Source organism: Mixophyes fleayi, chromosome 4 (assembly GCF_038048845.1).
Source record: "Mixophyes fleayi isolate aMixFle1 chromosome 4, aMixFle1.hap1, whole genome shotgun sequence".
Lineage (NCBI taxonomy): Eukaryota > Metazoa > Chordata > Amphibia > Anura > Limnodynastidae > Mixophyes > Mixophyes fleayi.
In genome coordinates, this window is record NC_134405.1 from 284705065 (window position 1) to 284777153 (window position 72089).

Genomic DNA, 72089 nt, shown 5'->3' on the forward strand with positions numbered 1-72089 from the left:
CAGATTCAAGTTGGTTTCTCTTGGTTGTAGCGCCTTCTTCATTTTATACAACAGACATGGACAAGATAACCTAAAATGTTATTCTCATAGTTTGAGATGTTCGGTACCACCGCCTTTTTTTCACAAACAGTAAGATTCCTGGAACCATTCCAATTTTGTTTTGTTTTTAGTTGGCTGAGGGCTTGACTCATCATATGAAATTTAATGTATGACCTGGGTGAAGTAAACTACTGATACAAGCCGCCCACCACTTAACTCAAATGCAGCACAGTTCTTTGCAAAGCTCTAACAAAAAAACAAATATAGGGTATAACCTCAGAATACATAAGCATTCATGTTATCAATAATTGCTTATGGTTTAGACTTCAACTACGCCATTACTTTTACCATTTGTTTTTTTTAGTGTTCTACTTTGTCTACTTTATTAAATTCACCACAAAAAAAAAAAATTCTTTCATGGAATCCGTCATTGACTGTTGTCCCCGCCCCTTTTTAAACATCTATTATTGTCTCTTGGGAGTGTGTAGGAAGTAATTTCTATACCCCTGGTGGCTTCACACTAGCAAACCTGGAGGTAAAGGCAGTGATTCTACTTCAAGTAGGTGACACGTGATGACGTTTCCAAGATGGCAGTTTTTGGAATGCGATGCTATCCATTTTTCATTTCTGGTAAGTTTATGCAGTTTTTAGAAATAAAACAAGTACAAGTTTTATATCTAAAATATACTTTTCAAAATATTATAACTTTTTTTTTTTACTATTAGCTTCATTTACCACAAATTAATAATGAGCAAATTTCTGTAGTACAACTTTCCATACTGTTTTCTATATGCTCAGAGATATTGACTGTGTATTATATTGTTTTTAATCTTTGAAAGGGGTCTAGATGTCATCCTTTGGATAAAAATTTATTTGAAGTTTAATTTATAATACACGTATTTTGTATACACTCTTTACTTTTATATGAATTAACCTGAGCCTATTTTAGTCATCACTGATATGGAACTTTATAAAGTGGAATTCATTCATGACAGTATGTGTATATATGTGTATAGCCTTTCAGCTTTCATTATTCTTATGGGCACACATACCATTTGGATAGGAGCAGGTATACTAGTGTATTAACAAAACCCACATTACATTCCTTTAGCCCATTAACACATAGCACAAAATGATGATTTTAAATACACTTAATGCTACTAAGTTATGATATACAGAGTACAAATATCCCTATATATGAAACATTTCTATAATGTACTGTTATGTATGCTGTCTTTTGGGAATTGTTGTTTTTTTATTAACCCATATACTACGTACAATTTACACTGCATCTATGTTTAGACTATTATCTGGATGACTTTGACATGCGCAAGGTGATGTCATTATGTGGGCAGTGAGAAAGGAGGGCGCAGCCAGGATCAGATCTTACAGGTAATGATATTTGCCCCTATATTATTCTTACCCAACCTTTATCAAGTTTAAGACTGTACATCATATTTTATAGGACAAATGCTACTCATCTTTGAATGGGTTAATGCAGGGCACAACATGCACTACTTGAAAAAGTATTTCAATCCTTTATATTAATTGTATGGTTAGGAGACGCAATACTCTGGAATGCAGACAGTATTTTATAAGATTCGTTTTGGTGCACATTAAATGATTGTAGTTATTATAAGACAGTTTCTTCCCCTTCACATAGATACCACACAAATTGATGATTTTCCACCTAATTCATGAACATGTTCAGGGAGCAAAACATATTCATAATTATTGTACTATCTATCAATGTGTCACACATGGCTTCCTGGAGGCATTTCTCAATAGTACTGATAGTTATCTGTTTACAATAAATAGACCTGCCAGCAGAATAGAGTAAAGCCTGTTATTCTTGTTTTGCCTTTGCAATCATTATACATGCAGTATACATATGTAAAGGACATATAGAGGAATTTGACAGATAATGATTGACACTTTGGAGACCATTCTGTAGATGATAACTTGATTTACACATAACTAGCGCTATTACATATGCTGCGGTCTTATAGAGGATCCGCTGTTATGTACACAGTACACAAATACATGTATGAAAGCATAGAGCTGTAGTACATTTTTCAGCAGAAAACTTTTGCAACACTTTATTACTTTGCTTTGTTATAACACTGATTTAATATAGTTTATGTTTCTTTTTACTCCAGTATTTTAAGCATCAAAACACTTACTTTCTGTGGTGTGGTCTCTCTGGAAAATAGTTTCTAAATTCCTAGGGACAGTTCCGTGTTTTGCAGACTGACATACTACACAATATCACTTCACTTGTTATGCATGTTAGTTAGAAAATAAACTGCATGCTGTTATTTCAGTCATTGGGACCATAGAACTATTTTTGACCATATGTTAGTTTTGACTCTAGAAGTTCTCTCAGAATGACTACACTACAAACTGTAATGTCACATCCTGTTTTACACTATGTACTGGCATGATTCAGAAACAACTGAATCATGTTTACATATATAATGGCACAGAGAGAATATTTATTTTTTAATTGTGATTGTTCTGTGCCTTTTTTCTGCACAAACTCTCTTTAGGCATGCACTGGAATGTGCTAGTCTTAGAAGGTTGGGTTTTACCAGAACATCAGCATTAGAAATGGAAAAGTCTTTACTGAATATTTTCATTCTCTTGGATCACCAATTAGAATTGATTATCAAAATTGTTAGCACAAAACTTCTATTTAGATGAATGTGTCTATCTGTGACATTCTCTGTTACCATGGTCCACCACTGAATATGCTGTCTACCCCATTTATAGATCTGTAATTATCAGGCACAAGGAGAGAGCAGTTTGGGCAGGGTAAACCCCTTGCCAGCAGTAGCAGTATTTCATCTTCAGCTCTTGTGTGTGCTGAGTGCAGTCTGAGATACTGCGCAATTGGTGCTGGGCATGTACCTACTCTATCCATTCCTCATTATTACAGAGAGCAGAGCATGATTGGCAGGGGTGGACCCCATCAATATTGTGATATGAATCCCATACATGTGTTTCTCTTTTACAGAGTGAAAACCTGCTGTTCACTGAGGTGACAGGTTGATCCCTCACTCTGTCCTGCTAAAGAAGTGGAGTTATCTACTGATTTCCTTAGTAATTCCCACCATGACCATACCATTACTGGTAAGTGTTTGCCACTTTGCTGCTGTTGTCAGAAGAAGAAGAAAATACACGGTGTTAAATCCACTGCCAGATGTCCATAGTTACTAGCAGAACAGAAGACCAGGGTGGTGATGATTGTATAAAGAAGAGGGAAACCTTTCTATCAGTTTGCACTACTTCCATTGTGTTGGCTGGTGCAGATGATCCATCTCATTCCAGCAGGTCTAGATCTGCTGCATAGTTCTTCTTTGTTTCAATTTCTAGGAAACATCTGAAACCTGCAGATAGAAGAGGTGCAACTGTGCTGTAACAGTGCTGTAATCAGCTGGAGGACCAGTTGCGTCTTCATCCATTTGTGGAGGCAAAATATTATGGACCTTTGGAGGGCAGTAAGCAAATGTGGCCTCCGGGGGGCTAGGTGGCTGTGCTAATGGGAAATTAAGAGCTATGTGTCCCAAGCCATCTCCCCAGCAATGCAAAGGTCTTTGAACGGTAGTATGGTTAAGTATTGTGAGATATCATGCACCAATGTTAACCTAGAGCTGGAAATGGCAAACTTCTACTGTCTCTGTAATGCTCTTATTTCCTCTTTACATCATGTCTGGAAAACTGAATGCTGTTATGATGTGTTGTTGTTTGTTATATATAGGTTTCCAATATAGTAAACCATCTATTGTTTTAGTTTGTGTGGCGGAAGGGGTTGTGATTTTGTTTGTGTTGAAATGCAAGCACTATGAATTGTTATTTATGATACATTATTTATTTAAATATGTAATAATTTTAAGGATTTTAGGTAATGATAAAAAAAATGCTATGGTTGGTTTGTTTATAATAACAGTGGGCCTGCCACAAATATATCCACAAAGATGAACATTGTCAGTGGGCAATAGTAGCAGCAGTGGACTATCCACAGAGCTAACATGCATAGAGGAACAATTATCAATTCTAAAACCACGATATGTCTATGCGATATGGAATTTATTAACTGCATACATTTCACTGCATTTCTGACTTGCCAAAGAAGTGTGTTATATGTTCTAATGACATTGTGCTCAATAGCTTTCTTGTTTCACCAGTGGTAATACACAAAGAAGATATGCTGTGTAAGTTAGTATGATCTTGCTTCGTGGTAGAGTCAGTGTTGGTCCCATAGTTGGGATAGAATACCAAAATAACTACCCTCATAAATACCTACATTTATCATACCAATTATTAAAGGGGTTGTCCCTTAAAATAGTTATCCGTCTGCAAAAAACTTCAGTGTCAGAAAACAGTGGACAATCTTGGCTAAAAGGAGCACATAGCTTTTTGTGAGGTAGTCATGTGACAATTTTCCTGGTCCACATCCAATCCTGTTTCTGCTGTGTGTCTGACATGTCTCTTGTGCAGATCACTTTACAATACAGTGATCTATTTTTCTCCACTGGGTGATTCAATTCCTTTAATAACTAGTTTCCATGCTAGCTTACCATGAAGCAATTTGGAACTAATTTGAAGCATTTCCCAGTTATCTGATTGGTGGGTTATTCCAGGTTGTCCAGTTGTTTGGGGGACAGACTGAATTGATTGTTTTGGTAAGTTTTGGTAAGTCATACATTTATTTCTACTGCTTACCACTGACAACAGGTCAAGACATGAAGATCAGAACTGAGGTCTTTGCTCTTTGGAGAGGGTGAATTAAAGTCCCCATTTGGAGTTTCGTTTTTGATTTATATTTAATAAAGATTTTTTTTAAATGAGACTGCGTACATAGTATATGTATTTTGTACAATTAATCTAAACTTTACCTTACTTCAATATTATGACCTAGTTTTGCCACTACTTTGCTTTCTTTTGATACTCAGGTCTCCAGAGCCAAGGAGCATCTTAAGAAACAGGATTGACATTAGTAACCATATTTAAAACCACATTGTTAGACTCCTATTTACAGCCACAATTGTCCATCTAATCGGCTGGTTATTATTATCATGCAGAAGGTCACAGCAACAGAGGACTGAATCCATCCAGTCCTCTTTAATAGAATGTTGCAAGCTGAAAACCACTAGAGCACCCAGGGGCAGGTACTGAGGATGTCCAGGGTCATTGGACCCCGACCCCAGATCTCCTTGTGAAGCATCCTCTACAAGATGCACAGTGTGGGTATGTCTGTTCTTTTCTTTATTTCCCTACATTTCTGTTTCTTTGTATTTTTTTTTTCAATCTAGCAAAGCCTTTCTATTTCTTTCTCCCTTTCTACTTTCCCTTTTTATCTTCTTTTTCTATCTCCCTTTTTCTCTTCTTTCTATTTCTCTAGTTTTCCATTTCTCTCTTTTTCTTTTCTTTTTGTCTTTTTCTTTGATTTGTTCCTTTTATGTTTTTATCACTATTCTTTCTTTCATTACGAAGGGGGCACAGGGAGTAACAAAGTGGATGCATACAATGGGGTAACAGAGCTTGTATAATGAACCAGTGGTTGAGGAGGAGGAAAGGGGGCATTTTGCCAAATTCACCTTAGAAGCCATGATAGACACATCTCCTTAGTGATAGATAGCAGCTGAACATAAAAAGCATTGTCCCTCTGCACTCACCAAAGATATTATTATTATTGCTATTATAGCTCATACTTGCCAACTTTGATTTTGTGAGCCCTGGGAGATCCCAGAGGGCGCTGCAAATCGCGTCATTTGATCCCACTCCCACGACAAAATCAACATCTTGTCACGGAGAGGGGGCCAAAATGATGTGATTCACCGTAAAACCCCGTCATTGAGGGTCCCATCCTGCCCACTTCGCTAGGAAGTGGGCAGGATGCGGGAGAATTGCCTGTTCTTCCGGGAGTCCGGAAGACCTACCTGGATTTCGGGAGTCTCCCGGACATTCCGGGACAGTTGGCAAGTATGTAATAGCTACTTCAAGCTGTGAAAGCACAGAGCACTAGTCTCACACATTGCAATAATGAAACTAATAAAAATCAAAATAAAAACGATGATAAAAAGGATGATATATTTAATGAGAGCAAAGGATCAATGTCTTTTTGTTTGTACATTGTGATCACACCCATCTTGAACCACAGATTTCATTTAATTTATTTACATTCATAAAATACTTGTGCTAGAGTACAATACTTTCTTGCAGATGAAAATGGCCTGTAGGAGCAGACAGCATATATACATACATGAGTAAATATCTTAACAAAATATTAGTATTCAGTCACTGTGTATTTAAGGTTTAGTAACTCTTTAAAGTATAAAAACAGTATATTGAATTAAAAGCAATATCAGTGTTGGACTTTGTTTCATAGCAGAAAATGTATTGTTTACATGTCAGCCGTTAAATCATCTCAACAAAAATAGGTATTGTATTGACATTTCAAATCCACTAATTCAAATACTGCATTTTTCAAAACTGTTTTTCCCCTGTGCTGATTTATTTAGTTTCTCTCAGCACGTGTGTAGGAAACGCCCTGTGCAAAATCATAGTTCAAAACAATTTTACCAAATAGATATGCGTTTATACATGTTTGAGAATAAACCTAATACACAAATGCCAAATATGTGAAAAATATTGGAACAATAACAAGTATTGCTAAAGGTCAAGCAGATCACTACAGAGTAGAGTCCTGATAAATTGTTAACTTCTGCATCCTTAAAACACAGTTCAAACACATGCTTCTGTGGGCATCACGTATGACCCTCCATGACCATGGATGTCTGCAAATGTTCAAAGGGAAACTAATTTGAGTTTGATAGTAGTTTAGACTATGTGGGTAAATATAATTACAAAATAAATTCTATGACAATACAACTAATGAAACAAAAATGGAAGAAAACAGAGGGATCTATTTGTAAAATACAGCATTTTATGCCCTGTAATTTACATTTCTTATTGAAAATATCAGTTCAGTCCAGCAGGGACTAGCTTAATACAGCAGCAAAATACTTTTTCCTGGTCCTCCCCTGCCTACCTATACTGTGCATGTGCAGCTACAAATTCATGTATGCGCAAATTACAGAGTTTAAAGTAGAGGTGCTCGGGTTTTCGGGAAAACCGAGCCCACTCGAACTTTGCAGATCCGAGTACAGAGCCGAGACAGCTCTGAACTGAAAATGAGGCAAAACGTCATCTATGCCCTCGCCAACTCCACTGCGCCCTACATCTCCACCCTCCTCTCTATTCACACTCCATCCCGCCCTCTCCGTTCTGCCTCTGATCGTCGCCTCTCTTCCCCCCTTATTACCTCCTCCCACGCGCGTATCCAAGACTTCGCCCGCGCTGCCCCCCCTCCACTGGAACAAGCTCCCTCCCTCCATCAAAACTTCCCCTAATCTGTCCAGTTTTAAACGGGCTTTAAAAACCCACCTTTTTCTTAAAGCCTTTCAGTCTCCCACTTAATTCCCTACCTTTTCTGCTGCCTCTACTCCTTCTTTCCCCTTCCCCGCCCCTGTCCCCCTATTCTCCCTCTCTCCCCTGCGTCTCTCTGTCTGTCCACCCCTTCCCTTAGATTGTACGCTCCTCTGAGCAAGGCCATCTCTCCTCCTGTTTCCACCACTTCTAACTCTGCTCTCCAGCTACTTTGCCCTCCTCCTCGAGGGCCCTCCTCCCCCCGTCCCCTCTGGGGGTCTCCCTGTCTTCCGCGCCCTCCTTCTTGGGCTCCGTTGTTTGCCGATCCTCCCTCCCCCTTTCCCCGCCCTCTCTAGCTGTGCATTGAGCTTACTGAGTTACTGTGCTTACTGTTTACTGTACTGTGCTGTCTCACCTTGTATTGTAATTCGTTTTGTCCCTGTACGGCGCCACGGACACCTTGTGGCGCCCTATAAATAAAAATTAATAATAATAATAAAATGCACCCCCAGATTTTGCGAGATTTGGATTCTATAAGTACCGCCCTCCACGGACATTTCACAGAGAGACACATAAGGGGTAGCACCATTCTTGGCAGTCTCCAGTGCAGTTGGCCAGCGTCATAGCTAAAACAGAAAGAGGAGGGGTGGCAGTGTTCTTGGCAGTCTCCAGTGACATTGTACTGTGTCATAGCTCACACTGAAACAGGAGGGAAGGCAGTGTTCTTCTTATCAGTCTCCAGTAACATTGCTCTTTGCCATTGCTCATATAGAAACAGGAGGGGTAACAGTGTTCTTGTCACTCTCCAGTCATATTGTTCTTGTCACTTTCCAGTGTCAGTGTCACTGGTCACACAGAAACAGGGGTAACAGTGTTCTTGTCATTCTCCAGTCACATTGCTCTGTGCCATCGATATGAATTCACATCAGTCCACAGAAGACCAGAAGAACCAAGCCGCTTGCTGGCACCCGTCATGATGATACTAATCCCTCGTCATCTGCTAAAGTCTATGTTCAAGTGCATAAGTCAGGGCTGGTTTTAAGTCAGGGAAACCAAAATGTAAAAAAAAGAAAAGAAAAAATCACCTCTCTAATAAATGTGAAAGTTTACTGTAGAAAAACATAAAATTGCCAACATGCCATGCTTTCCAAAATATTAACAAGCATGCCAGCATCAGCTAGCTCCTTTCTTTCAGCTAGATCCCAGCACCTGCAATCTACACTGTCATCTTCCTCAACCTCATCCTCACCCTCACCCTCATCAGTGTTTACATCATCCTCACACAATACTAATTCATCCCCGCTGGAATCCACCATTACAGAAGTCTCTGCACTTTGATGTACTTGCCGGTAATGGCCCTTCTCGTGAAATTTGTAGTTCATTTTAGGGCAGAGCTGTCACGATTTTTAGGCCCTAATTTTAGACCAGAAAAAAATGTCAAAATGTTGTGCTGACTCACCTGCATCCCCACTGGGTGTCTTGGGAAAGCTAAGTTTTCTTCTTGCAACAGTTGCCAAAGAAACTGAGGGAGGAGAAGTTGTCGTGTCATGTACCACTTGAGCTGTCAGCTTGCTGACCAGGAGCTCATTGCATCTCTTGTGATCTGAGTCAGTTGGAAAGAAAGAGAAGACATAGCTCGTAAACCTAGGATAATGCACAGTTGCCAAAATGTAGTGATCTGATTTGAGGATGTTGATAACTCTTCGATCATGGCGAAGCAATTAAAGTACTTGATCTACAAGTCTAACATAGTTAGCGGAATTGATTTGTTTAATCTCCATCTGCTATTCCAAAAGTCTAATTAGGGGAATCACTTGACTCAAGCTAACAGTGTCTGAACTTACTTCAAAGGTGACTACTTAGGTCATGGGTCATTAAGGCACGCATACTAAGCGCATCGTGCCATTGTTCTCAATGACACGTAAATCATCTCTGCATACTCCTGGAGTCAGCAAGGAACAGATCTCAAGATACATGTGCTGTTGACTATGGATGTAGGTTCACTCTGCAGTACAAGACCAGACACTGCAGGATGCGTACAATACGCATGTGGAATAAGAAATCTCAAAAGAACGCACAGAAAAAAAATATTAATCAATTAATGTTACCTGTTAAAAATATAGTCATTTATGATTAGAAATGGAAACTGTATAAAAAATGTTTTATATAATTTTTTTTTGAAAAACATTAGGGTTGGGCTGTCCTTAATGTCTACTGTACATAAAATACATACTTACAGTTGCTCCTGATTGTAGACACATGTTATACCTTGCACGCAATACTAACTCAGGATTTAGACTAGCCCCTTAGCTGGTGCAAGAGATACGGCAGAAAAACAAGAAACTTTAACACACGCAGAGCTTCATTCCGACACAGCTGCATCCGCGTGAGTTTGGCATGCCCGCATAGTGCATCGACTACTGACACACACCCTTTCCCCGCCCCGCTCACTCCCTGAAATCGTACACTGTCGTAACTGTCATTTGCGTTGGCATGCGCAGCGGACTTGCTTTCGTTGATGGCCGAGGGTCCTTGTTCTGGTTATGCGCAAAAGGGAATTGCATATGATACGCACAAAAAACAGAGATACATTCCTTAATGAATCAGGCCCTTAGAGTGGTTTCAGCATCTTGCACAACACGGAAAATATTCTCCACTGCACTGGACTAAAGTACATTCCCCCTCAAATTCTATTCTTCTTGCAGCTGCTGCAATCTCCTACATGCTGTTGCAGAATGCCGAAAATAACCTGAAATATTTCGGGACACAGGCAGCATCTCCTGCATGTCACTGTCATTTGTTAAAAAGCTCGGTACCACCAAGTTGATTGTGTGAGCAAAACAGAGAATGTGATGGAATGAGGATGATGTTGTTTCTGTAAGTCCTGCACCAGTGGAAGCAGTTCTTACCAGTGATAGCAAGAAGGCCATTGTCATGCCTGAGCATAAAACCAAACAATCCACCTCTTATATTTGAAAAGGAGGGAGAATGTATTTTAGTCCAGCACAGTGAATACTTGTTGTGCAAGGTGCTGAAACTATTCGAAGTAGTCACCTCTGAAGTGAGTTTAGACACTGTTAGCTTGAGTCAAGTGATTCTCCTAATTAGAATTTTGGAAATGCAGCTTGAGAAATTGAAGGAGGAGATGAAACAAAGCAATTACACTAAGTATGTCAGACTTGTAGATCAAGTACTTTAGTTGCTTCGCCAGGATCAAAAAATTATCAACATCTTGAATTAGGTTTCTGGGCTATGTCTTCTCTTTATTTCCAACTGTCCCAGATCATAAGAGATGCAATGAGCTCCTGGGGAGCAAGTTGACAGCTCAAGCTGTACATGACACAATGGCGCCTCCTCCTTCAGTTTCTCAGGCTACTGCAGCTATGAAAAAACTAAGCTTTTACAAGAGACCCAGGGGTGATACAGATGAGTCAGCAGAACATTTTGACATTCAGTCTGGTCTAAAATTGCCTAAAAATTGTGGCACCTCTGTCATAACTCCACCTGATCCTACTACCAACATCCAAAGTATGGTGGAGGATTATCTTAATGACAGCATAGAAATAGACACATCAGACAGTCATTTTACATACTGGGAGAAAAAAAATGCAATTTGGAGATCCATGTACAAATTCGCTTTGCAATACCTATGCTGCCAACCCTTCAGTGTGTACTCGGAAAGAGTTTAGTGTTATTGGGGTTAATAATAATATAGGAACAAAAAAGGAGCAAAATTATGTGATTTTAGCATATTTTAGCAACTTGTCAAAAAAATACAGATCCAAAACCAAAACACGCGAGGGCGGGTTTGCCAAAGTCAAAACCAACACACAAAGTTAATACGGAACCAAAACCAAAGCCAAAACACACAAGGGCAGTTTTGTCAAAACCAAAACACGAGGGTCAGTGAACATCTCTAGTTTAAAGTGCACAGCACTCATGGCTGGCTTACAGATGGGGCAGGCTGGACTGGGGGGCAGGGGGGCATCTGCCCCCCTGGCCGGTCTCGTAGTGGGCTACTATGGGCTGGGTCACTGGGCCACCTGCACTACTACTATAAAAGCACTGTCTGTTGTTCTCCTATTAAAAAATATACTTTACATACAACTTACGAACTGTTAGCACTTCTACTGCAAATCATAGAAGTCTCCCTTTTAGATTTTTTTCAATTTTGGATGTACAATATCTTACTATGTTATTCCAAAATGCTCCTCAAAGTAGTGATTTTGAGATAAAGAGGGACACACAATTTCTCCCTGCGTGGAGACAAAACATTTCATATAATGTTGATTAGAGAATATAGGTTGAGAACAGTGAATGGATGTAGTGATATTGGGCCTGATTCATTAAAGAAACTTAAGCAAAAATTGAGCAAGTTTTCTTACTCAAGTTTTCAGGACAAAACCATGTTGCAATGCAAGGGGTGCAAATTAAAGTATTATTTTGCACATAAGGAAAACACTGTCTGTTTTTTCATGTAGCACGCAAATACTTGCTTGCCTATTTGTATACTGAAATTTAAAGTTGATCTAGGACATGGCCTACTCCAAATATAAATGTGCCATCACATTTTAAATTTATCTCCCACTCCAATGCAACATGCTTTTGCCTTACTTACTTTTGCTTAACTTTCCTTAATGAATCAGGCCTATTGAGAGGGAAGGGAAAATATAAGTGTCAGAGAAACATGGGTGAGGTAGTTTACATTAATATTCACAATTTGTCCTGCCTCAACTATAGTGAACAATACTGCCTTAAACTCATGTTGAACAATAAAAAAAAAAATATTTTTAGAAAAAAAGCAAACGTTTTATAGTAATGTTATTCCAAATACAAAACATAAACTACTTCTCAAGAGTATTTGAACCTGATTATTATCAAAGTATGACAGATTATTGGAAAATCAAGGTCTTTGAAGTGTTTAATGTTGAATACAGCCTCAAAAGGGACCATTGAATAATTGTCGCCGGCTGTATGCCCAAGGGAAACCTATACTGAGAAATGTAATCACTAAACAATTTAAATGGTGCTTGACATGAAGGGGGAGCACTCTTTAGACCTTATTGTTTATAAAATATATGAACACAAAAGCTGAATATGTTTGGTGGTCCTGTAGTATTTAGACTTTGCTTTAGAAGTGTATTTTGTCTGAAGAAATGCGGCCAAGCAGGAGTGTGCTAGCAATCATTAACACTGTGAAAGGAGGGTGGCTTGTGTTTACACAACATTAGATGGATCCAAAGAAGACACATGTCACGGTTATCTAGCAGCCATTGGACAACTATAAATAAATACATGCTTTTCAGCCCTCAAGGAAGTTTTATTTTACAGCATTGTTGGCTACAGATAAAATGATAAACAACTACTTTTCCTGGAGCTGTGTTTACCCTAAAATAAAGGCACACTCCACCCTCATTATGACACCATTAAGACGTTACTGATACAGCAGGAGAAGCATGCCTACTATTAACTTTATAGGAGTTTGGAGCTATAGACAATCTTACTACAAAAATGAATTAAGATAAACATTTATTACCTCCAAAAATAACTTTCCACTATAATTAACAGAAACCCCAAAGCCAAGGTAGCAAATGGACAATGATGACACCTAACCCAACTACTTTTCTGCTTGCTTTGAAATGTCATATATCTCAATGGAGCTAGTACTTGGCATACTAGATCTTGACATTTCTCTTTGACTAAATTAGGATAATCTGCTTATGTTATGCAAAATTGGGCAACTTTCTTTGCAGGGCATCAATATACTTCTTAGCCAGTTTATTTATTTGGTGTTTGGTTCTAGTTTACTAAAATGTACAGTACATGGTTTAAGCTTGCTGTGCACTGCCAGCCATCCCATGTTTGGGACCTGATCTAAATGGCTGATTGATTGCTAATTATACTGTATTATAAAAGGCACTATGATCATATCTAAAAGCCATTTTCTGTTTATTTCAGCTATCATGTGCATTATTTGGCATTATGGAGGTATTTTAAGATATATCTAAATATTTGTTGATTACATTATTTTGTTCACCTACATCTCCATTGAGCAATTTTGTAAATCATATAAAAAAATTTAGAAATTCTATTGGCAGATCATTATGTTTTTTTATACTATATACCATACTTACCAACTTTAAGAGCCAGCTGTCCGGGAGGGGGTCCGTCGAGGGGGACGTGGCCTCGCGTGGTGCGCCGTTAGGCTCCGCTCCTCTCAATCTTAACCCATTTTAGCCAATCGCAGCAGGGGGTCGGGGCCACGGTGCCGCGTTTAGCCCCCCCCCGCCCCCCGCTATCTTCAACAGCGGCGACTTCAGGATCCGGGGTTTTTGCCTGCTCTCTCGGGAGCCCGGGAGAACTCCCAAAAATCCGGGTGTCTCCCGGACATTTCGGGAGTCTCCTGGACATTTCGGGAGTCTCCTGGACATTTCGGGAGAGTAGGCAACTATGCTATATACATCCACAAAACCATATTATATAGGCACGATCAAAGAAGAAAGCGCTATTAGAGGCCAATGCACAATCAGCTAATAAGAAGTGGATAGCTAATGATAGGGACTGTCATCATCATTAGTGATTAGTGTGTGTTTGCACAAGCCCTATACGGAAGAGATACAGCAATTGACAGGCATATCTGTGTCTATGTGCAGTTCTGTCTCAGTTTGCAATTATTTGAACATGTTCTTATTGTACTAAGCCTCCATTTGCATGCTACTTCCCTCCCCTGTTCCACCTGTCCAAGTGTAAGAGGGGCACAAGTACCAAATCTGCATACAAATGTATTTGTAAGCTTTTTTTTTATGGCCATGCGCAGTACAAGTTTTCATATTTTGTGCTTTATGAATTATTTGACTATTTATCATAATGTATAAAGCTAATAAATGACTATTGTACAGTATGCATTTCACTAAGCATACAAAGATGCATACCAGATCATATTTATTGTTGAGTTAACCAAAAGTAATTAATGACAAGTGAAACCATAAACTAAACGTCCTCAAATGCAGATTATAGGGTTAACGAATGGTACGTACCCTTTCGGGGTTAACTCCTCTCCAGTTTCCAGTCAGTAGAATTTGCTGGGAGGTTACTTCCTGCAGAGTATATATCCCCAAACAAGGCATGCTGGATCCTCTTTCCCTGCTGGAAATCAACTGGAGAAAATCGGACAGGCTTAGTATCTGCACTGCATTGCTTTCTGCCCGTCTGTCTTTCCTATCTACTCTGTCTCCCTTGCTTATTTGCTGTCCTTTCATTCCTTTTCTTCCCCTCTCTTTCCCTGGTTCTGCATTGTTCCAAGCTCCCCCTTCTCTTTCTCCGCCATTATCTCTTGCACCCCCCGCCATGCTCCGTCCTCGTAGTTCTGTGCTGCCCTCTTATCAGTTCTCTGATATTCCTGTTGTCCGCCATGGTCTCAAGGTCCCCCTCCCCACTCTGCCAGGAAGTGATGTAGTCGCCGCGACCCAGCCTCACAGTGTGCGGTGCAGGGACGTGAGCTCCGGACACCACCACCTCCACGTGAGTGTCCCGTCAAGCACTGCGCAGGCGTGGCGGTCCAGGGCTCCAGAGCATGCAGTGGCGCTGTCTGTCTCCGAAGCTGCTCTTAAGGCAGCCAGCAGATGCCGGGGAAGAGAGAGAATATCTCCATTTCGTCCCCGGACAGGCACCTCTGGCCATGCTGGACCACCAAAGCCTGACGCTGGCAGTGGTCCCACCGTCCCCCACATGCTGCAGCCCCACATGGGGAGCACAATGGGGATGAATTTGTAGGCGGGCAGTCAGTTGGGCTCAATGCCTGCCCCCCCTTTACCACAAGGTAATTTAGGCATCACGGCTAGTGCAGGAGGTTTCAGTACATTGACATCTCAAGGGGTTATTCCCTCTGCCCCACCAGCATCAATATTGGGGTATCCGCCATTGCAGTATAGTTTGGGGGATCACCCTCTCTCAGCTCGCCCTCCTCCGTATGCCCTATGGCTACCAACTCGCTGCTGCCAGGTTCCAGCCCTTTTTCCCTTCCTGGTTCACAGGATTCCATCTCCTTTCCCACCATACAACGCCAGCTCTCCAATCAGTTGGGGCTTGGCAGTCCTCTCCCCCCTCCCTACTGGCAGCAGAGTCAATTTCCCCCCTCTGATGTCCATCGCCACCCGACCCCCTCTATCCTCTAATAATGTGTTGTGGCCGGACCGTTCAGACTCTTGTTCGTTCCCCCAGCTGCATTTTCATATTGGTAGCACTCAGGGTCTTATAATCAGCAAGGGTCATCTCAATCTCAGGCGCAATGGTCTGCTCCTTACCCCCCTCCAAGTGGTTTGTTTCTGACAGTTCTACTCAGTCAACTGGTTTTTGGGACCTCAATGTTTCACAGAAGCTCCCTTTGCTTGTGGGAACGCAACCACACAGCATGCCTAGTCAATTATGACAATCCTCTGTGGCTGGCGGAGCAGTTAGTTTGCCTCCCATCCATCTTTCTCTGGTTAGACAACAACCCCTAGCGCATCCCTGCAGTTCCCCATTTTTAGGAATCAAGCTAATTCTGGTGTTTTGTCAGCACAACAAGTAAGCAGTACAAGGTCGACTGGGACTTCCCCGGGATTGAGCGGTGCAGCAGGGAAAGTGGAGCAGACGATGGGACAGCTCAACCCCGTACAATTGGCAATGGGAGCCAGCACATCAGCGTCCCAGGCGGCAGTGGATGGTGCGACAGCATCAACAGGTGAGCATGAAAGAAGTTCTTACGCACTTTCACAAACACACAGCCCAACATTTGCTTCAATTAGTGAGGGATCGTTGGATGATGACCAGGGCCCGCGTAAATTAATGAAGATTCTGCACGCTCTTTTCACTGAATCCAAAACTCAGCAGAAGGAAAGTCTAATACCCAGCAGGCCACTAGGGCGCAGCGCAGATGTGGTAAAATACTCATATACAGCTCTACTTACTGGACTGGACTGCTCGTGTATTAAGGATGGGTTGGGTTCGTATTAACAATCCTAAAAATTACCACTTAGAATGCAGACATTGATGCTTTAAATTAACATTGATGTAAGTTGCGCTGACGTCAAACTGAAGTGCCGAAGTCCTGTGTCTTCGGAATGACTGTCTGTCAAAATGCTGCTTCCATCGGAGATCTGGAGATTCAGTGTTCAGGTAAGTCTGCTTACATTGTATTCACTTTTGTCAGAATTCTGTTTATTTTTTTAGGACTAAAGACTGTCTTAATTTTCAGGATCGTTAATACGATTACCACCGTTAAGGATAGGATAAAGAAGGGTTTTTATGTTCACCTGTTCGAACTCACTGAGGGAGCTAAGAATTAGTTAGCGGCAGCCAAAGAAAAAGGATGTATGGGTGAGGATGCATACAAATCTTTCTCATGTTGGGTTTCAGGTTACTGTTCTTTTGCAGCTTCATACATTGAGTCCCGCCCGGACACAGTGACGGATGTGTGGTGATATTTGCACCTCATCACTGATATTTTCCTGACATATGGGAGATCACATTGGCGAAATGAGGTTGAGAATTTTAGGAAGAGAATGTCTGCCCAGCATATTGTTCCTTTTGATTGCAAAGACGTAGAGAATTGGCTGGAGATGGTGCGCCCCAGCACAAGTTTGGCCTGCCCCACCCACAAGGTTGCAGCAGCAGGGGAGGCAAGACATGCCTCAGAACACGTGCAATAGATGTTTTGCTTTCAACAACGGGTTGTGGGCTCGTGGAGCTAACTGTAAATATAGAATCTGTTCACGATGCAGGGGGCCACATTCAGCAAAAGAATGCCCACTTCGGGATTTTGATTTGGGCTTAAACTCCTGGTGAGGGGAGAAGTGAAAGCTCAGGCGGTAAAAAACTTAAAATCAGGGATCCCGCAGGTTGTGTTTAAACACTTAACTCAACATTGCCACTTTAAATTAACATTAATAGAAGTTGCGATGACGTCAAAGGTTAGTCCCGGAGAGCTCCTATTCCAGAATAACTTGTGGTCAGCATGCTAGTGCCATCGGAAATGTGCAGCGTCGGATTTCAGGTAAGTCTATTTCTATTGAAATCACTTTTTACTAAATTCGGTTTCTATTTGTAGGTCTCCTCAGTGTCAGATTTTTCACTATCGAAAAACCATAAAAAACCTGAGAGGTCGATGGTAGGCAGCCCATTTCAGTAGAGATTTTGAGGCAACTGATAGGGACGCTTGCGCAGAGAGCCAATGACAGATATGAGGCATTTCTGTTTAGTACAGCATTCACTTTAGCCTACTTAGGTGCATTTAGGATAACTGAGCTGGTTGCGCAGTCCCAACACGCATTAGGCAATACTTTGCTCTGTAAGTGCATTAATGTTTTTCCCTCACAGATTTCATGTACAATTCTTCGGTCTAAAACTGATCAGTTAGACAAGGGCCATTGGTTAGTTCTGAAAGCATCAACCGACAGTGTTATATGCCCGGTAGAATGGTGTACTCAGTTTGCAGCATTACGTCACCCGTCAGGGGTACCCTGGTTGGTGCATGGGGATGGAATATTCTTGACAAGTATCAATTCAATGCCTTTTTAAAAGTACCTTGCAGCACTTGGGTCTAGACCTGACACTTTTTGGCACCCACTCATTTAGGATTGGGGTGGATACTGCCATCGACACAGTCAGGTGCTTTCATCGACAATATTAAATCTGACGCTTATAACAGATACATGCTCCAAGGACAGTGGCAGGTGGGGAGTTTGACTCGTGCGGTACACCTGTCAAACCATAATGCAGATGTCCTAAGGCGAGCTCAGGCAGGACAGAAACCTCCCGTGGAGTAGAAGGGCAGACTACCAGGCTTGTAAGTTTATACTGTTGATATTGACGCAAATGTGTACGTTTTTAGACTGTTTGTCATGATTCTTTTCTTCCTACATCTACCCACTCCCTCTAAACCCCCCCCCCCTCCAAATCCACTTCGTCCGGTAGTGCAAGGCTTAACCGATCCTCACGATATGTTTGGAGCATGAAGGAATTTTCCCATTTTCTCCTTGGATTAAAGCCTGATTTATGTTTTTCCCGCCTTCATTTGGGCTACCAGCGGCACCCCCCTTCCCTCCCTTCCTTCTTTCTCTTTCTTCACTGTATATTGAATGGCTCTAACAATGTTGTTTTCATTTGTACCAAAGGGTGGTCAGTTTTTATGCTTCCTGCCATTAGATTACTCAGTTTTAACCCAGGTGCCCAGCCGGAAAAGATTCGCGTTTGGGTCATGGGACATTCATACGTGCACTGGGTGTCCAGGCACGGGGCTACAAAAACTTTTCCCAAATTTACCTGATGTCCTGTTAGCATAAGATGGATAGGTAGACGAGGTTTGCAATGGTCAGTCCTTATGCCCCTGCTGTCGATGGAAATTGAAAAAGATAGCTCCCCGGACATATTAGTATTACACCTGGGAGGTAATGATTTAGGGAAAGGCAAGTCTCTCAATTTAATTATAGCCATTAGAGAGGACTTACGGGCGAAAAAAAACAGGTGGCCATCGGTTTACCTTTGTTGGTCCAAAGTAATTCCCAGGTAATCCTGGAGGTCCCTAATTGCTGCCCCCATCATTAAACATGTACTCAAAAAATTGAATAAAAACATAGGAAGAGTAATAAAGTCATTAGGAGGGGTTAGCATTAATCACCCAAGAATCACCATCTATCAGGTACATTTATATCGTCCAGATGGGGTACACCTCACGGTCGAGGATTTGGGTTATTTTATTAAACATTTATTTAGGCGTTTAGGGAATGTTGTTAGGTCACTCGGTGGCGGGCTGTAGGCATTTAAAAGTCCCCTGCTTTGGCATAAAAGCATTTTGCGAGTCAGCAACTGGTCACACTGTGCTACCGCTGATTGGCCGCAGGTCACTACCCTCTTCGAAGCACCTTGGCTCTTGGTTCCTTTAAACAGGACTCCTTGGCCTGCCTTGTATAGTCGGGGAATTTGGAGCCCAAGAGGGGGGTTAGTCACGCTGATGCAAGATTTGGCACCGGCCAATCGTAAAGGATATGTCCTGGGTCCAGTGGTTAGTGCCAGATTGCCATACACTGTTTGGTATTTTGAAGTCGGTTGTGCCGCCTCACAATTTTGCCTTCTCTACCACCTATTCAAATTCAAATTTAAATTTTAATAAATTGGGACTTAAATTTTGCCAAAGTTATCTGGTGTCGTTATTTTAGTGTTAAATTTAGTAGTTAAGGTTTTAGAAAGGTTATAGTAACAGCAGCAGGACCTCTGCAGTCTGCAGTTTATAAACTGGGCTCATTTTATCACTGACTTCAGGAATGTATTGCTAAATTGGTCAGTATAGTTCTTGAGCAAATAAAGTAGAGCTATCAAGGACTTGTACTCAGTAGTAGTTTAAGGTGCACTCCAGGTACAGTGCTCTGCAAACTGTAATGGATATTAAGGAAACATATGTTATATAATAGAGCCATAGCAGATGGATAACTATATGATGATCTGCAAACATGCATTTATAACATTTCATTCTATATTTTATTTACAGAGATAGACGTGTAAACACATAATTATCCTCAGAGGAAAATTAAGGATTAAATACTTCATTACATAGTATGCTGAGGCAGAGATAATAGTTTTATACAACAACTGGAAGCATGGGAATATCTTCTTTTTAAAGAGACTTTTAAAATGTTATCCCACTAATCATTCAGTATTTTTAGGGTACAAGACAACAAAAAGTTGTTCACTAATCCTACTACTATATTAGAAGCACTATTTCATAGCTAAAAGCTTCTTTCATCCTCGCAATTGTTGTTTCAGCAACCAGATAAGTTATATGGCAACAAATTATGGAAGCAGTAAAAACAGCAAAATAAATTAATAACTTCAACTATATGAACTTGAAAAGCAGTTTATATTTGATTGCATAAAAAGTTGTTTGACAGTTAAACAGGTTAAACTGGAAATGTTTATAAATTAACTGTTCCTGCTTTTTCCAGTTGCAGAAAAATTGTAGCTAAGCTGCAGTCTGATACAGTTTGCAATGGAATATGTGATATACTGTACCTTTATGCAATTTCATTATTTTGTGTTAAGAAGCAGAGAAATGAAACATTTTACTTACCGCTAGCTTAGTCTGAATATTGTTTTATTATAAGTTTACTATGCTTTCCTTTCTGTAGAGCAGAGACAATTGGAAAATCATAGAAATATTACATCTCATTCAAAATATCTAGTGTTCTTGTGTTCCAACAAGATGTAGAAATTCCCAGTTATGTACATTTCCACTACTATTGCACCCCACAATCCCTTCCCCATTCCCAATTGGTACTGGAACATCTACAGAGGACACGCCTTGTGCTGAACAGACTTTTATAAGCAGTAACTCAGCATTAGCATTAGTTGTGACTACCAGTCATTTTACACAATGTACATAGCTATGTACAGCTCAATGGGGAGTCTGAGCTGCACAATTATGTGTTTCCTAGTCTTGATAAAAGGCTGTGTGAAGCCCGACCTCTTTTTTATTGAATAAAGTCTTTAAAATCTGGAAAAGCCCTGTGAGTGCCTCCTAACTATATTATTTCATACTTCCATAGTTTTGTGGTTATGGAGTTGCACCCTGCACTCAGGTTCGAGAGATATCTACAAATGTGAGTGCCTTTCTTGCAATGATTTATATATATATAAAACACCCTCTTGAACCTGAGTGCAGTAACTCCAAAACCATGAATGTATGGAAAAATGAAACAATATAACTTGAAACCTGTTGATGTTGGACAGGTGACAGCTGTTGGGAAGTGCCTTCCATAACAGTTACTGTTGGATGTGCTTTACTAGAGTTTAAATATAGAGAGTATATATATATATATATATATATATATATATATATATATATATATATATATTTATTATATAGGATCTAGTTATACCATCAGAAACATTGCAAGAGGATCAGGGGAGTGCAGGTATGTAAAAAAAGAAACAATTCTGATTTTGGGTGGAGTTATTCTTTAAATATAACAAACTGTTTTACGCATTGCTTACAAATCAATTTTTGAATGTTATTATGTTTATATAATTTGTTACAAGGATGCATTCAGTGACCACTTAAATCTTTCTTTTTATCTATTGTCTGTTAATAAACCACTAATCCTAAATGCACATGTGCAAAATATACTCATACTGCAAAATAACACAAATTCTGCACATATTCTCTAGTGCCTGGTATCTATAGGCTTTAAAGGGCTACTATGAATCATCTGTTGCAGTCAAGATAACAAATATTGGTGAATTGGTCTTTCTTTGTGATGCATGTATAACTGCAGAACTCTCAGGATAGGGGTGTATGTTTTCATTGTGACAATTTGAGTGTGGTTATGGTAATCAACAATTTATCTTTTTATCCCTTGTCATTAAACTGTTGTGGCACCTGGGTCTTGGTTTTGCAGGGGTTAATTTACTGTAAAAAAATACTGGTAGGTTAATTGGCTGCTATTAAATTACCCTTAGTCTCTCTCTGTCTGTGTATGTATGTTATGGGATTTAGACTGTAAGCTCCAATTGGGCAGGGACTGATGTGAGTGAGTTCTCTGTACAGCGCTGTGGAATCAGTGGCGCTATATAAATAAATATATGATGATGATGATGATGTAATAACCATGAGTGTCTGGGATTACTACTCTTGGTTTGCCTTCTTATTTACAGTTTAGGCAGTAAAGAACCTGATCAAATATTTTCAATTGAAACATTTGCACTTCAGAGTTAAAAATGTATTTGTTTTGTCTGACTTCCTCTCTGGCCCTCACAACTGAGAATAGAGAAGATGGTATGTAGGTCAAGAACCGGTAACATTATTGTGATGTGCACAAGTCAGGGGGAAGCTTTACATTTGCTCTTAAGGACATCTACAACGATTCATTTATAGATGGATGGACTCGCAGATTTACCTCTCTATGCAGGGCCACGGGTTACCTTAACGGGAAAAATCTGATTTACCTTCAGTCCTTCAGAGTGGCCAGGATCTATTAATAGGCATCCGTGCATCTCATATGGACGGTGGTACATTGTTTGCTCAAGAGACATCAATAGGAAGAACTTTCACATGCTGCCACAGCTATCGGAATCCGTAGCTGTTGGAGCACCGTAGCTGTGGAATATATTATTCAGCTATATATATATATATATATACATATATGTGTAATCAATAAATACACATATCAATAAACAATGATTTTGTACTTATAGTTGTACCATTATTCTATGTAACTGCTTTTTTTGTCTATAAAATGGATTATTAGTTTAGATGTGTTTATGGGTCACAATAAGCATAAAATGCATCACTTACAGCTATGTCTTGTAACAACCATTTAAAACAATAGAAAATTCACAGGCCCTAAAGGAGGAGAATAGTTACTCATTTAACATAAGTAAGACAATACTAGATAAGTTTAAGCTCATAAAACATCTTCAAACCCTAAATTATATTGTTTAAGGAAAAAAGATGGCTATGTATTGCAAAATATCTTTAGACAGTCACCATAAATTAACTAATTTTTAGAAACATTTTATAAATCATTATAACCTAATATCTGGTAAATAGAAATTGTTCCAAAAAAGCATCTTTACCTCACTTTTCCTGACCTTATTTGCATATTTATATGCTTAATTGACATTTCCATTTGGGCTACTGTAGGAATAAAGATTCCCATTTGATTCTTAAAGTAGAAAATAGCAGAAGTTTTTATTCAATCTGTATTTGTATTTAATTACGTTTTATATTGAACGTGTGACTTTCACATTTTTTAGGACACTTTCTTAAAAACATATTATTTTGTGTATATCATTCATCATCATCAACAACATTTATTTATATAGCACCAGCAAATCCCATAGCGCTTTACAATTGGGAACAAACACAGTAATAAAACAATACTGGGTAATACAAACAGTCAGAGAGGTAAGAAGCCCATGCTCGCAAGTTACAATCCATATATAAGATATTGTGCTTTACTCGTTACTCCTAACACACACCTGGTGCAGATCTACTGTTTTTGACCTGGGTTCATTTTAAGATGGACTGACTCAACAAATGCAGCTAAATAGGACTTTTGATTTGAGTCTTTTCCTTAGTATCTCCTCAGTGCATATGCATTCACCTCTAAATAAGTTGCTGTTCTGACCCAGTGTCCGGCATGTTCTTTCTGTCCTGCTTCCCCCTCCTGGTGCCGGCTTCAATGTTCTTCCCCTCCACCGCTGTTTCGCTCTGTATAGCAGCAGACACGTGGCTTTGCACAGGATATAAAGCAGTGGTCATGTGACCACCAACATCAAGCCAGACTGAAATCAGCCTTAGCCTATATAAACCTGTTCTGTGCACAGTACTATGCTAGAGTATTAAGCTCCAGGATAAGCTCCAGCATTCCTGTGCATTCTAGTGGTTGCTCCTCGTGATTCTAACCCAGACCATTCCTTACGTCTCTCCTGCCTGTCATTTTGGTACTGTTACTGATTGTAGGTGACCAGGCCTGACCTGAAGTTATTTCCTGATCTCTGTCCCGGCTACACAGACCTATCCTTTCCTTTACGTGGCACCAGATTGTCACACTAGGGGGCAGGGCAGGGAGACAAAACCTGTGAACCTACCAGCAGCAAAGCCTAAACCTACTTTCGGGGGTCCCTTGTGAAAGTCGGGGTTTCATTAGACTGCTTGACTCTGTTCCTGCCACCACTATTCCAGATTGGCAATAGAGAATCTACTAAACGCCACAGAAACTATAACAGTTTATTCCTTACATGACATACATATTGAAAATAACCTCAGATCTTCCTAAATAAAAAAAAATCCATGGATTAAATATTAGGCTTTGTAACCACCTGGGAGGCACTGATGCAGCGAGTTGTCCTTGTTTAAGAGACAAGCGCATGACTGGATGAGAACTTTATTTGATTGCTTCCCATCAAATCCTGTGAATCCCTCTTCATTTGAAAACACCCACTAGTTCAGTCTCGGCTAATGGTGCTAAATAATTTAGATGCCTGTGTATAGTTCATTTCTTTCAAGTGTTTTTTGTGTGTTTTAGGTATTTTAATTGAAGTAATATAAATAAATTAAGAAATGAATTATGAACAATAGTAATATTTTCTATTATTCTATTGTCACTTACAGCATGGATACCTTTTATAACATAAGTGTAGTCCTGAGGGACCCTGAATACCAAAAAGCTTTTTGGCGTTACATTAATTGTTGATAACCAGCACTATTTTGACCTTTGTTTTCAATAACGGTGATATGCAAAGTTTACAATCTTAAATACATTGAGCTTCCAAAGAGTATTGGAAAGGGGTAGCACTAAGCACTGATTATATCATTTCTTTGCTGCTGAGCTATACCGCAGAATGTAATTGCAGACACAACATTGGATGTTTGTGGTATTATATTAGTGTACCTGGGGATTTCACTGCATGACTGATTTATGGCAAAACACAATACCTAATCACAGATACCATTTATAAATTACAATGTAAACAGTGTATAATTAACCATATATTATGAAGGATTTGCATCTTATTTTATTAAACAACAGCTGGGAATTAATACATTGAATGCCTACAGTTCCCAAAAATGTATTTATCAAATTAAATACTTCCTTTTACTGTCCAAGGTAATGTTTTGCTAGCTTTTATGTGTGCATAGCTGAACTGATAAACCTATAACTGTAAATCATGAAACACAATGGGCAATAGTAAACACGTTTAAATACACATATTCCTTTAAACTCCAGTGCTACATATCATTAATCTAAATAAAAGGGATACTTATTAGCTCAAAAAAGCTCACAACACAGCTGACTTGGTGGATTTCCATGTTGAAAGCATCCGTTATACATAAGAGCAATACTATACCATACTATCACTAACATATCTTAGCCCAATGTTTAAAGCAGCAATCCCACATAGAAGTTTTTTTCTGTAAACATTTGAAACATTTTAAGCATGTATCCTTTTTCTTAGAGGTCCGTCTGCAAACTATTATCTCCTCTCTGGAGGTTATAAAATATGTCTGCCCACTATGCAGACACAGGCTCACAGCTCTCAGCATGTTATGTGAAGGTAGAGGGAGAAGGAGTACAGCCCAGAGGGGTGTTCCAAAGCCTCTCTGCTCACTACATGCTATATGACTGAGGTTGCCGTGGTAATTCATAACACTGTGCAGAATTATAAATCATTAATAGCAGCCTGAATAAACAAACCAAGGTAAAATACTAAGTATCAACATTCTCCTTATAGAATGCCACTGTGATTTATGTTAAAAAAATACCTCATTTTTTCATAGAATTACTATTTTAGTCAATTTTAAATGCAAACAATTACAAACATGGAACAAAAGTACTCAGGACATTGCTTAGAAGAATTTGCGAACTTTGAAAAAAAGAGGATTGGAAGTTGCAGGTGCACACGAAGCAAGATCAACATGCAATGAATTGCTGTTCAATATTATATCAAATTTCTATTAATACAAGTTGCATCAACATTTTGGTGCAGTGAGATCCACCTTCATCAGTATATTAAAATACTACATAAAATTACATATACAAGTTAAGGGAGTTACTTTTCTGGGGGGCATGGCCATGGTTTCAAATCCTCTAGACTGTAAGTTCTCATGAGTAGGGCATAGTTTTGTGGAGCCTTTGATGATGATGATGATGATGGTGGGACTTTTCGCAAAATGATCTACACAGCGAATGATAACTGATGTAACGAAAATGTTGATGTAACTTGTATTAGAATCCAATGTTGAGCGCTATTCACATACACAGGCCCGGCTTTCTTTTGATTTGTATTGGTTGTCTCACTGTCTGCAACAGTGTCCAAAACACCAGTCCTAAGGGTATATTTACTAAACTGCGGGTTTGAAAAAGTGGAGATGTTGCCTATGGCAACCAATCAGATTCTAGCTGTCATTTTGTAGAATGTACTAAATAAATGATAGCTAGAATCTGATTGGTTGCTATAGGCAACATCTCTACATTTTCAAACCTGCAGTTTAGTAAATATACCCCCAGATTTGGTCACTGGAGCAAAAGACAGGCAACTTGATCCAAGAGTGTCCCTCTAGGTTGCCTAAATAGTTGCTCTACACTGTTGCTCAAGAAAAACTCTAAACACATGTGTTTACACAGCTAAGATAACTATGTTGCCAGTGCTTACATTTCCACTTGTAGGTGTCATTAGAGATTTACATAATATGCATATACAATACAGCAGTACAAATAAACTACCAGTTGCTTACAAAGGCATTTATTACTTTCATGTTTAAGTAGATGTAGTCTATAGTGATTAAAATGAATTTATGAAATACGCGGGCATATAGTAACGACTGGGTGGGGTTTAACTCTGTGAACAGGAGCATTGGTTTCAAATATGGCTTTGGGAAACAATTAAATTTTGATTATATAAATCAACAGCACAAGTCCTAGCATGGAAACATAATTTACACCCCATTTACAAGCATACAAATACTCTCCATCAGGAAGTGGTAGCCAAATGGAATTTCACTCTACACACTACCTAAGGTGAGGTGAGATGTGAAGAGAGTTTGTGGCCTATCAGCATTCTCATTAGTCACTAAAGGTAAGACATCTACCATCTTAGCATTATTGGCATGGAACTGTCTGATTGTTATTCAGATATAAACTTTAAGAACAAACACCATTAATTATCAATTTTATTTTTTTCATAGAGATAGCACATAAACAATTAAAGATCTTTTGCCACGTTTATGTGATCATCTGAAAATGAAAGTATGTTGAACACAAATGTAAATCTACAGTACTGTAAGAAGCATTTTTGTGTTAATTTAATGTACTTCTTTATTTATCTTTTAGGAAGCAGAATGGAAAGTCTGCAAACAGAAAGATGGGGGACACTAAATGTTTGATGACAATTTGAAGTACTTTTTTTCTCCAAGAATATAAACAGGATTAATAGGTAATGGTTCATGGCCCAGATGTACCTGTATTTTCTATTTCAGGGGGTATATGTACTAAACTGTGGAGGTGTTTCCTATAGCAACCAATCAGATTCTAGTTATCATTTATTTAGTAAATTCTACAAAATGACAGCTAAAATCTGATTAGTTGCTATAGGCAACATCTCCACTTTTTCAAACTCGAAGTTTAGTAAATGTACCCCAGATGTAGATAGTTTTAGTATGTTCTGCAGTGCAGAGACAATGTCATTGGAACTCAAAGCAAGGACAAGACATGCCCACCACCCACCATTAAGCAGCCATGGCAATCACATTATTTAATCCTTTTGAGTACCCGAGCTCAATGGAATTTATAAAGTTGTATCCTATGCAAGACGCTTCTGTTACCTAATCCTAGCCCTATTTACATGTTTTTTTTTTGGGTTCTAAGAATAAGAAATGAGAGCCAATATGACAAAATGGTTACATTGTTAAGATTGCAGCTTAAAGATGTATATACAATTTATGGCTATTCCTTAAGGAGGACCAAAAATATGCAATTAGAGTGTAAAATGACTACTCAGTAGGTAATATAACATAATTTTTAGTGTTTTAAAGTTTTAATGCTCTACAATAAAGGAAAATATTTATTGCATATTTATATTCAATAATTGCTTTATAAGAATAAGCATGGTCCTGAATCTACTGTAGCTGTAGCATAGACTTGCTTTATACTCATCACAAGGACATAACCTATATGTCTATATATTAAAAGGTGTGTGTGCATGCGCATTATATTAGGCACATTATACATATGTACACATTGGCAGAACAGCGCATCACCGAGCCCCATAGAGAAATTTGGGTAAGGGCCCAGAGATACCATTATCGTCTCCTGGTCTCCCCCCTTCGCTCTCTATAGAGCTGAACAGGGGCTCGCATTTTATCCCATATCATATATTTATATATATATATATATATATATATATATATATATATTACTTACCTCATACATACAAATAGAACATGCTTCTTATAGAGCACTGTTTCCCAAGCCCGGACCTCAAGTACCTCCAACAGGTCGTGCTTTGAGTATTTCTTTATTCATACATAGGTGAGTACATCCCTTTGGTTGAGAAAATAATTTTCCCACCTGCTCTCTCAGTAAAAACACAATATCTGGGGATATTTGAGGGCTAGAGTTGGGAAACACTGTTTTAGACAAACATCACTATGGAAAATGTATGGCTGTGGTTACTGTGACACCATCAAACTTGCCCACTGCATTTTGGGGGTCATCGCCTGATGCCATTAATCTGACAGCAATAGGCTCCATCTGGGTTGGTAACCTAACTTCAATAAATTCTGCCGGTTTACAAGTTTGCGGCATGGAAGTTTTAAGTACCCGTACACACATCACAAATACATACATCACACACCACATACATATCACATTGCAAGTATGCATGTATATACAACTCTATATTCTATTGTGTTATTTCTAATACATTCTGCATACTGATAGAGGGTGCGTATACAGGTACACATATACAACACACTAGTCAGTTAGTTTTTAGTGTATTTATTGTGTAATTAAAGTAAATTCAGCTTTTCTATGGTTAAATTTGGGGCTTTCATCAATGTTGAAGTTACCTGTCAGTGCATTTGTCTACAGGTGTTATCACAGTGGATTAATCAAATAAATAGGTGGGAAACAAATGTGTTTGTTGTGTCCTGTACATAAGTGTCACTTGACTTTGATTTTATACTATCAGGCTGTCTAGAGACGAAGCACAAGTAAAAGGATATTTCTTTGAGAGTTAAGATCGGGCAGGAGCCAGGCATGCTTCTTATGTTTGTAGTAAACACGGAGACGCAGGCTGGGCTAGTCTAAACCAGATCTCTATGATGACAGAAACAGCTTGGAGGCTTTCCATGAAGCTGAGCACGCACCTTTACAACACCTCCTTCTATTGAACCTCAAAACACCAGCCAGGACACAGACACACACGCCTTTGTTAGATGCTACTTTAGATTTCAGCTACACTAAATAAAGAAGAAAAGTCACATGACAAAAGCATGATTTGAAAACTTTACTGCATTTTTTAATGTACAGTCTAAAGCCTGGTCTACTCTAACTGACATTTGGGGGTAAATTTATCAAGCTGCGGGTTTGAAAAAGTGGAGATGTTGCCTATAGCAACCAATCAGATTCTAGCTGTCATTTTGTAGAATGTACTAAATAAATGATAAATAGAATCTGATTGGTTGCTATAGGCAACATCTGCACTTTGTTAAACATGCAGCTTCATAAATATACCCCTTGGTCAGTGGTTTAACTTTCATTGGTACGTAAGGTGTCGTGCATCGGGGCACATGGAGATAATTGTGCCTGCTGCTCTTTCCTCCCTGTATCCCTACACTGGGGCTCACAGCTCACTAGTTCCGTCTCTGCCCTTGGTGTATGTCAGATGTGTGTATGTATATATGTATGTATGTATATATGTATGTATCATACATAAATATGTACATGAGGCGCTCACTTAATGACACAGAGAAATAAATGGCCTTCTATATTGAAATATTCTGGAATCTTGTAAGCATATACCCCGTTGGGTTGAAGTGTTGAAAAAATGCCTGAAGCTTTAAAGTAATCTATATCTCCACGGTGGAATTGACTAGATCCACATAGCTTTGAACGTTTCATCCCTGATTGGTATCTATCTAATACACTATGTATCGATATATGTGTTGTGAGTCTGTTTTTTAGATGAGGATATGTTAATCACTCCACAGAATAGACAAATTTTCCATCATGCCAATATCTTGCAATAGGGAAGGCCATTCATTTCTCTGTGTCATTAAGTGAGCGCCTCATATATTATTATTATCTTTGACTTTTAAGGCGCCACAAAGGGTCCGCAGCGCCGTACATTACATATACAGAAAACAGAACCAAGACACAACATGATACACAAATATATACAAACACAGGTGACAGGGTAAAGCAAATCAGATTATATCTGACAGATAGAGAAAGGGATAGTAGAAATCAGCAAGAAGAAGGCCGAAGATTAATAAAACAGGGAAAACAGGGCTAGCGAAGCAGGCCAAGAGGTACAGAGGGTGAAGGAACTGTAGAAGAAGCACACAAGGAAAGAGGGCCCTGCTCATGAGAGCTAACAACCTAGAGGGAGGCTGAGACACATAAATGGGGGTACTAACTAGGGAAGAGAGCCAGGACAAGAAAGTTAGGAGGACTGATAGACTTGAATAAAGAAATGAGTCTTAAGGGCACGCTTGAAGCCTTTGAGAGTAGATGCTAACCTGATGGAACGTGGAAGATCGTTCCACAGCAGGGGAGCAGCCCGGGCAAAGTCCTGAAGACGAGAGTGAGAGGAGGTGATCAGTGAAGTAGTGAGGCGGCGGTCAGAGGCAGAGCGGAGGGAGCGGGTAGGAGTGTAGGTAGAGATGAGATTGGAGATGTAGAGAGGGAAATATTGACTAAGAGCTTTAAAGGTGAGGGTGAGGAGTTTAAATTTAATTCTGTAGGGTATGGGGAGCCAATGTAGTGACTGTTGGAGGGAGACCGCAGAGATAGAGCGGTGGGAGAGAAAAATGAGGCGGGCAGCAGCATTGAGGATAGACTTAAGAGGGTCAAGGCGAGAAACAGGTAGGCCAGAGAGAAGAAGGTTACAGTAGTCAAGGCGAGAGATAATAAGCGAGTGAACACGGGTTTTCGTGGCTTCCGTGGTGAGAAAGGGACGTATCTTAGATATATTCCGAAGGTGGAAGTAACAGGATTTAGAGAGGGACAGAATGTGAGGCTTAAATGAGAGGAAGGAATCAAGGAGGACTCCAAGGCATCGGATTTGGGGGACAGAAACGAGGGAAGTGTTATTAACAGAAATAGAGAGGGGGGGAGGTGGGAGAGTCCTGGCAGGGGGAAGACTATAAGCTCGGTCTTAGAAATATTGAGTTTAAGGAAGCGTTGGGACATCCAAGATGAGATGGCCGAGAGACAGGAGGAGACACGAGACAGAAGGGAAGGGGAGAGGTCAGGGGATGAAAGATAGATTTGGGTATCATCAGCATAGAGGTGGTACTGGAGGCCAAAGGAGCGGATGAGGACAGCAAGGGAGGAGGTATAGAGGGAGAAAAGCAGGGGGCCAAGAACGGAGCCTTGAGGAACGCCAACGGGTAGGGGAAGAGGGGGTGATATAGAATCATGAGTAGAGACTGAGAAGGAGCGGTTGGTGAGGTAAGAGGAAAACCAGGAGAGGACAGTGTTACATAGGCCTAAAGATTTGAGAGTTTGCAAAAGGAGTGCGGAGTCAATGGTATCTAAGGCAGCAGAGAGGTCAAGAAGGATAAGAAGGGAGTAGTGTCTATTGGATTTAGCGAGGAGAAGGTCATTAGTGACCTTAGTGAGGGCAGTTTCAGTGGAGTGGAGGGGGCGAAAACCAGATTGGAGCGGGTCAAGTAGTGAGTGAGAGGAAAGAAAGGAGGTGAGATGGTTGTAGACAACCCGTTCAAGGAGTTTGGAGGCAAAAGGAAGAAGCGAAATAGGGCGGTAATTAGAGAGAGAGGCGGGATCAAGGGACGGTTTCTTGAGTATGGGGGAGACAAGAGCATGTTTAAAAGAGGAGGTGAAGATTCCAGAGGAGAGGGAGAGGTTGAGGAGGTGTGCAAGGTGGGAGCAAGCTTCGGGAGAGAGGGAGCGGAGAAGGTGGGAGGGGATTGGGTCCTGTGTGCAAGTGGAGGGGGGAGAGGAAGAGAGAAGGGTATGGACTTCATCTGCAGATACCGGAGTGAAGGAAGAGAAGGAGGGAGAGCTAGCTGGAGGGGAGGGGAGAAAGGAGATAGCAGCAGCAGAGGAGGGTGAGAAGGGGGACAGAATGGGCATGGAGGGGGGAGAGGGTGGTGTAAGAAGGGATTGCTGGGAGATGTCATGATGTATAGACTCAATCTTGGAGGTGAAGTTGGTAGCAAAGTCGACGGCAGAGAGCGTGGTGGGGAGTGGGAGAGGAGGAGGGGAGAGGAGGGAGTTGAAGGTGGCAAAAAGCCGACGGGGGTTAGAGGATTGTGAAGAAATGAGAGCTTTGAAGAAAGATTGTTTAGAGAGGGAAAGGGCGGAACTATAAGATGCAAGCATGAACTTGAAGTGGAGGAAGTCAGCATGAGTGCGTGACTTTCTCCAAAGCTGTTCTGCACTGCGGGAGCATTTTTGAAGATAGCGGGTAAGTTTAGTGGGGACCGACGAAGCTTGACGGTGACAGTCAGGGCGACAGAGTCAAGTGCAGTGGTAAGAGTACGATTGTAGAAGGAGACAGCCTTATCAGGGCAAGAAAAAGTGGTGATGGGGGAGAGGAGCGAGCCCAGGGAGGAGGAGAAAGTGGTAGGAACAACTGTGTCAAGATTATGCCTGGTGAGAGTAACCTTGGGGGACGATGAGAGGGGTGGAGAGATGCTAAAAGAGAGGAGATGGTGGTCCGAGAGAGGAAAAGGTAAATTAATGAGGTCAGAGACAGTACCGAGGTGGGAAAAAAACAGATCTGGGGAATGGCCACTGCGGTGGGAGGGAGAGTTGGTCCATTGAGAGAGACCAAGGGAGGAGGAGAGGGAGAGAAGTTTGGAGGCAGCAGGGTCTGAGGGATTGTCAATAGGGATATTAAAATCCCCCAAGATCAGGTAGGGAAAGTCAGAGGAGAGAAAGTGAGGGAGCCAGGTGGCAAAGTGATCAAGAAATTGGGAGACAGGACCAGGAGGACAGTAGATAACAGCAACACGAAGGTGGACTGGGTGGAATAGGCGGATAGAGTGTACCTCAAAGGAGGAAAAAGAGAGGGGGGGTTCAGGGGGAAGAACCCGAAATGAACAGCAGGATGAGAGGAGTATGCCGACGCCACCACCTTGCCGTTCCCCAGGTCTGGGTGTGTGGGAGAAGGACAAGCCCCCGAAAGAGAGAGCAGCAGGAGAGGTAGTGTCCTCGGGGGATAGCCAGGTTTCAGTGATGGCAAGCAGGTTGAAGGATCTAGAGATAAAGAGATCATGGATAGAGGTCAATTTGTTGCAGATTGATCTGGCATTCCAGATACCACAGGATAGTGGAAGAGAGGGAAGAGGAGAGATGTGGATGAGATTGTTGGGGTTGCTTGTCTGCAAGGGTGAGTAAGATATGGAGCGAGGGGAATGACAGGAAGAGAGGGTTGGAATTGGACGAGATGCAGAAATAAGAGGGGATTTGTCAGCAGACAGGAGATGAGGGGCAGGGGAGCAAGAGGTAGGGGAGGAGTGGAGATGGGGCAGATAAGGGGGTTTATGAATGGGAGAGGCAGAAGGTAGGAGTGACATGAGGGATAAGATTAGCTGGGGGGAAAGAGAGGGAGGAGGTAGGTAGAAACAGATTGACAATGAGACAAGAGCAGCGAAGGGGATAAGAGGGAAAGGGTGTGAGTTGGGAAAGGAAGGAGAGAGGAAAAGATGTAAGAGGGGGCAGCATGTTAGATCAGGGGCCCAGAGGCACAGAAGAGATGAGAGGAGTAAAATAGGGCGGGGGATGGGAAGTGAGAAGGGGGAGTGAGGAGGAGGAACAATATGGAAAGGTTGAACATGGGAAGCAGGGGGATAGAGGGAGAGGACAGAAGTGGGAGAGGAGTAAATGATGATAAAGCTATAGAAGGTGTGGAATATACAGTTGAAAGAATTCAGAAAGCAAGAATGGTAAGGGCTTACAAGTGTAGTGAGGAAATAGTGAGAGCACAAGAGGTGAATAAAAAGAATGCAAAGGTAGAAGGAGAGAAAAGAGGAAGAAGAGATGTAAAGTATGAGTCAGGGAATAAGAAGCAGAAAGGACAGCAGAGATAGCAGATGGGTGGGTTTAGAAAAAACAGTTAGGTGAAACCGGAGCAGCAGGCATATATGTATTTATGTATGAGTTTTGTTATATTTTAGATGTATAGTGGTACCTTGGGATATGTATTCGGCTGCACACTAAGTGGAGCCCCACACTGATTTGTTTACATATTTTTGCTCCATGTATGTATGTATGTCACACACTTTTCATTTGAACTGATGTGGAATAGACACTGCACAACTGAACATTATAAGAGTAATTTTATTTGTGCAAATTAGTTGCACCTGATAACCTAATCTACCACTGGATGCAATGTGCTTTTTCAAAACAATCCTGCTTATCATACGTTATTTTGGAACACAAGTATATATGAAAAATTGCTTCCATCCATTCCTGCCCCCGAACATACAAATAGTGTAATCTGCTGCTTGGTAATGCTGTGCAACCCACATTTGATGTAACTGTTCTGATGCCCATAAGAGACAAAACAGATAACGAGATCTGGCTGAAACAGAAGACACCAGTCTCCTAACTATCTTTTGAATATAGAATAATAATAACAATAATGAAAATTATATGCTACTTTTAAACTGGTCAACATTTAATCAGGTTAACTATATGGAAAAGTCTTCCAGGCTTAATTTTACTTCTTTAGAACATATATTGTTTGCTAAAGCAGTAAACAATTACACATGTGCACTGTATAGCCTTAGCGTTAGTTCGTGCATTTATCCTAAAGCAATCTGTCTTAATTATATCATTCCTGTTCATAGCTCTCTGTGTGTAAATGACTTTTCACAACTTAAAATAAATAACTATATGTAGAGAAAAAAAAGGGCTTGCTATTTAACAAACCTAATGCAATGACATTTGTGTTGTTACCTGTACTCGATTCATTAGAAACCCTATAATAAAGGGTTAACATGGAAGCTATAGAAAAATATTTGTTTGTGTTTTTATTATGTGTATGTAATTAATTTTATGGATGAACAAATTTAAATTGTAGTCATTGGGAAAAATCTTCCAAAATCTTGCACATTGCCCAAATGTCAATTGAATGGAACAAATGGAACGGCCTCATGACTAAATAGAGAGCACTTGACCCATTCTAACTGTCCCTGATTGTGAATAGGTGAATAGGTCTAAGTGACTAAGATTATAATTGACCTGTAGTAGCTGCTACTGTATATAGTTTTGGGAAGTACAGTACAAAGTCAAGATACAATGGGTGTTACACCATTGTAATCAATGCTGTGAATTTCAAATGGGCATAGCATATGTCTGCCAATAAATTAAGCAACTAAAAAAGTTCCCTTGTATTATTACAGAATATTCTGCTATTACATTTTGTAAATCTCTCCCAGGGGTCTATGCATCATTACAATGCAGTGCCACTAAATATGCAACAATTCATATTTTAGCACCGCTGAAATGCATAATGCCGGGGCTACTCTGGGAGCGTCGGCAAAGTGACCGCACTGCTGCCGTCCCATTTTCCTATTTACTGACAGCGCTAGGCTGCCAGTGTAAGGAGAAAGTGCTGTGTGCATGAGCACAGCACTTCCACTGTAACAGATTCTGCGAAGCCGGACAGGCAGTAATGCCATCCTGAGATAGTGTTATCTTTCTGTGCAATGCAAAGCTTTTCAAAGTTTCATGCACTGCAGAACATTGCAGTCCCCATATTAATCTATGGGGACTGCAAAGTGATCAATGTATATATATATATATATATATATATATATATATATGTAGATATATATATCTATCTACACATATATATCTATATGTATATGTATATATATATATATATATATATATATATAAATATATATGTATTAGACAGTATAATTTTTCTATTGAAGTTACAGATCCATATACTGCAGGAAACTGTTTATTTCTTTTTACTGTTGTTAGTTTTTGAATGTGGGTGATAAAAGTTTCAGACTATTAACTTTCTCTATTCTAGTGATACTAGGAGTGTACCAGAAAAATCCGGACACAACAAGGAGCGACTAAACTTCCTCCCACCCTCAAAGATTCATCTTTAAATGAAATAAGAGTTTTGCAATAGTGTCTATGTTAGAGGTTACTGCTGTCATTCTACTGCACGTGCTGAACAGAGAGAGAGAATGAAAGGACAAAACAAGTATGCACGTCTTTTTTTATTGTACCATGCAGGAGTAGAGATGCCTTATCTTTTACTAAATTAGTCATTCATTTAAGGTTTTACTACAAAGAAACTTTTTACAAGTTGCATTTCAGATTTTTATTTTTTTTTACATTGCGGACATGTGTAAATACAGTCAAACCCTCATTCTTTTGTGGAAAAACTGGTATAAGATCTGTGAAAGTGTAAAATAATGAAAAAGTCTAAAAACACACCGAAATATATATTTACTAAACTGCGGGTTTGAAAAAGTGGAGATGTTGCCTATAGCAACCAATCAGATTCTAACTAGCATTTATTTAGTACATTCTACAAAATGAAGGCTAGAATCTGATTGGTTGCTATAGGCAACATCTTCACATTTTCAAATCCGCAGTTTAGTAAATATACCCCCAAATGTCAAGCTAATCAAGAACATTTGAAATTGACTACACTTATTTCTGGTGTTAATCAGTTTGTTCATGCATGCAAAATGTCTACATATGGTACAGTTTTCATGATAAAGAAATCTGTGCTTTAAAATAAAATATTAACTCAAAAAACATAATCTACTGTGATATAATCTGAGCAAATATTCCTAATTATTGAAAAAATGTCCATGATTTGTTCCTGAGGTAAAATAAAGCAGTACTTTTATAGTTGCTAATACGTGAATGTTGATGTGTAAGTGCTCAAAGTACATTGAGAAGAGTAGTGCTTTAAAGAATGTCATGGCATGACTATTAAACACTATACTATGCATATTTTAAATACAGTAAACATTTAGTTATACACAGCCTCGGACTGGCCTGCCGGCCAGCCGGGCTGTAGACCGGTAGGCCCAGCCGCGATTAAGCCCCGCCCCCTCCGACATTGGGGCGGGGCTTGCAGGGAGCACCTCGTAGACGGTCGTCTGTGTAAGAAACACACTACCGCGCAGGCGCAGAGAGCCGTGCCTTGGCTCTCTGCGCCTGCGCGGTAGTGTTTTGTGAACTTCAGCAGGGGAGGAGGACGGAGTTTCTACCGCGGCTGTCTTCTTGTCACTAGCCGCGCCGCCCAGAGGAGCAGGATGCCGGAGCTTTTCAAGGTAAGGTAAGTGGCAAAAAGAGGGGTTACTATTACTACTCGTTTCCCACAGTGAATGAGGGTTACTTTTCACCTCTTTTTTTCCCCCCTCTTTGTACTGCAGTCTGCAGGTACTGTTAAATTGCACACAGATAGCTGACTAGCATTCACCATAAGTGTGTACAATGCTCTGGATCTTAGGAAAAAGCTATAAAGGGTTAAGTAAAATCAGCAGTGATTAGACTCCTTTGTTGACATTTATTGTGGGAGTCTATTACATTCAGAATTTGTGGAGCAACAACCAATGTGAGGTCCAGAAGTAATGCGTAGCACCTCACTCCCTGCCAATCGAGGAGCCAGAATTGGGAGTGCCCAACCTGTACCCAGAAGCCTCCACAGGAGGGGGATCCAGGTTAACCAGTACTAGCAAGAGGTTACGACTCATGCTGTACCAACAAGATGCAGAGGCTGCAAGGACCAGATATCTTTTTCCTCATTGCCTGTGAGCCTTGTATAAGCGTGTGCCCCAAAACCAGGCTGTCATTGGAGCAGGACTGCCTTGCTGGCTGTAAGAGGGGGAGAATGCTAGTAACCACAGGACTGTGCCCAGGGGTTGGCTAAAGAGAGACTGATAATTATAACGTATTCAGTTGTTATGGTATAATTGTTTAACCTTTTAATAAAAAGTACTATAGCTCCGTTGTGTTAAATAAACTTAAGTTTTCATTATTCAGATGTTTGCCTGGATGTGAAAATACCAGTGTACACAATTAATGAAAAACTTTTGTTTTATACATCACGGAAACATTATCATTGTAAAATTCTGTAGATGGTTTAGCCAAACGGTATTGTCACAAGGCTTAGCAAGAGAGTTCCCCTGCTTTGGTTCTATACACTGTTAAAAACACCACAACTCCTGGGAAACAATAAAGAATATATATGTATATATAGTGTGAATTGAGAGTACTATAGCTGCACAGAGAACACTAAATGCTGAGTTGGTTTGGGTCTATAGTTGAATGTGGGGCTGAGTGTGGGGAGGAGGCTGAGTGTGGGGAGGGGGGCTATCTATTAAATGTGAATATTAATTATTTAATGCTAGGAATGGTAGTGGGAAATGGCTGTATTAAACGTAAATGCTATGGATTTATTGCTGGGGCCGTTTGGAGGGAGGGTAATAGGTTTATTTATTAAATGGGAATACTATTAATTTAATGTTGGGGTTGGTTGGACGGAAATAGATCTATTTATCAAATGTGAGTGCTATTACTTTAATGTTGAGGCTGGAGAGAGGCCTAATTATTAAATGTGGGTGCTGTTGATTTAATGGCAGGGATGGTTGGCGTTTCTAAATGTACCAATTATTTTTTCCAAATAGGGCCCTCAACATTCCAGGATGCAGACAAGCCGCAACTAAAGAAACCAGCAGCCACAGGTAGTAAAAGTGACAACAACAGGTAGGACAGTCTGTCAAATGTTCTGAGTCTAGTGTAGGCTTGGCTAACCTGTGGTACTCCAGGTGTTGTGAAACTACAAGTCCCAGCATACCCTTCCAGCAATAAGCTGCTATATATTGGCAAAGCATGCTGGGACTTGTAGTTTCAAAACACCTGGAGTGCCACAGGTTAGCCAAACCTGGTCTAGTGGGACAATCCTGATTTTTGGTGACTGTTCTGCCCAATCTAAGAGGCAGGTCAAGACTGTGTATTCTTTATACACACACTGCATTCTTTATATACTACACTAAGGTGCTAGCTGTCCTTTGTGGGCTGACCGCTCCCCCTCTAGTGTCTGGTCCCGCCTCTATGATGGCTGACCACACCACCTCTGGTGGGCCCCTAGTGTTGCATTCCCGGTGGGCCCTTCATGCCCCAGTCCGACACTGGTTATACATCATACAGACTAAAAAAAAGCACTAAGGGGTCTATTCACTAAGACATGGCAATAGGGTTGGTTTTCCATTGCCGCTTATTGCAGTGATTGAAAATCACCTATTGCTATGACTCATCAATAGAAGGTCGCTGAGACACTTGAGCGATACTCAACTGCTTCGGCGATACTGACCCGGCTCGTCCGTACTCGCAAGCCCACACTCGGGATTTCAGTTCCACTAAGTGAACTTTGAAAAAAACCCAGAGAAAATATATTAAAAATAAAAAATACTTTTAAAGAACTGCCATTTAAATAATGTTTAATTTAAATAAAACACTTTTCCGTTGAATTTCTTCTGCTATCGCTATCCCGAGCTGGCAATAATAGAAGGATTGCAGCAATACTTGTACCTCCATTTTCCTTGTTAAATAGGCTTCCCCATGCTATCTCCGAGTTTTTCTCTGTTAGACAAATAAACCCCTTAGATAACAGTCCGGCATATAGAACAAATCTAGCAATCTAGTATGCAAAATAAGAGAAGCGGTATCGTACTGCGCAGTTGTCCAGAGATACCGAATTAAGTCAATAGCAAGAATTCCATTCAACAGACAACATAAATAGTAAAGAGCTGTCAGCTTTTGAGGATTAACGCATATTAACTATTCATTTTTGTTACTTAAATTTCAAAGCTAATGAACTTTAAAATTATTTAAACAAATTTTTAAGGCATAATGATGGTATTACCAAAATGATTTCACAATGTGAGGCACAAGTTGGTAAACTGTTTTCAACACATTGCTCACAAACTCCTTTATCTTAACAACTAAATCAAACATTATAATCTTGTTTAACTCGTTTTCATTGACCAGGGAAAAGCATTTTTTTTGCTGCTGGTACTTGTAGATATAGATACGACTCAAATGACAAAAAAACCTTCATTTTCATCTAAACATGTGTAATTCCAGAGATCTTGAGATAATATTGTTCAAACTTTTTGAATTAAAGGGCCAAATGTATCTTTGGTTTTGACAGCCTTCAGGATTTCATACTGTATGGACTGGTTTTTCAGGCTTTTCATCAGTGTAGGTGGCGCCTTTGACCTTTACCCAATGGTGGAATCCAATGAACTTGAGCTTTGCCCAATAGTGGAATCCAAGAATCTTGTTTTTCCTGCATGCAAGAAGATTATACTTTTTCTTTTTGGCACTGGAAAACAAAAAACATATAATATATCAATGTGAAAATATTCCATTCTACATTTTCTATAGGTTATTTGCAGTATGAACCATATGAACCATATTTATCTGCAAATTTGCATTTATTAATTTGAACTTTTGGTTTGCTTTCTTTGACTGGGAACAATTAAATATTATCAACAAATTTCCATTGAGCAATGCCCTATGTCAAACAATAAGACATAAACATGATATTAATGACAAACTATCATATGCAATAAATGTCACAACAAGCTAAATAATTGATTCCAATAAAGTTTATATGTGTCCTTCTTTCTCTCAAGTCCCAAAAATGACCAGAGACACAAAACAAACAAGGCAACCCGGATTTCATGTGACCATATTTCCAGCTAACCACAGTAACATTAGCGCCATGTTTATGTTTTATTGTTTGTTTTAAGTTCAGCTATTTTTGACTCATGTGTAGATCAGAGTTTAGACATAGAAGGCTACTTAGCACTAATTTCTGCTGATTCGCTATATTTTTTTAGTAATAATGGTAATAATGTCCTATGCAAGTTCTCTTCAACTCCAGTGTGTAGATTTTTGGCATTGACAGTTCTGTTTGTTCTCTCTTTATAATATTGTACTCCCCCCTTAAAATAAACATTTTCCCTTTTGAATTTCTGCTTAGGTATAGAGCCTCAGTTTTAACCTAATATTTTATCTGATTTCTGCATTTGTGCTTGTTCTTCTTTTAAAGATTAATGATCTGTGCCCCACTGAATCTAGGACCCTTCTCTGAGCACAGGGTCTTACAAGTGTATCTCCACCCCTTACTGACAGCGTTTGGGGCCTCCCCCTGTGGCCCCCAGCCACCACTAATCTGTGTCAACAGCTCTTGTGTTGCTAGGGCAGCACAATGCTGTGTGTGCTGAGCCCCAAATGGAGGAGCTCAATACATGTAGCTACTGAATGCCGGGGCAGTGCAGACAGTGCGTCTACTGTATCAGTTGCATGGGCTAGTGTTTCATTCATACAATTTCATGTGTAATGTGTTGTAAACATTATACCGTGTATCTACTACTTAGTTTGTAAGCGATACATAAGATGTTGGCACTTTATAAATTAATAATAATAATTTGACATACATTTGGACAGCCACAGTAGTAAAAACCCTGTAAGTGCATACTTCACAAAGTCTAAAATGACCAAGGAGAGAAACATAATATTTGATTAATACCTACTTTTGGCAGCAATCAGAAACATGCACAAATTCCACTTACTTTAATTTACAAATTAACATTTCTAAAGATATCACAAAACACCACAAAGAATAATTCACAACAGGCATGATATTATATATCATACTTGAGATCTAAAATTACATTTTGGATATGGACAGCATTAGAACAAGTTGATGGGTTTTTCCTTATAGGGCTATTTAATGAGTCTAAAAAGTGGAGCAGTTTGGAGTAAGTTTATGAGTAGAAAAGACATATTATACATCCAGCTGGTTGCTGCTCTGCACACCTGCACTGTAATTTCATCCAATGAACCCTGACATTTATTATATCTTGCTAAGTGTCTTCATTTATTTAAATGGTTATGGTTAGGGTTAGGAATAGGATTAAGGTGTGTGTTAGGGATTACACAGACCCACCCTAACTAAACTAAAATATTAACACAGATTGTAATCCAAACAAACCCTGAAACTATTCCTAGCTAAAATCCTAACATTAGCCACTTTATTTCAGAACAGCAATTTATTCCCGATGCAAACCCAGCATCATCTTTATGTAACTGGAAGCTGTGTGGATAGCCAAGAGATAGCAGATATGTATATAGCAGAAGGGACCAGTGGACAGACTGTCTATCGAGACCTGTAAAGAAATCCAGATAAAACACTATTCTTCTTACCATGATTAGCAATCAGCTGGCAGGGTCAAGTACACCATAAATGGCCATTTATGGTTACTCACTAATTGACTGTTTCTAAGTGCTACAGATATGGTTGAAGAGAGTGACTTCCTGAAGTTACTGCCACTAAAGCTGGGTACACACTACACGGTTTTCGTCCAATAATTGGCTAAATCAGCCGACATACGACCGCTCGTTCAAAAGTCGGGTCAGTGTGTGTAGTGACACAATGGTCGAAAGTCTGCCCAAATGGATAATTGTCGCCTCATTTCGTTCCAATCTCGTTTCCGCTATGTAGTGTGTATAAACTTCTGACCGATCCACAACAGTGAGTACGAAATTACAGTCATTGCTCACGACAACATGGCTGTAAAAAGTCGCTAATGGGACGTCCGCTCTTCCCTTTATCGTCCTAAACAAGGCTAGTGTGTATGCAGTCCATGGACCGAGCGATCGGACTTTTGATCGCATGTAAAATCGCTCGGCATAAAAAGTTGGTTGAAATTTCTGTAGTGTGTACCCAGCTTAAGTTAACAATCTCTTTCTGGCCTATGTGAGTCTCCTTTTCAATCTTTCCATTCTTTGTAATTGTTAACAACATGTCTGATAGAAACCTACTCTGTACTATAAAAGAATAATATATTGACCTAAACGCCATGGGGATCATTTCCGTCTTACACCAGCAGTGTCATGGGCCAGCAGTTAATTCCCAGAAGAAATTAGCCACCTCTCTATGTATTGCATTGATTTATATGTCCAATCCCCTAATTCCTGAATTTGAAGCGAAGAAATGTCATGTGGACTCATGTGGACACAAAGGTAACTTTACACACCTTCTACCTTCCGTGATGGCCTCTGAAGGAAGTTAGTGATTTATTTAGTGGGGTGCACTGTTGTCAGGAACAAAAGGTACTCACAACCGTTATCAAGATGCAATGTTTTTTCTGAGTAAGGTGACATACTGATTTCAGATACTTCAGGCAGGTAAGTAGTTGTGTGAATATCTAAACCACCATCAGGTGTGTATTCTGTGTGTCCCTCTCATGGTAGAGGGTGTAAAGAAAACAAGTGCAGAGCTGAGACTTCTTATGTGGCTGTACACTGTTGTCTGTGTATTATATGGCCATCACTTGGATGCTTTTTACATTGTATTTTTGTCATTTGGATGCTCTTTGCATTGTATGACAGTTAATAGAATGCTCTCTATGTTGTGTGGCACTAACTGTGCGTTGTTTAACAATCAATGTGATGGTCTACACAGGGCCCTCTTATCAACATTTTGGGCCCCCGGGCACAGCAGTGCATATATATATACCCCTATATATACGTATATATATATATATATATATATATATATATATATATAAATATTATATATATGGGCCCTGCAGCCCAGGGGGGCCTGTTGGAGGCAGCAAAAAAAAACAAAAAAACCTGAAAAAAAAGAAGAAAATACTTACCTTGCTGTCAGCTGGCGATCCGGCTCCCTACATGGTCTCCTCCTCCATCGCTCCGCAATGGATGTCGGGCGGGCGTGATGACGTCACGCCCGACATGCACTGCGAGCGTGATGGAGGAGGAGACCATGGAGGGAGCCGGATCGCCAACTGACAGCAAGGTAAGTATTTTCTTCTTTTTTTTCAGGTTTGTTTTTTTTGCTGCCTCCGACGGGCCCCCCTGGGCTGCAGGGCCCCCGGGCACCTGCCCATTGTGCCCAATGGGAAAGACTGCCCTGGGTCTCCATATTGTATGGTGGTCACTAGGATGCTCTCTATATTGTATGTGGGGCACTAGGATGTTCTCTGTATTGTATGTCACTAGTAGCGGGCAAATTATTATGCATAACAGTAGAATACCTGCTTTGTTTTACTTGCAATACCGCCATGGTATTACCCTTTGTGAATGCAATGTGCAGTCTCCTTTGCATATTGACATAATTTACTCCTTACTAATTTAATTGATAACATATACAGTTTCCTGGCTATATTGAGTGATACCAATATTAAAGAATTAATAGCAGTAATTATAATCAGTGCTGCCTCTAGTTGCTTGCTTCACCTAACTGGTGTCTGGCCACACCCTCTTAGCAGCAGTGCACTCACACTATTTGATGGGCCCCTATCATTGTATTCCCCCGGTGGGTCCTTCAAGCCCCAGGCTGAGACTGTCTGTAGTTCATTATGACTAAATGTGCAACAGAGCCCTAAGTATATTACACGATTCACATATTTTATAACATGTCTTCTTAGGCTTTACATTTTTCCTTGCATATGTTATGAATTGCACAATCAGGAAAGTAAAGCGAGCATTTATAATTTCACAATTATTATTATTTATGTACATTGCAGAGATCTTGATGCTAGCACATGATATACAATGACACATAAACATGAAACATAAGGTAAAAATTGCCCTGCCCAAACAGGCTTACAATCTAAGAAGTAGGAGGAACACTTGACAGTGCAGCAGAATAACAATTATATAAATTATAGAGGGACTTGTAGGCAAGGATTAACACTTTGGGGTATATTTGCTAAACTGTGGGTTTGAAAAAGTGGAGATGTTTCCTACAGCAACCAATCAGATTTTAGTTATAATTTATTTAGTGCATTCTACAAAATGACAGCTAGAATCTGATTGGTTGCTATAGCCAACATCTCCACTTTTTCAAACCAGCAGTTTAGTAAATATACCCCTTTGAGTTCGATTCTGAAGTTTATAGTCAGTGAAGGGACTGACAGAAAAGCTCCATATGATGTATAGATAAGTTATGCAGCAACTTTCATGATTGATTGTATAAGGGATAGTCTTGACAATCGCAGGCCAGACATGGCAGGATGCTATAGTTGGAGTGAAAAATTATGAGCGAGAGAATCACCAATTTGGTGGCATCTTGTGTGAAATGATGTATTTTAAATATTTTGTAGGTTGAATAGGTGTGGTTAGAGGCGGTGTTGGGGGATGTCACCTGAAAGCAGCAAGGGGGGAATAAGACTTAGGAGGCAAATTAGGGATTTGTGCTTTCTTACCCTTTGTGGTATTGTAGAATAGAATGTTGTAAGAAGAGGGGATAAAAATTTAAGTTTGGCAATGGGTTCCAGAGGATGTTGTTTAGAGGTCAATTGTGGCAGTAAAGAAGGGTGAAAAGCAGGTGTACAGTATTGATGGCTAAGAATGATTATATAAGATATATAACAGCCAATAATGTGTAAGTAGCAGGTATTGCTAATGTGGATTTCAAATACAAGGTTTGAAGTCCAGCTTTGAGGTCCAAATTGTAATTTATGTTGTAGATGTCTTGTGCTGTTTCATAATAACTTATGGTAAGCTCCTCTATAAACTCATCATAATCACTTTACCTACTCAGTTTCCAGGAGAGGCCCAGCTTGTGAGGCTACCCCATGTAACTATTCTAGATCTATAGGTCAATCAGCTGAGATGGGTTTCTGGCCAATTAGGATTGTGGGTTTGTCATAAATGGGTTAGGGGTATGTTAATAAAGGCACTAAGGCAATATGCAAGGAGACAAATGCAAATTTGAAACAAAGAAAACTATGATGAAAGTTTGAAGGTCTATGAAAGGTTAGGTGTTAGAGCATATGAAAATAATACAGAAAATATGTCATAGGGAAAAAGTAAATTGTTGTTGTTCCATAATTAATTTGGGACATTTTCAATTAGCATCCTGGATCGCGGCTACGCGAGGCCGCCTCCTTCTAGATACCGCTACACCGCAGATGTGGCGGTAACATAATTGCACTTTATGTGCACGGCCGCGCGATGCTGCTATTCCGGAAGCTAATTGAATATGCCCCTTAATGTTAAATACTAAGACAGTGCAATGGATACTATACCTAAATTATACATTTTCCAAGGTTGAGAACCTTTTCTGTGAAACTAAATCATATTTATTATTTTGTAGTGTACAAAATGTTCAGTTCTCTCAGTCATCACTATAATATTAATTACACAGAGACATTACTAGTTTTAACTTAAGCAGCAAAATAACATTGCACACACCCAAAGATGCTGTATCATGATGCAGACAAGTTGATGCAGACTATTCACACAAGGCAGTTGGCAATGGTGCATTTTATTACATTCTCTGCAGGTGTTTTGATTGCGTGCAATAATTAATGAAATGATACTTGCAAAACATAATTATTCTTTCTGTTGTAGGCGTTTTAGGAAAATATGTTGGACCTCATTTAGAGTTAGGAGTAAATCCATCTAGAAGGTGCAATTTTGCGTTCTGGCAAAACCATTTTGCGCTGCGGATAGGGTACATTTAAAATATGTACTATTTAGCTAGATTTGCTACTTACTGCTAAATGTATACATATGCACAACAGGAAGCCGCAAAATTAAAACTACCTGTCTAGTATTGTGTAGGCCCCCTTCATGTACAAACAGCAAAAACAGCTCTGACCCATCGAGGCATGGACTCCACAAGACCTCTGAAGGTGTCCTGTGGTATCTGGCACCAAGACATTAGTAGCAGATCCTTGAAGTCCTGTAACTTGAGAGGTGGGACCTCCATGGTTCGGACTTGTTTTTACCCAGCACATCCCACAGATGCTCGATTGGATTGACATCTGGGGACATTAGCCTGGTGAAAGAGGCCACTGCCATTGCCATGAAGGGGTGTACTTGGTCTATAACTGTGTTTAGGTAGGTGGTACGTGTCTAAGTAACATCCACATGAATACCAAGACCCAAGGTTTCCCAGCAGAATATTGCCCAGTGCATCACAATATCTCTGCCAACTAGCCTTTTTCCCATAGTGCATCTTTGTACCATCTATTCCTCAGGCAAAAGACGCACATGCACCTGGCCATTCACATAATGTAAAAGAAAACGTGATTCATAAGACCGGGCCATCTTCTTGCATTGTTCCATGGTCCAGGTCTGGTGCTCACATGACCAATGTAGTTGTTTTTGGTGGTGGACAGGGGTCACTCTGACTGGTCTGCGGCTATGCAGCACCATACACAGCCAGCTGTAATGCACTGTGTTCTGATACCTCTTTATTATAGCCAACATTAACTTTTCAGAAATTTGTGCTACAGTAGTTCTTCTGTGGGGTGGGACCAAACGAGCTAGCCTTCACTCACCTTGCGCATCAATGTCCTTAGGCGCCCAATCCCAGTAATGCGGATCACCCACTTGGTGACCTAGGCTCCCTGTTGCTGTGGTTGCAGCAGGAGTGTCCCCAAGGTCCCAACGAACCGTTGGTGGTCACCTAATGGGTGTTGTGGACCTGGGTGATCCAATTCTGTTTCAGCTGCATTTTTTATCTAGCGAGTGAGCTCATCATGTAAAAAACTTTACTCACCATGTGACTGTGTGGGACGATTCCAAACTGTGTATGAAATGATTGGCCATGTAAAATGGAAGTTCTGTATAAAATATGAATAATAATTGTAAAATTACACCCATACAGAATACATAAACATGTATAGCTTTTCAAGAATTATAAGCAAAAACTCCATGCACATATATCACGTTTTTATTAAAAGTGATTGTCTTAATTTTGTGACAGAAGTACTGGGCAAGTGGTGAATGGCAGTGATATAGAGTAGAGAAAGCATGCTGGAACTTCTTATGTTTTGTTTCAGTTTATTAGTCAAAAGTGACTTGTATCTAGTTAGTGCTGGACGGGCAAGGTGTTTTGTTTTGAAGTTTCTTTTTTTTTCTTGATTCTTAAAACGGCCTGAGGCTAGTTGTACTAAAACCTTGGATTTGTGTGATCTCTCAGCTGCTACACACTACCATCTACCCCAGGAAAATACACCTGTTCCCCTACTCTGGTCACAATTTAGACCATAATAATTATAATTATAGTGCAGGATAATAATTTGTTTTTGTTAATTTATGGCAATGTTATACAAATACTTTCAACTGCCCTAGATATAGATGAAGGACCCCTACCACAAGTCTTTCTTATTATGGTAAGTGCTTATGAGATTCAAGTAAATGTTTAAATATTGAGCAAATGTTGACCAATGACTCTATTTAGTACATAAACAAATCACAACACCTCTGTTAGATTGACAAAAGGTCCTTGAAGTGCCAAGTTCATGTAATAAATAACTTTGGTATGTGCATTTTTAGTTTTCTTTTATATATTTACTCTTCCTGTAAAATTCGTATTATTGTGAATTACTGCCAAAGGTGAAAGGGAAACATTTGTATGTCTGTAATGAAGTATAGTTCATGTGCAAAGAGAAAGACTGATAATTTTAAAAACAGGGTGAGACAAAAAATAAAAATATGTCTTTCTGCTGCTAATCTTACCTTGGCTACAAATTGTGGGTAGCTTTGTACTATGTTTTTCTTTTAACGGTTACAACCTTTGAATTACCCCATTGTGCACATGTAAACTGTGTCAAGATCCAAAATGTTAGTGAATGAAATGAAATGTTTTTAATGGAAAGCTCAATAGACAATTAACAGGAGAACAGGACCAGTGAACCTTCACTTTTCAATCAACATATTATGACCGAACTCTGCCAACACAGCACTTGAACTAGTTTCCTCTCTTGCTATCCATTTTGGCAGCTTTGATTTGACTAAGCCTGTGCTAGAAACAATACTTCATTCATTAAATGGTGCTTTCCTCAACTAGACATACAAATTGCACGGGAAATTAAGCACTTACACATTGCATAGGGCTTTTATCTATACTCACTGGAGTCCCATGGGGTCATTTGCGAAGCAGAAAAAATGTGATCTGGAAACGCATTTAATCATTCACAGTTGTTCCAACTAATCCTTTAATACAAACGCATATGGGTTCTGGAAAATTATAATCCAAAGTAACACATTTCTATTGACTCAAACCAACACTGAGAAACTTTTGCTTTGCCATGATTGTTTTTGAACTAACTGCTGGTTTTGAATAGTACAAACTAGCAAAATAAGCAAACATAAGTTTAAAAGATATGCAAAGAAATTTAGCATCAAATCCAATTTTCTGCTGCCCTATTTAACAGTGCAGGGCAGGATCTCTTGAAAGTAGTCTCTATGCAACGCAACCAAAGTGGGCATGGCACGGCCAGCATGCAAGGGGCTTCAATGAGATCCTCAACTTGGGCCTTTAGTTTGAATCCCCAATATTCAGTTAATTTGTTTTCTTTGATGCTTTGGGACTTGTGCAATGACCTGAACAGATGCACCTCTGCAAAGGCTACTATACACTCTCTAAGGTTGTCATTTGAAGAAAATGATCATGTCCTTTGTAGTCAATTTCTTTTGAGACTTTCTTTAGTCATAGAATACATGATCCTGTCTCTGATACTTTTGTAAGCACCATAAAATAGCCATTAAGATTAACCATAGATTTAGGATTTTCTACTCCCACTGATTACATTTATGACAGAACAAACCATAGTATCTTCAGAACATGTCATCAAAACTTAGGGCTATGCTTTTACTGTGGTAAAAAAAAATGTCACCTGGTTTGAGTCTGTCTTAGAAAACTGGGAAATTCCAATGTCTGGATGGGCCTGGAGAAATCATCTAGGCTACTAGGTACCATCTCCAAATTTTGGTCTTCGTTAGTAGCAGTATTATTAACCTCTGATTGATTGGCACATGATTGAAATAACCAAATTAAGTTCATATTTATTCAAAATCATTTCAGTAAACCTATTTCAGCTGCTTCTGCTGTTCCACAAATGATAGCATCATGTTATTCTAAATAGTCAATTTATTTGATGAGTTAGTACTACCTTAAAGACCATATACAGGACATATTAATCTGCTACATGAAACAATTCCCCATAGAGGAATAGTTAATGCTTTGTCTTGTCTTGTCCTCTATATCTTCCTGCAAAGCTTTGCAGGAAGATATAGAGGACAATCTTAACCATGGTTTTATTCACCTTTCCACTACTCCTGCCACAACAGGGTTTTACTTTGTAAGTAAAAAAGTTGGAGGTTTCCATATTATAAAGACTACCAAGTCCTGAATAGAATGACAGGTACAAATAAGTTAAACCAAATACATAAGCTAAAATCTTCACTAAAATAGATTTAAAAGGAGCATATATTTTCTCAAGAATGAAAAATGATCTTTGCCACCAGAGGTGGGTATCATAATTTAATGTAAATTAGTCCTTTTAATGCTCATGTTATTTTTCTTACATCTTCAGACAATTTTTAGCCAATGTGTAAATTATATTTTATTTATGAAATATTGATATTCAGTTCCTTGGAGGAATATCAGAATCAAATCCATTTAGTGTTGGCCAAACTTAGAGAATTTTTTTGCATGTCAAACTGGAGAATATATTGAAGTTCCGTAGCTGTGAATCACCAGCTTGGAGCAACATGTGGATCCTGGAATGCCATTACTAATGGCAATTTATTAAGATTTACTGTTTGACCTAAAATGGGGCACAACCATTGGCCCTCAGAAGAAAATTCAGCTTTCACAAAACATAAACAGGTAGTTGTCTCAGCTCCAGTGTTGGGTCACCCCGATACCTGAAACCTTCAGTTTGCAAGATAGTGTCTCTATAGTTGGTGTTTGGGCTCTGCTCTCTCAGTATTCTGGAACTCCAACAAATCTTCATCCTGTGCTATTGTCCTAGATATTCCTCTGCAATGAGAAATTACAATTTAGGAATCCAAAATTGATAGCAGTCAACTGGTTAGAAAGTGTTTTCCTCATGCTTTCATGGTATTTAAAAATATTGTATATTGAAATCTTGAGAGGCTACACTATGATCTTTATTTTCTCTATTCAACATTATCATTACACTTAGAACACAGGCTAAACTTATCAAAGCTGATGTTCTGTCTCATAGCTATTTATATGAGCGCAACAATTTATCTGAAAACATTCCCATTCTCCCTGCTGAACAAATAATTGCTGCCCAGATCTAACCCTCAAGTTCAACAAGCCCAGGTGAATGTATATTAGACCCAATTGTCATCCATCCATCCTAAGAGAAAACTGAAATAAGGCATATATTGATGCTTGTGAGGAGTACGCTAGAAATAAATCTTCTCGCTCTGCTCTGTTTGGCTTAAGGACAATATGTCACTTTGTTTATTTGTTCTGTTTACCTCCTGCTAAATAATGAGTCATAATATTTGCAGGTCCTCCTTGGGGTATGGGCAATGTAAAAGCCTAGGCCGGGCATGGTTTAGGTAGCAATTACAGGCTTTTGTTCTTTAATGTAGGTTCCGTTGGTTTTTTAGATGTAATATTGATAGCCCTCGGTTTGTTTCTTGTCACATGTCCTTAGCTTTGCTTATTATTGTCCTTTGTTTCTGCCTGCTGAATTTGGACCATTATTGTAGGACATGGCCTATATGATCTCTCTCACCCTTTCACTGATCGCTAGTTGTAGAGAACTGTGAAGATATTAAATTCTATGGGATCGTAATGGTGAAGGCAACTATTAGCTTGGCTACAGCTGCTGATCTATCGTGCCAGTGGTGACTAGTAAAATATGGTAAACACAGTCCAGTTTTAATCTGTAAAATTAGTTAGATCGCTAACATGTCATTATAACTTGTAAGCTAAAACATATTGGACTGGTGCAGAGTGAGTACTACACCAGTTTGCATAATGTACACTGCGTGAAATTGCTGGCCACCAGCATATGTGATTAGGCTGATTCGTGTGATTCTGGCACTGATGTCCATGTGCACCTAGAGGCACAAGGCAAGAGACATTCTACCATATGCTGAGCACAGTAAGGTCAGATTGGGACACAGACTCATATAAGCTCGTCCAAGCCTTATTATTTGCGGGTGATCAAGGGAAGGTGCAAATTAAGGATGATAATGATGGTCACCTGCAATAGCAAACTGCTAGTGATTGGGTGTTTGTGAATGTTGTGCTGATGCCGATGGTTGCTTTTTTTAGTTAGATGTGCATAAATTATGCTTTTTTGTGCTAGTTTAAGCAACTTTTCACATATGCAAGGTGGGGAGTTGTTTCTCCTGTATAAGAGAGGTTTTATTTAAGTTTTATTGATGCTAATAGTGAATATCTAGTTTGTAAACAAAACAATTGGTATTCACATCATGGTAAGGGTATGCGATTTATGTCTGGCACACTACTGGTGCAGACCTGCACATATCTAGTGATAGGTACAGCTTTGCATATACCTGCAAAGGCAGCTTTTTAACTGAAAGCAATTTGTGCCTGCGATTTGGAGAGCATTTGTGGCAAACACTGCATTAGGCCCATTGTGTTTTACAGTTAGTCCACAGACTTCCTGTTTCCTGGGTATTTCAGAGATTCACTACCTGCAAATTAATTTATGAATAGATCCAGAGACTCCAAGGTTCAGCGAATAAGTAATACTCACTGTGAAATCAGGAAAGTCCGTCTCTGTTTATCAGTGGCGGATCTGGGGGGGGGTGATCGCCCCCTAGCAGGGGCTTGCCGCATATGGTGTTTAAAACACAATCAGAGCAGCCGGGCAGCACACTCTCCCTGCCTGTCACTGCCGAACGGACCTGCACATATTGTGCAGCCGTAGACAGCCTTAGGGGTGAAAAAATGGCGGGGCCTAAATCCCCCCTTCCCCTAAAACGCCCCGGGTAGAACTATTTTCTAGATCTGCCCCTGCTGTTTACAAAGTTGCAGTGACCATTGATATTCTGCGTTGCTTTTCTTGGGAGCTGGTTTCTCAGCAATAACCAGATGATACCCTCTGCAGTGATGGACATGACTTCACTGAACTTGCACTGCTTTAAAATAAATAAATGAACAAAAGCTTGTTGCCAACCCCAAGTCCTCAATTAGCCCCAGCACCAGCTAACTGCTTTCCACTATAACAGGGAGATCATGAGTGCAGAGTATCTCCAAATGAGTGAAAACCAGAACTGGTGTCTTTTCGGGAGGGTGGAGCAAAAAAAAGCATGCCCCCCCCCCCTCCAACTAGAAGCTACAAGCCCCGCACTGAAATGTACTTGGGGTGATTATTACTATGACAAGGGCACCCTGCACTTGTGGGGCCTGAGTCATTAAGGAAAGTAAGGCACATTAGTTTATTATTTTGCACATAAGTTAAATACTGTCTGTTTTTTCATGTAGTACACAAATACTTCATAGCTTTATTTTACACTAAAATTTAAAGTTGATCTAGAACATGACCTTTCTAACTATAAATCTGCCCCCACATTTTAAATATACCTTCCCCCTCCAGTGCAACATGATATTGCCCAGGTGTAAAGTTACTCCTTTTGTATGTTTTACTCTCCTTAATGACTCAGGCCTGTGGTCTCCCTGTTGTAATTGAAACTAACCCATGATGTCTAGCATACATACTAATGCATATGCTTTTTATTATTATTTTGTTTGTGAGCATTATATGAGTGCTATGCATGTATGAAGACAACCTTAAGGTTGTTTGTAAATCATTTTTTAAAGTATAATTCCACCCTATCCTTATTTAAATCCTGCACTTTTCCATGTAATTAAAAAGAAATAATAAAATGAACGAACACTTCAAAATCAATGTAACTAACACTTTGGCCATAAACATAAATCACCTCTGTGTTCCCATAATTCAACATACTGTTTCTGGAACCTAGACAGAAAATGAGGTTATATAAGGTAAGTCCATTTCTTTTCTTATGTGTTACACTAGAAATTCAGAGATCAGGATCTCACATGAAATATTATTCATTTTCTATTTTGCATGCACTTGACGTTTTATATTCAAAGCTTATGCAAATATGTTGGTAGGAGTTAAAAGAAGCTGCATAATTTAATCACCTACTCATAAGCATCTGTTATTAAAGACAAGTTGGTATTTGCATTAGAAAAAGGGATCATCCTGTTATGTTAAACTTTTGTACAGTTCTTTTAGCAGTTACTTATATCCTGATCTTAAAAGTGGTGTTTTCAGTAAGCATAATGAAATAATGTACAGATTTAATCCAATAGCAACATAGAGTACATAAGAAATACAATCAGCCTTGATACAATAATATAAGTATACAAGCACCCCAATCTCCTTATGGTTTTGTCACTCGCCGGGGTAACGGGCAGCTCACCCAACCCCCGACAAACTTACCTGGCTCCGGGCGGCGCCATCTTGGATTCGGGTCTCCACAACTTATGAAACCTATGACGGCTTGCCAATTGGCCAGGCAATCCTGGCGCTAAATACAAAAGGCACTTCCTCTATTCATTCAGTGCCTGTTCTTCAGTTGCCCCTGAGTACCTGTTGTGGCTGCTCTCCACCCTGACTATCTTGTCTGGTGAGCTGACACTTCTATCGAGGACCTGCTATTCGGCTTGTCTAGTGAGCTGACGCTTCAATCGAAGACCTGCTATTCTGTTTGTCTGGTGAGCTGACGCACAAATCAAGAACCAGCTATGCTATTTGTCTTGTGAGCTGACGCTCCAATCAAGAACCTACTATTCGGCTTGTCTAGTGAGCTGACGCTTCAATCAAGAACCAGCTATTCTATTTGTCTTGTGAGCTGGCGCTCCAATCAAGAACCTACTATTCTACTTGTCTAGTGAGCTGACGCTCCAATCAAGAACCTGCTATTCTACTTGTCCAGTGAGCTGACGCTCCAACCAAGTATCTACTACTCTTCTGGTCTTCAGAGATTACGCTCCAACCAAGCACTTGCTATCCTGCCTGCTTGTCTACTGAGCCTACGCTCCAACTAAATACCTTCAGACCTATCCTTGTGTCTACAGTGCTGACGTTCCTTCAGCTGTTCCGGTATTTCATTTGCTTTCATCACTTTTACCTGTTCCTTGTCTCCTGCTTTCCCAAAGGGTCTCACTCAGCACTCTAGCAAGTGCCGCGACCTGCGAGCAGACGCAGCCAAGACCATACTGCTTTGCGGCGGTTCCTGGTGAACACCGTCTGCTCATTAGACTCCGCGCCCTGTTGGAGTAGTGCCAAAGTGTACAAACCCTAGGATTCGCATCGTAAAGACCTGCTACCGTCGGAGACCATGACAGGTTTGAAGTTTCAGCTCACTAAGGCTTTTAGGGACCACACCTTCTCTGACAATCTTAATAAACTGTAATATATATTGGGTCCTTATTTACATGCATATGTTGAGCCGAACACATCTCAAGATGCATCCAACTCAGAAACAGTAATAGTTGTACATGTCAGAAGTGTGTATGCCCATGCTTAACATCAGTGTGTAGACATACGGATAGACAGTGTTAGAAGTAAATGCAAAAGTCCTATTACCCCATTTGTACCCAACATAATAATGTATTGAAGTATCATATACACGAGAGAAATTAAAAAGTCGCATTTACCATATTAAATATAATTAAATACTGCAGTAATCCAAATGGAAATTGTGCATAGACATAATGATGACTTCATACAGTCACATTGCTAAGAAATTAAGTACTATCATAGCACATGTAGGTAACATTGGTACACAGCGGTAGTTGAAAGGAAAAATGGTGCAAGATGGATTTGTCCTTGGGACCCTACCACCCACCCTTGTAATGGATCTTAAAAAGGACATGCACACTTTAACAAACCAAGCACTTCAGTGACAAGGAGTGACACTTTTGTGGCTGAAGTGCTTGGTTTGTCTGGGCTCCCCACAAAACAAGGTAACAATGGGCTTAAGGCAGCTAAGGTAAAAGTGCTATCAATGAACTCTACAGTGGCAAGGTGTTGTTGTTATCATGTTCAGCCTCATCCTTATCCTAATCAGTGTGTACATCATCTTAACACAATATTAATTTAACCCTGCAGGAAACCTCCATTACAGAAGTTTCTGTAACATAAATGTCAATAACAAAAATACAAAAAAAAACCTTTCACCTTTTTAAAGAAAAAACACACATCTTTAATAAAGCTGACACTTTACTGTAGTAGAAAAACATAAATTTGCCAACATGTCATTTTGCCCAAATATTAATTAGCAGTCAAGCATCAGCGAGCTTCCTTCTCTCAGCTAGAACCTAGCACCTGCAATCTAAATTGTCATCATCCTCACCCTCATCAGTGTGCACATCATCATCACTCAATACTTATTAATCCCGGCTGGAATCCACCATTTCAGAAGTCTCTGTACTTTGATGTAATTGCCGGTAATGGCCTTGCCTGTGGAATTTATAGTTCATTTTATGACAGAGCTGTCACAATTTTTGGGCAATTCTTTTAGACCAGACCAAATGTCAAAATGTTGTGCTGACTCATCTTCATCACCACTGCGTGTCTTGGGAAATGTACGTTTTTTCCTAGCAGCAGTTGCCAGAGAAACTGAGGGAGTCGACGTGTTATGTACCACTTGAGCTGTCAGCTTGCTGACCAGGAGCTAATTGCATCTCTGAGACTGGAGAATGACAAGAACAATGTGACTGAAGACTGGAGAGTGACAAGAACACCACTACCCATTTTTCTGTGTGACCAATAGCACTGAGACTGGAGAGTGACAAGAACAATGTTACCGAAGACTAGAGAGGGAAAAGAACAATGTGACTGGAGAGTGACAAGGACACTGCCACCTCTCCTGTTTCTGTATGAGCTATGGCACAGTGTCACTCGCCGGGTCTCTGGTTCCTCTAAACCAAGATCCGGTTAACTCACCCCTCTGCCAGCGTCCATGCCGTCTGCCATCTTTGGTATGGTTCTGCGCATGTGCAGACTGGAACGAACTTTAAAAACTTTCCTCGCTCCTCATTGGTCCTCTGTCAGCCTCTCCCTATTTAAGGCACCTTTGACCTACTCCCAATGCCTGTTCTTGGTCCTCACTCTGCTGAGGTAACTGTGGTTAAATCTCCTCCTGGTTCCTTTTACCTACTCAGCTTCTCAGCATTTCCTGTTACCTCACCTGCAGGACGGATAGCCTCATCGCCACGCCTGTGCTAATATCTGCAATCCGCAGTTCATCGTAGCTTCTCCTGTTACTCACCTGCTGGCCGGATAACCTCATCTTCACGTCTGTGGTAATATCTGCAATCCGCAGTTCATCGCAGCTTCTCCTGTTACTCACCTGCTGGCCGGATAACCTCATCTTCACGTCTGTGGTAATATCTGCAATCCGCAGTTCATCGCAGCTTCTCCTGTTACTCACCTGCTGGCCGGATAACCTGATCTCCACGTCTGTGGTAATATCTGCAATCCGCAGTTCATCGCAGCGTCTCCTGTTACCTCACCTGCTTTCTGGATATCTCAACGTCGGTGATATTACCAGCAGCCCGCAGAACATCTCAACACCTCCTCTTACCTCATCTGTTATCAGATCATCTCCACTATTCCGGTGCTATCACCTGCAACCAACAGAGCATCTCAACACCTCCTCTTACCTCATTTGCTATCCACAGATCACCTCCACGACTACAGTGGTAATACCTGCACCCGCAGAGTATCTCCGCAACTCCTCTTACCTCATTTGCTATCCGCAGATCATCTCCACGATTATGATGGTAATACCTGCACCCACAGAGCATCTCTGCAACACCTCTTGACTTATGTGCTATCCACAGATCATCTTCACTTCTCTGGTGCTGTTATCTGCAATCCGCAGATCATCTCCACTACTCCGGTGCTTTTAATTGCAACCCGCAGAGCATTTCATCACCTCCTATTACCTAGTCTGCTCTAATCATCTAAAACCTTCTTCCTGAATAGCTGTATGTCCGTTGGCCCTGCCATATTCTCCTGAGGGCCATAACCTTCGCAGCATAAGCCACTAAACCCATACCCACTTGCGGGGGTCCCTGGAGAAGACCAGCCTGTGTTAGACTCCGCGCTTCTGGTGAGTTAAGTCAACTATTGGCAGAATTCTGGGTCGAGAATCCTAGTGACCGTGACACACAGTAGAATGTCACTGGAGACTTTTAAAAACTCTGCTAGTCCTAATATTTGAATTTCTGCTTCAGCACTAAATACTACCACCTCTCCTATTTATGGGTGAGCGATGGCACAGTACAATGTGACTGCAGATTTTGAAGAACAGTGACAGCCCTATTATTTCTATTTCAGCAATGACAATTAGCAATGGAGCAATGCCACGTAGACTGGCAACAACACTGGGACAATTAGCAATGGAGCAACGGACCTCTCCTGTTTCTGTGTGAGCTATAACTCAGTAAAATGTCACTGGAGACTTTTAAGAAAACTGATACTCCTCCTCTTTCTGTTTTAGATATGACATTGCCCAACTACACTTGAGACTGCCTAGAACCGTGCTACCCCTTCTGTGTCTCTCTGTGAAATGGTGCTATGTCGCCGTGTAGGGCGGTACTTATAGAATCCGAAACTTGTGAAATCCGACGACAAAGCAATGACGATTTTCCTCGTTTTCACTTCCGAGGGTGCGCGAAAGTACCAAGCCGAGCTGGCTCAGTTCGGTACACGAATCAGAAAAGTTTGGGTGGGCTCGGTTCTCGGAGAACCGGGCCCGAGCATCTCTGGTCAATACTCAATGCAACTAATAGTCATTATCATTGTGTATCTTTGCCCCAACCCTTCACTATCAACAAGAGATACGCCTCCTAAGAAGTGTTTCTGGGGATGCAACCAAATCCAGTTGTGCTGCATCTCCAGATCGTATGCTACAAATACATGAATATACCCTTACTGCATTTCCTGCACCAATTCTGCCTCTCCATGTGTAAGGGAGTTCCCAACAAAAAAATTGCGTACACCTAGCTCAAGACATACTAATCATTAATATACTTGTCAAAGGAATTTTGATATTAACAGTATTTCCAGGGGAAGAGAGTCTAATGATATTTTAATTCTAATGCACGTTTTCTATATTTCTGAAGTAAAATACATAGTAACATAGTAACATAGTAACATAGTTGATGAGGTTGAAAAAAGACACCAGTCCATCAAGTTAAACCTGTTTTGGATCTCCTGCGATCCTGCACTTATATTTGAAATTGATCCAGAGTAAGCAACCGCCAATCTGTTTCAATTGTGAAAATCCCCCCAGTCTTAATATTGCAGTCCTATTTTTACCCTATATCCACTACTATACTTCATTTTAATTAATGGTCGTATCCCTGGATACACTTTCCCAATAAAAATTTGTCTAACCCTTTCTTAAACATATCTATTGAATCTGCCATCACAACCTTCCCTGGAGATGAATTCCATATCTTCACTGCCCTTACTTTAAAGAACCCCTTCCTTTGCTGGTTGTGAAATTTCCTCTCCTCTAAACTTAGGGGGTGACCGCGTGTCCTGTGTATAGTCCTTAGGGTAAAAAGTTCCCATGAAAGTTCTCTGTATTGACCCTTAATGTATTTGTACATAGTAATCATATCTCCCCTTAGACGCATCTTTTCTAAAATAAACATGCCTAAACTGGCTAACCTTTCCTCATAACTTAATAACTCCATACCCTTTATCAATTTTGTCGCCCTTCTCTGAATCCTTTCTAGTTCCAGAATATCTTTTTTTATAGAGTGGTGCCCAGAACTGTACTGTATATTCAAGATTAGGTCTTACCACGGATTTATACAGTGGCAAAATTACACTGTCTTCCCTTGCATCTATGCCCTTTTTTATGCATGCTAATACTTTGTTTGCCCTTGCAGCTGCTACTTGACATTGAGTCTAAGTCTACTGTCTACAAGCACTCCCAAATCCTTTTCCATTATAGATTTTCCTAAATTAATTCCATTTAATTTATAGATTGCGTTCTAGTTTTTGATCCCTGAATGCATAACCTTACATTTATCTATGTTAAACCTCATATTATATAAGTCCCTCTGTAGAGAAGCTACATCTTGCTCTGATTTTATTACCTTACAGAGTTTAGTGTCATCTGCAAAAATAGAAACTTTACTCTCTAAACCATCACCAAGGACATTAATATATATATATTAAAAAGGAGTGGCCCCAGCACGGAACCTTGAGGTACTCCACTTAAAACTTTTGACCAATTAGAAAATGTTCCATTTACCACAACTCTCTGTTCCCTATTCTCTAACCTGTTTTCGATCCAAGTACAAATGTTGATTCCTAGACCCAGTTCCCTTATTTTGTAAACCAACCTCTTGTGTGGCACTGTATCAAAGGCCTTTGCAAAATCTAAGTAGACCACATCTACTGTGCTGCCCTAGTATAAGTTCCCACTGACTTCTTCATAGAAACTAATTAGATTAGTTTAACATGACCTATCCCTCACAAATCCATGTTGACTCCCACTAAAAATTTTATTGTCCTGAATACTATCCCTTAAAATTCCTTCCATTAGTTTCCCCACTATTGATGTAAGGCTTGCAGGTCTATAAATCCCTAGTTGTGATCTCGTCCCCTTTTTAAAAAACAGCACCACATCTGCTATTTGCCAAACCCTTGGTACTGAGCCTGATGAGATTGAATCTCTGAAAATTAAGAATGTATTTAATGTATTAATGTATTTAAACTTTTTTGGGATTGACAAACTAGGTTTTGGGACTACCTCATTGGGCCTGATTTATTAAGGCACGCCAGGGGAGTGCATTGTACGCTTTTTTTAAAAAAAAAAAATCACACGTAATTCGGTCATATGCACGTCCGTATACAACTACTAGCGGATCTGAAGAAATGTCTCTTGTTGAATATAGGTCTAGCTACGCTCTGCTCTGACAGACAATACACTGCAGGATATGTCCAATATATATGTGGAATATATAAGTCCCAGAAGAACGCACAGAAGAAAAATACAACTATTGTCAGCTGTTTATAATATAATGATCAATGAAAAAACATTTTTTTTAAAAAATAAAATAATATAATTTCCATTTATTTTCTCCCATGTCTACTGTACATAAAATGCATTTTTTTTAAGTTGCGCTTGATTGAATACACCTGTTCTTGCATGCATATGTAACCGTCATCACTGGCAATTGGCACTTACGCCTGACTTGCAGCTGGTGCAAGTGATGCTACAAAAAATTTGTCCTTAGAGATGCCCAAAGCTTGAATTGGGTACTACTGTGCAGGGCTGCCAAGAGGAATTCAGGGCCCCGGTACAGAAACTTTATGGGGCCCCTTAAAGCAGGGAAGTAAAAATTTTGCCGCCGCCGAGCGGCGGCGGGAAAATTTGGGGCGTGGCTATGGTGGGAGTGGTCACACAATTGGGGCGTGGCTATGCATAATTGAGGCCGGCCCCATGTCTATCAGGTTAAAAGCACTAGTCCACCCTCCTACCGAAAAAACCTGCATTGCTGCGTACACCATTGGTGCAGAGCCCGATTGCCGGAGCATGACATATGTCCAAGCAGTCCTGAGTTACTCAGGACAGTGACCTAAAAATATATGTTTCAGTGTAAGATATGCAGATGTTATAATGAAAAAGACAAATATAAACAAAACAACTTTATTTGTTCTTTACACCAGACATGTATAAAATAAATACAATATATTTTTGTTACAGAAAGATAGAGAAACTTAGCTTTGGCATGTTAAAACTTTAAACATAAATATCAAAATAATTTAGGTGCAAAAAAATAAATAGTAAAATCAGTGCAACTGTAAATACCTCGGCCATAGAGACATCTCCAACCATGTGTAAGTGTCATATCCCCAGTTACACATTGACGTGATGAACTATGAAAGTAAACCAACATACAATATACATTTTCAAAACTGCCATTACATCTGACAGGTAAATTAAAATAAAATATATTAGGAGGTAGGTTCGGAACATATAAGTCACAATACAAAATTATGATCAGTGTTTCATTGAAACAAAAAACCTAAAAGACCCTTTTAATTCTTAATATCTAGGTGGCCAGACTTTTTCCAGCACTGAATTATAATATCTGGATCCATTACAGTAGAGCTTTACGAGCTTTACGACTTGAAAATAAATCGATAATACTTGAGAAATCGCAATTTCTGGCCAAGCTAGCCTCTATTGATAGCAGACCTAAATCATTTAAACGATTCTGAGTCATTGTTGATCTTAAAACATCTTTTATTCTTGAGAGACAACTGAAAGAGCGTTCAGCTTGAGCCACTGTTACGGGTATGGTGCAGAACAACCTTAAGGCAACAACAATATTCGGAAACAGGCGTTCAAGCTTCTGGTGCTTCAATTTGTTTAGGAGTTTGATAGGTGAAAGAGATTCTTCTCCTAAATTTGATTTGTATATTGATTTAAGGTGTATTAGCTCATCACAAATAGTTTGGGTAACATCATCTTCGTATCTTTTTGGAAGCTGGTTTGCCTTTTCTCTAACTTCTTCATCCTCTACCTCAGGAAAGAGCCATAAAATACTGAATAAAGAATTTATGGCTTTTGCTGCATCAAATCTTGTTGTCATATTGCCTATGACGCTGTCCAAAAGAATGTGAAATACTTTGCACTTGAACATCTCTTCTGGGGTTGAATTAGAGAAAGATTCTTCAGTTGATGATTCATCAAAAAATCTTCTCCTTTTTCTTTGACGTCTTTGCTGAAAAGATCTAAACTCAGTTGGTATATTTAAATTTTCAGCAACCAGTCTGGATTCATTTAAGAGAGCTTGCCAATTATTTCTAATTGCTTTTAATTCATCTACCAGACTGGAAAGATTTTCAACTTCTTTATCAATTGTGGTATTTCGTGCTTGCAAAACTGTGCTTCTGTAATTTATAGCTGTAAGGACTTTTAGCCAAATAGATGCCATCAAAACACAATCAAAAGAATCCAAATATATGCTTACAGAATCAAGATCTGTTCGAATTTCTGATGTTAGGTTAAGTTCCAACACTGACTCAATTGCCTTTTGGATCCCAGGAAGTCTTTCAGCAAAGGGTTTGACACTCTCTACCCTTGCAGACCAATGTGTATTTGACATGGAGTGGAGTGAAGCACCGATGTTTGCTTTCAAAATTTCCCACCTCTGAGGACTGCCACTGAATATATTATACAGCTTTTGTACAATGCCAAAAAATGTCACAACCTCAGGACAACATTCTGCTGCATGGACACCACACAGATTTAAACTGTGACAGGCACAAGGAGAAAAAATAGCCAGAGAATTTACTTGTAAAATTCGAGCTTGGACACCTTTGTATGCTCCACTCATGTTAGAACCATTGTCATAGCCTTGTCCACGACAATCATTTATTGGAATATTACGTTTTTGAAGCGTTTCCAGAATTAAATCTGCAATAGCTTCCCCTGTTTTTTAATTGCAGTTGACAAATTCCAAAAATCGTTCTAAAACTTGATATTCATTGTTTACGACAAGAACATAACGCAAAATGAAGGTAGTTTGTTCCATGTGTGCTGAGTCTGGTGTTGCATCTACAATAATAGAAAAATACTTTGCATTTTCTCTCTCCTTTAAAATGCAGTTAAACACATATTCGGCACAACATGATATGAATTCATTTTGAATTTCTGCTGACAAGTAATGTACTTGTAATCTTTTTTTCTCCATTTGTGCCTGTTTTACTTTTTTCAAATGCTCTGCAAGCAAAGGGTCGTAGTGGCTTACAACTTCTAACATTCCTAGAAAATTGCCATTTCTTGGATGTCCAATTAGGTTGCTTGATCCTCTAAAAGCCAGTCCACGTTCTGCAAGAAACAGAACTACATCCAGAAATCTTCGCAATAAGGCTTTCCAAACCTCGGTTTCATTCTGGATTTTGTGCCATAATAAACTATCAACTGTCATGTTTTTTTCAAGATTGGTTTGCAAATCTCGCCAGTCTACATAACATGTACGATGGTTATTACTATTTTCATGGTCAGGTATTTTATTGTACAGTTTTTTATAACCTTTCGAAGGTCCCCAACCGATTTCTGTTGTCAAAACTGAACGATGTGTTACTGGGAGCTTGCTGAATAAAAAACAGGGAAAGCAGAACAAAGCTTGCTTACTCTTACTCCAAACTAACCAGTCGCGAGGATATTTTTCTTTGTTTGGTAAGTGAAAATTTAATATATAAAAAGGAAATTGGCTGCCATGTTTATCAGGTGGGAAAAAGGTTGGGTGTGGTTCTGGTCCCTGTCGTACGGCATCTTCTATTTGGGCCACTGAGAAACCTGGTTGCAGAAGGCCTATATCACATTTCAATAGCTGCCTGTTGCTATCTAATTCGATATCAGATGCCCCCTCTGAGTAAGCTGTGGAACAAACCTCAGTAACATCACCTTTACGTGCAGAAGTTAAGTGTGCAGAACTTGTATGTGGTTCTGAAATCAGTGTAGTGTCTGTGCCAGAAGCACATGTTAGCATACTACTTGAACCACTAACATCATCATCATCATCATCATCATCAAGAACAATAACAGTTAGATTTTCATTAACTTCATCAATTCCACTTGTTATTGTTGAAGATCCAGCCACCTCCTTCTGACCTTCATGCTCAGACAAATGAGAGGAAACAGTAAATCCTACACTTTCAAGAGTTCTCCGACCTTCACTGGTCCTTTTGTCTTTTGCTTTTTTTTCTTTACGTTTCTGGGCGCCAGATTTATGATGATACAAATCCATGGCGAAGCTTCCCCTAAAATGAATATATATAAATATATATATTAGGGGTATGTAGGAGGAATTGCTGCTTAGTTTCTGTCTGCCTCATCAAGACTTGGACGTACCTTGGTAGCTACATGGAAGCTAAATGGCGTCTTAACTAATTGCAGTATACACATGATAATGGAAGAAGCAGTCACGGGTTTGGATTAGATCTCTAAGTATACCTCTAAGCAATGCAAATACCTTATAGTTTATAAGAAAACAGCTTACCTTGTTTGTGGTTGAGATCAAGTTGCTCCAGGCTTCACCGTTTCCCCCTGAGGTCACCGAGCTGTGCTCTTCCTTGTAGTGGTGGATGTCAATTCTACCCGGACAAAAAGAATTTGCATTTTTGGCATATATAAGCACATACATACACTAAGACACAGTTGTGCCTTATTCAGTTGCGCGTGTTGTATCTTGTGTGTATAAAGGTCTGTGCATGCTCTATCCTACCTGTTATTACAGCTTCCACAGTCTGCTGCTGGTTTCTTGTCCGGTCACTGGAATGTTGGGGTCTGTTTGGAAAATGTATAGGTACATGAAATATGCAAAAGAGAGCAATAACTGAACACTGTACATAACACAGATCACGCAGTATATAGGGGCACTTATGTGTGACATTACATTTCTTGCAAAAATGCTAGGAGACAGTTGAAGGAGGAGGATGTAGTGCATGTACTGTATTGCATACATTGCACTACTCACAAAGGGTGCATGGCTTTGTCAAAATAGGGGTGTGGTGGTCCACCACTGTCCCCATAATGTATTGCTACCATATGTCCTCTTTACCCTCTGTAATTGTTGTCCTTCTCCTCTTTGCCTGTAATTATTGTTCCCCTGCTCCCAGTGTTTCTTAATGTCCTCCACTCCCACTTTAATTTTTTGTCAACATTATATCATATTTCTTCCTTTCCCCCTGTGTCATCTGTGTGACTGATTAATCATCCAATCCTCTGCATGGCTGGGCTGCAAGTAAACAATAATCCTATGATATCCTCACATCAGGGCCTATTATCTAACAGACTGATTAAAGAGAAAACATTAATGTGTCATCAAGTATGCATGCAGACTGAATTCTCAAGTGTACTGCACATATCCAGCATGATACTGTGAGATGTTTACAAGTTTTCCCTTTTATAAGACTGCAGACTTTCCAAGTATTCTTAGTAATGACATATATGGTTATATATATGGTTATTGTCAGACAGTGTATGTATAGGTCCATTCCAGTAAAATTGTTTTCAGAGATCAGCGTTAAAGGGAGTTTAGCAGACTTCTAGAATGTGCATTTAATGTACATGTGTCCTATGGGAAATGATCCATGGTACTTACAATGTTCCCTGCTGCAGCCTGCACCGAAGACAGCCCTATGACTCGCGCTCCTTACAGGCGCGGTCACAGGCTGTAAACAAGTAGTCAAAGTCACGCGAGAGCACAGCAAAGCACTCTCGCGTGACGTCATCGCATCGGCTGACTGGTCCAGGCGCCGCGGAAGGCACAAGGCACAACTAGTGTGGCACCCCCGAAACGGAAACCAAGCCAACCCACCCCCCCCCCGGAACTTCAAAAAAGTTTTGATGAAAAAAGAAAAAAAAAATATTTTTTTTATTATTTAAAAAAAAAACAAAAAACGGCAGTGCAGCCCCGGGCCCCCTGTCATACCCGGGCCCGGGTAAATAGTACCCGCTCCCCCCCCCTCTCGGCGGCCCTGCTACTGTGTGCACTCAAGCTTGGCACGCCCTTACTGTACATCAATTATGTGTATATGCCCAATCCCCATACATGTTCTGCCCATGAACTCATAGCCTGTCAGAAGTGTCCTTTGCTTTTGCAGATGAATTGCATACACTTTCACTGTCATATAGTTTGTTTCTGGGCATGCTCAGAACAATTTAGCACAAAAAACAGAATCTATCAGCATTTACGTTCCTTAATGAATCAGGCCCTATGAGAAGACATTTTTCCTTACATATGATAGCACATTTCATCATATGTTAATCTTGCACTCCCTGCAGAAATTTAGAGATAAAGGACCTGATGCAGAGTTAAACACACACCGAAAATTGCATGATTTCTCTCTGCGCATGAAACCAAAAGTACCTATGGCTATGCAGAGTTGCACTTTTCCACACTTGTGCCTGCTTGCACCTGAAGAGGCATTATGGGCAGGGCTGCCAAGAGGAATTCAGGGCCCCGGTACAACAAATTGATGGGGCCCCCCTTATAGTCGAGCATGCTAAAAAAAATTGCGCTGCCTTATGGCTTTTTCAGAGCTATGGTCATGCATTTGAGGGCGTGGCAAATGCGCCATTGGGGCATGGCTAACACATCAAAATCACTAGGCTCTCAATTAGCCGGAGCGTCACATATGTCCAAGCACTCCTGACTTTCAGGACATCTAGCACCACAGTGTAGTATACAAAGAATGCAGTGTGTACACAAAGAGTATTCTCATGTTCAGCTCACAAAATGATTGTCTCCACTACATGTGACAGGAGCACTTTAATCACTGCCTGAATAATGTGGATAAAACTAGAAAACAACTAGAAAGTCACCAGAAAACAGAATTGATAATTATTCAGCTGCTAAATAATATAATATAAATGTAAAACAAGTTTTATAGAACTGTTTATGAGGTTAGCGACTATAAATAATTCAGAAGTCAGAAATGAGCACAAACTAGGATGCAAGGGGCCAAACTTCCTTTCTCAACATCTCATCACCTCATAATCAAATCTCCTCCCAATCAGTCCAAAACCACCACGATTCTCATAAATCCAGTATCACTAATAGTGAAACCTGTTACCTTCTGAAAGTGTAGGCAGCCAACAACGATGCATTGCAGACTATCAATATAATCATTAAACCTCCATAGTTATTTTCACACGGTAGACAACGGGAGGTGGAAGTGTGGGTCTGTTTATGTTTTCTTTATGATCTTTTTAAATGGCAGACTAACCTCATAGTGACACTGTCACATCTCCTGAGTCAGAAAGAGGAGAAGATGGGGGCTTCCTACCTGCCTATAAAATTTAGTAGCCTATCTTCTAGCAATTAGAAGTTAATTCACGTCATGCTGCCCCCCCCCATTTTCCTTCCTTCACTTACCTTTTCTTCTTTCTTCTTCTTTGGTCTTCTCTGCTACTCTGTGCATTCAGACAGTCTGAATGGAGCACAGAGCAGCAGAGAGGAGGCACGCCGGCGCTGAAATCACGTGAGTATGTTTTTTTTTTTATTACCCTGCTCCCCCCACCAACGACCGAGCGCCCCCCCCCCCTCCCTCTTCCGCAAGGGCCCGGGCCGGGCCCCCTGACATGCCCGGGTGATTAGTACCCACCCCCTCCACCTCTTGGCGGCCCTGATTATGGGGCAAGAAAGGGAAGGGGCGCCCTAACATAGGCCAAGTACAGAAAGGGCATGTTCACAAATTACGAGCCGATGCAGACCTGAGCTCAGATTCAGATATGCCTTTTACAGCCGTTTTATTTACACCAGCCTTGGGGAAGCATTAGCCAACCTCTTCTGATTGACCGATTGAGATTTCCCCTCTGAAACTGCTGGTTGGTTTCCTCATTGATTGTGCATGTATTATAAGATTTGTGGGTATATTTACTAAACGGCAAGTTTGAAAAATTGGACATGTTGCCTATAGCAACCAATCAGATTCTAGCTATCATATATTTAGTACATTCTACAAAATGATAGCTAGAATCTTATTGGTTGCTGATAGGCAACATATGCACTTTTTAAAATCTGCTGTTTAGTAAATATACCCCTTGGTGTGTACATTTATAAAAAACATTTAGGCCCAAATTTTTTCTGAATATAAGGCAGAAGTAGAAGCCTTTCAGACATCTAAAACCAGTGTGGACTATATTGGCGAAAATATAGTTTGTACAAGAAAGAGCAACAGGAAAGTGTCTCATATTAGGGAATTTAGACTGTAAGCTCCAATGGGGCAGGGACTGATGTGAGTGAGTTCTCTGTACAGCGCTGCGGAATTAGTGGCGCTATATAAATAAATGATGATGATGATGATGATGTTATGCTCATGTGCAAAAACTAAATTTCATGTTGCATGACAACATATTTAAATGAGTTTCAAGGGTACAGTGTGTACATTTGTAAATTTACCTGGTCCTAGAAGAGGCATTTTACCCCAAAAAAGACTTGGTTTTTACACGTAGCTGAAGGTGGCGGAGATTGGGAGTCAGACAATACTTTCAGCAGCATACTTTTGGTACACTCCAGACACAGCTTATGTGGGAAAGTTTATTTACAGCTACCATTATACCAGCATAAAGAGTATACAATTCAGTTCTACTTCCACTCCTGGTATACAGTCATTCTACTTTAAAAAGCAAGACACAGAACATTTTCTTACTTCAGGTTGGCATGATATATTTTTAGGCTTTGGACTGAGGAGGCCCGATTTCATTCAGGGTTTTTACAGGGTAGAGAAGGGAGTCCCAAGGAAGCAACCCAGACCAAAATGAAATGGGTTGTTGGAATGTACTCTTTTCAAATGCTGACAAAAATAGAATTATCCTATAAGGATTATATAACAATTTGAAATTGTTTGCTATGTTACCAATCTGGAACATGGTGTCTCTAAAGTTTTTTTTCAAGCTGAACAATTGGAATTATCCTCTTAATATATAAAGAGAAAAAAATGGTGCACCGCATTGCATTTATTTATGCTACTGTCCTATACTTTAGGATGTTTGTGCTCACATAAAAATGTAATCTTATAGCAAAGATAAATTGTCCATGTTTTTCCTTCTCTTGAACCTTGTTAAACCTAAAGGCTCTACATGGGATAAGTCTTAGTACAAAGTGTTTTGACCTACTGTAAATTACAATCCTAAATACATGTTGTGTAGATACAAACAGTACCCATATTCTCCCTGTACCTCAATGAAAGTTTACTGATTTATAGAGCATACCTGAAAACACTGTGGGGTAAAATTTGTCCATGCCCTCAATTTCCCCAGCCACGCTGTTGGATCACCCAACCACTCTGCATTTGCTTGATATCATGCCTCCAAACCATTAAGCTTCACTATTTTTAGTTTTCACAAATTTGGGGCTATTTGGAGGTTTGATATACAAATAGTAAAGATGAGCGTTTCGGATTTGGAGAAATCCGACAGATACGAATTTTGGGGTTTGGAGGTTGAAACAATCTGATTATTAATGCCTCTTCACTTTCCATGATACATGCTGTCTAACGTTAAAATATAGTGTGTGTAGTCTCTCTCTCACCAATTTTGTTCTTGGTGCAACCCACCTTCATCTATCTACTTGTTTAAATGTCTACTGATGCTGTTGCCTAATAACCTCTGATAATTACTGCAGTTAAAATCATATTAATAATAATAAATACAATTCATAGTGTGTGTCCTTCTCTGTGAAGAATCCCTTGACCTGCTTTGTGTGGGCATGTCAAGGTCGAGTTCAGACCCTGATTTAGCGCCGGCCAATGGTAAAACTGTATTCCTGGGACCAGCGGTAATGGCAATTTGACAATCCACTGAATTGGTTGAAAGATTGGTTGTTAGCTAACTGCTCTGTTCTCGCTGCCACCTTATGTATAAATACTCATATTGAGATTGGTTAATAAATAAAACTGCACCCTATTTGCCAAAGTTAACAAATGTGTCTATGTATTTATTTTAGTTTGATAAGGGCAAGGGCGGGCTGGGCCGGGGGTCAGGGGGGCATCAATGACGCGGCCGCATCCCGTGTAATGAGATGCGGCCGCCTGTGTGCCCCCCTGCCTGCAGTATCCCAGCCCGCGCCTGGATAAGGGTAACACGCATAACATGCAAAGGTGTCTTGGAGTGCAGGAAAGGAGAGACATTAACACTACGCAATTTAGTGTTTTATTGGGAAGCATTGAGACAACCTATTTAACAACTGTATTATGTTGCAAACTTTAATTTAATTTTAACCTGGACATTGCATCCAAGATTCGCAGATTGAAATTAAAAGGTTATTAGAATGCTACATCTTAATAGAAGTTCTTTGTCATAGTTTTGAGGGGGAGGACATATTGAGACAATTTAAATTGTGCTATAAATAAAGAGTCTTATTATTATATCTCTAATGTTATCTTTGGGACAGAGAACTTTAAAAACATCCTTAAGTTTTAAATGTAATGTGATTGAGGGGATTCCTTGGCACAAATGACCCTATTGACTAATTCTAAGAAAATAACTTTAGACAATGATCCTCTGTGAATGCATGAGGTCTGAATACCACAAAGCCTGACAAGGGCACAGTCACTGTGCAATAATAATCATGGGGAATATTACTCATTCAGTTGCACCAGTTTCTGTTCTAGTATATTTATTATATAGTAATAATGCCAATCCTGCAAAAATATAACCTTCTATTAGTGAGTAGTGATGGCACTTGTAAATACACCTTCCTATGGTTTAACACAGCTAAACCATAGTTAAACTTTATGATATGTTAAATTGATGAACTCGATGGATGTGTATCTTTTTTCAATGTTACTAATTGTTTAAATATGTAACATGACAAATTGCTTCACTAATGATGCTACTGATGACATAAAATAGAACTTTTTATACACTATTATATCACCGATCCTTGGCGGCACACTACATCCCTTATAACATTAACAAATGCATCTGCAATCAGAAAGAATATTACAACATATGTGGGATAAGAACATTTATGGCACAACCCCAGTAATATGTGGATATTACAGTTTTTCACGCTCTCTAGTAGTCTCTACAATTGTCCAGGCACATTTTCCACTACTGTCTAGCACCTATTTCAATATTTTATCGCAACCTGTTCAATTTAAATCCTTGTGTGCAGACACACAGCCTTTGGGATGAGGGCTACCAAATAAAAACAACAGATCTCCAGTTTTGCTCCTGTGCACTGATAAAAGCCCTGACATGACAACAGCTGTTTGCCCGTTGTAAGTTTAGCACTATTGTTGCCTGGGTGTTTTGTATTTTTGCTGTTGTAGTTTGGATCTTGTCTTCTTGGCAGATCGATCAACATCGGGGATGTGAACAGATTTACTTCTGAAAGCCAACGCTGACAATAGCCCCACTGATAATGTGACACACTGAGTTCAATTGTTATTGTGGGGCGGTGACCTTTGTAAGGCATTAAAAGCCATTGGTTAATAGTCAGTGGCCGAAGTGTGTGTGTGTGTGTGGGGG

The 72089-nt window shown here is 39.9% G+C and overlaps 2 long non-coding RNA genes across 3 annotated transcripts; one reads left to right on the top strand and one right to left on the bottom strand.

Moving 5' to 3' along the window:
- Nucleotides 1–298: 298 nt before the first annotated feature.
- Nucleotides 299–36652, top strand: LOC142152806 (uncharacterized). Of its 2 annotated transcripts, none has more exons than XR_012691398.1 (4): nucleotides 299–669; nucleotides 1342–5289; nucleotides 27336–27438; nucleotides 29194–29607. It is a non-coding gene; the product is annotated as an uncharacterized LOC142152806 (long non-coding RNA). The 2 variants fall into 2 exon arrangements; XR_012691397.1 differs by lacking the exon at nucleotides 29194–29607 and adding an exon at nucleotides 36244–36652 and having other exon boundaries at nucleotides 300–669.
- A 26910-nt stretch (nucleotides 36653–63562) lies between these two features.
- Nucleotides 63563–65397, bottom strand: LOC142150153 (uncharacterized). Its single transcript, XR_012691050.1, has 3 exons — nucleotides 65335–65397; nucleotides 65110–65203; nucleotides 63563–64870 (listed from the first exon to the last, which is right to left on the bottom strand). It is a non-coding gene; the product is annotated as an uncharacterized LOC142150153 (long non-coding RNA).
- Between the last annotated feature and the right edge of the window lie 6692 nt (nucleotides 65398–72089).